This window comes from Liolophura sinensis, chromosome 4, assembly GCF_032854445.1.
Source record: "Liolophura sinensis isolate JHLJ2023 chromosome 4, CUHK_Ljap_v2, whole genome shotgun sequence".
Classification (NCBI taxonomy): Eukaryota; Metazoa; Mollusca; class Polyplacophora; order Chitonida; family Chitonidae; genus Liolophura; species Liolophura sinensis.
In genome coordinates, this window is record NC_088298.1 from 18,607,842 (window position 1) to 18,676,738 (window position 68,897).

Here is a 68,897-nt window from a genome sequence, read left to right on the forward strand (position 1 = left end):
GGATTTCCACGCCGTGGTCAAGAATATTTTGCTTCTAAAAGAGCGGCGAGAATTATGCATATGGTGGGAGGAAACCAGGCAGATCCCTGGGCATCCTAATTGCTGGCAGACTTTCCAATAAAGGGGAGGAAATCAGCAAGAGCTAAACTTGATTAAGAGCTCTCAGCTGTAAAAAGCTATCAAGCCATTAATCTCCACTAACACGCTAATAACCCTTCTACGGAGAACCCAGCCTTTTCTTGAGAAGCTTCGTCGATTTCTATAATCTATGCATTGAAACCTTTTAATGTAAACCTATATAAAGACTTTTATATACCAGCCGTGAACGAGATGGACGTACCAGTTCAATAATTGCAAGGCCAATTTCTAAAACGACGTTTAATACAAACCACCTAAGAGCTAAGAGAGTGTATAAAGTACAGAATTAAGATGGAGTCATGCAAAGAAAAAGGATTCAACTGTTTTAAAAAATGCAAGGTATTTTCTATGGGAATGAGTAAAAGTACCGTTTTAGTATGTAAGTTGTCGATAATAAAATAACATATCTCAGTTGCGCTATGATTGCAGATGGTTATGTATCCAACTTGGCCATATAATTCTACATGATGAATGAACGGCCCCTGGATCGGAGTGTCTGAAATTCTGGACGCTTTTCCTTGTAAAACTTAAGAAACTTACATTGGAGGCATCACAGAAGAGCCGTTCCTGTCTGACTGATAACTCTGCTGACAAAGCGGTGTGAGCAGAAACCCTAAGTTGTCAGTTCAAACCTCACCTTAGACAGCATTTTCGAGATAGGATGCTCGGATTTTAACGTCGTACGTAGCAATTTTTCAGTCATATGACAAAGAGGAGTCATTAGGTGTGTATACATATACTGTGTCCTCTTGTGGCAGAGCGAGTTCATGCCGCCATAGTGCTGCCTTCATGTGGAAAACACCGAACATTATACTAACACTGGGACAACCAGTCAGGTTTCCTTGCAATAACCTCTCAGCGCCAAGCGACACCGCAACGAGTACCATTTTAAAGATTTATCAGTGATGGAAATTGTATCTACTCAAAGTATTCACTAACGATGATTACACTGGTAACGACTGCTACAAAGTCCTTCCGCCTAGCACGGTAAATACTAGAGCTAACCTTGGAGTTTTTCATTTACCTATTGTTACGACTGTATGCGGAGCAATGAATCATTTTCTAGAGAAATTCGAAATTTGTTTTGTGACATTGGTTGGTTTTCTTATACCAACCTAAAGGGCAAAGGTCTGACATTAAGGTTGAACGTACCGCGTGTATGATGCATTTTGGGTGTCACGTTCATCAGATTTAATGAACAGCAAAATTTAACATGTTATCTAAGTATTTCTTTTTAGACTATAACATTCAGAGCACTTAGCATGACTTAGGAATGATGTTCATACAAATTTGTCAAAAGGCGATCGCCTGGGGCTGAAAACAGGTAACTTATATACTTTATACCTTTTCTTGTATAATAACATGATATTTTGTATAATACCAATATGAGCCTTTCAGAGATTTAAACATAAAGTGTTTTAGTCTAAGTACTGGATTCCACGCAGCGGTTAAGCTGATTAACTATTAAGAGATTGTGGTGCTAACTTTATTAATAAAAGTGGTTTTTGATTAATGTCTGACGTCTTGCTCACAATATTTCACCTGCCATCCGCAGGCTGCTGATAAAACATCCCACGTACAACTAGAGAGGAGGCCAGCATGAGCTGAATTCGAACTCACAGCCGCCGTATTGGTGAGAGACTCACGGGTTATTGTGCAGCGCTCGGGCGCTAAGTACCTCCGCCACGGAGGCTCCTGAAGAAATTTGGCCTTGGAGTTTGTTGAACTGGTTGACGGCCTGAAGTGTGATTAAGATGCTTTAAACGAGCACTTGGAGTACAACCACAAGAGAGGTAAACCGATAGGTGACTGGATTTCACAGATTTTAACGTTGGATATTAGGCCAGTCTGTTATACAAAATAATGTAGTCATTTCGCGGGGACCGCATAGGCTATCCGTGTGCTTGTGTAGCTATTTTGAAAAAAATTCCTCTCCATACCCATTGCCCAGCATGTTACTTGTTTCTGAACGTCGTGACGTCCCCTAAGTCTTGTTGTTGAAATCAAGCCTATGCAGTTTAACATTATTAATGAGGAAAAGAGTTCCATCTGCATTTTCTTTGCCATACCATGGACGTCAGCATACCTATATGTGAGGATGGTAGCGTTACGTGTCATCAACGGAAGGCAATTATGATAGCATCACTGATTTTAAACGGAGCTTAATACTGTCGACAAGTTAAAAGAATCATGCTTCATGTGGTTTATCAGGTGTTACACTCAAAACATTAATCTGTTCAATTTAACGGAAAATCTATTGTCTGAGTGATGCTAGAATGTCGTCTGTTATTATAGCACTATATTATGTCATATTCAACATAATACTTTTTTAATCTAATAGGATCGCTATGTTGAATTAGTAGAACATGTACGTTATATTTAAAAGAATACTGTGCTGCTATAACAGAATAAATTCTAGCGTCACTCACATAACAGATTTTGTGTTAAATTTAACGGATTAATTTTTTGAGTGTATTTTTTACATGAACAGCCACAATAAAACTTTGACTGAGGTAAAGTAACAGGAGGGTGCATTTCACCGGTTGCGTGTGATTTAAAAACTAGGACACTGTCGCCGCTGCTCTGATTTGGTACACTTCCGTTTTAGACTATATCTCCTACCTAACGCAGAGTCAGGAGTCTTGGAACGTTGTAAAAAAAGTTGTATAAAACATAAACTTCGCATAACAACAAAACATGTGTTAACAAGTTTCACATACTACCACACTTGGTAAAGCGGATAAAGGATTAGCGGAACCTGCGATGACTGTGACCAATCCTCACCATACAATACACTTTATTCATGAACGCTCCACCTCTCCCATTCAAATGCCACACAAATGGTCAACAACGGGTCATTCATAGAACCTGTATGACCACATTTCCACTAGCTTCTGCTAGTATACGTCAGTATAACGTAAGAGAAATGCTTATTATCCCACAGCGTCTGTAGTGGTGGCAAAATCTGTGCGTTGAGGGACAATCCAAATTACGGCTGGGCTATACAGGAGCGAGTTTTGTACATTCAAAGACTTTTCGAAGCTAGCACAGTGAGTACTTTTCAGGTGCATTGTGTTATCTACGTTACCGTTGGCTAAGTGAATTTGTGTTAAATTTAACGGATTAATTTTTTGAGTGTATTTTTTACATGAACAGCCAGAATAAAACTTTGACTGAGGTAAAGTAACAGGAGGGCGCACTTCACCGGTTGCGTGTGATTTAAAAACTAGGACACTGTCGCCGCTGCTCTGATTTGGTACACTTCCGTTTTAGACTATATCTCCTACCTAACGCAGAGTCAGGAGTCTTGGAACGGAGCAGTCCGAGACTGTTCCATCTCAAAGTTGTATAAAACATAAACTTCGCATAACAACAAAACATGTGTTAACAAGTTTCACATACTACCACACTTGGTAAAGCGGATTAGCGGAACCTGCGATGACTGTGACAAATCCTCACCATACAATACACTTTATTCATGAACGCTCCACCTCCCCCATTCAAATGCCACACACATGGTCAACAATGGATCATTCATAGAACCTGTATGACCACATTTCCCCTAGCTTCTGCTAGTATACGTCAGTATAACGTAAGAGAAATGCTTATTATCCCACAGCGTCTGTAGTGGTAGCAAAATCTGTGGGCTGAGGGACAATCCAAATCACGGCTGGGCTATACAGGAACGAGTTTTGTACATTCAAAGACTTTTCGAAGCTAGCACAGTGAGTACTTTTCGGGTGCATTTTGTTATCTACGTTAGCTTTGGCTAAGTGAAGTAAATGTATACCTGCGTTCAAACAGGTTTTTCTCATTCAGACCCGATATGTGAGCAGACAATTATAGACGAACAGTCGACAAAAATAAACGACCCGGATGAATAATCGCAAGACCTGTCTCCACCACAAAACTGAGTATATCAAGTGCGAAATTAGGACGGACTCATGCAAATACATGATGTGAACAGTTTGCAGTGATGATGGGCGCAAATTCCAGGCCAATGAGTTCAATCAGTATGGAAATCCTGCACCATAACCTTTTTATGCCTAGTCGATGTTAAAAACAAATATGTAATTATACAGTTGTAGCATATCCAACGCCTACCTAAAATCGATCAGGTGAAATGCGAATAGCGTTCCAGATGGATTAGAGGATCTCACTAGATATCAGTCGGATTAACACAAGAATTACACTTATGCCACTAGCAAAACACAATTAGGAAAAGTATCTTACATTTTGTTTTTTACAAGTTTGTATACAAGACACATACTTGTTTCTGGACTTGTCGCCATATGTAAAAAACATCCTCTGATTTCTGTGTTGGGGGAGATTTCTCGCACGGCATGATGGGAAGCAAGTTCATAATGCATCTGGAAACGGGCAGGGTTGAAACTGATATACCTCGCTTCCATGTAGTCTCCTAAGATCCGTAATACTCTCTCATAGGTGGACTGAGTCCTGTTTGGTAGTAGACAGAATACTAAGGGGGACACCATGCCCTCCACAAAGGCATGCAAGGTGTAGATCTGCTGAAAAATGCGTGTTGATGCAGAGAGGGTCCCATTTCTGTAGGAAAGCATATTTATATGTTCTATGAGTGATTATGAGGTACTCCAAGTGTCACTGTAATCCATTGAACATCGTTAAATGTGTCACTGGATCTAAGACGTGAACATCTTTAAAACTGTTTGTCTCACTCATGCTGCTAACGGCGCCGCGCGGGGTTAATCCGTTCTTTATCCCCCGGTTAGGCGAAATGCGAACAGGCAAGTTTAAAAAGTAGGCGAGTAGCAAATATCCAACCTACCTGTCCTAGCCAAAACCTACATCTGAAGCCACGTACCAAAGGCTCTACCTGTACCTGACCATCAACCTGGGGATTGTCGTAGGTTTTCCCCGTGCTTTGCCCGGTTTCCTCCCATCATAATGCCTGTCGCCGTCGTATAAGTGAAATATTCTTGAGTACGGTGTAAAATACCAATCAAATAAATAAATAGATGTACTCGACCACGTGGTTCTTTTCTTTGTTGTCGCTGGTTATGCATTACATTTCAGCCAGCAAAACACTCTTAAACCCCTTTCAAATTATAGTTTATTTCTGTCAAGAAGCATCGCTATTGTGATCGGGAATAGAATTATATTGTGTTACATGCTGTAACAACAACGCCAATCTGGTCTGATCCTTTTTTACGATTTAATCTGAAATTACTCTTAGGTTATGACTTACAGCCCCGTCACAGTGAGAAAAGTAATTTTCTATACCCTTAGTCACTTTCTCAGAAAGTTACTTACTACCTTAAATCCAACATAGAGGTACTCGCATATTATTACGCGCAAAACATTTTTATGGGGCCAAATCGCGTGCCACGTTTCCACGAGGCTAGGTACGCAAGTCTGACGTGCCAATATACCGAAAAAGAGGAGCGTTGACAACGTTTACTGTAAATTTATGGCTATATCTAAAAGTGAAATAAACTGTTAGTTACGTGGTAGGCTCACTATTCTACATATACAGACTATTGGTTTTAATTTTTGACTAAGTTTTTGTCACACATGTACAACCTGATGGTTGTGCTTTAATTGCAACTGTTCATATTTTCAACGTGGCGATCTCATTCAACACCTCGACCATTCAGCCCTTAGTCGCGGATTTAGGCACAAGTGCGGAGTGCTACACGAAAGCACGATTGCTTTGTAGCCCCTTTTGCCACATTGACTAACACTTTACAGAAAATAGTTGGTAACCAAGGCGAAGAAATTATATTACGACTGCAACATTGCATTAAAGAATATGGCTGCGAAAATCACTGTCGTCTCATCCCCATTAAATTACAGCCACGAAAAAAAAATGTTTTAAAAGGTGAAAGACACCATGCTGATCAAAATAACACGTTATACTTTACGTCACAAACTGAAAATCTTTAAAAGAGAATTAAAAAATATTTTAAAGAGAATTAACCGCATTAGTGAGAGGTGCCTGGGTCATTACGCAAATGAAAAAAATGAACTTGTATATACCGGTTTTCTCTGTTCTACAGGTGAACTGCACCAACTGAATGACATCATCGATTCTGAACAGGAAGTGAAGACGAGATTGACATCATGCTTTCCTCGGGGAAAACCAGCTTCTGTTCCGATCTGAAGGCGCGCGTTCTGCTGGATTCTCTCGTTAGATCGGGGTTCTACATGGTTCCCGTTATTCTCACCTATAATCTAGTAATACTAGCACAGATCTCAACAACAGGACAGACGAAGTTTACAAGGCCTGGTACGTACTAGTCTTAGACAGGAAACTTCCTTTGCTCGCATTGTTCGCGGAGCGGTCAAAGGCACTCATATATCTATGTATCGAAACAGACATATCAGGCGTCATTCAGTAAGGTCAGTAATCGCAAGCCCAAATTGCGGGGGTTGGGGGGTGGGGTTTGGGGGGGGCGTGGTGCTTCTTGGCCGAGGTCGTCAGCACGCCTGCGCAACGCAATGACCCAAATGCCGTCTCACCAATGCGGTCGTTATGAGTTCAAGTCCAGCTTCTTTTACGGCAGTACGTGGGAAGGTCTGACATCAACCTGCGGACGGTCTCTGTCCGGTTTCCTTCCACCAGAATGCTGATCGCCGTCGTATAAGTGAAACATTCTTGTGTACGGCGTAAAACACCGATCAAATAAATAAACAGATCCATCAATAAATAGATATATTTCCGAGAGGCTCTAATAAGCTAGATCGGTGGATGACAGCTTTGTTTTCGCCACAGTCAACAGGCCATATAAATATAAAATATTATACAGTACGTGCACACTGACGAATTTCAGGAGTAGTCAGCTCGACAGAAGTGTCATGCACGAGTTTAATATCACTTGTCCACAGCTCACAGTTCATGATATCGCATCCCCCAAGCACGCGTTATATATTTTATTTAACGGAAGCAAAGTGTATTAGCTGAGTTGATACTTTAAATGGCTGAATTAAGTTGTTTTAATTAATAAAACAAGCAGACGTCTAACAGTATACAAAGGGAGGTAACTGCAATACAACAAACGTGATCGTTGGGTATTCTTACGAGACCGCTGGCTATTTCCCTATGAGTGTACCATTCCTTTGATTGAGAGCCTTCTCGTTGTATCTCGTGTTTTCTGGAATATTATGTGACCGTGTATTGACCAGCGGAAGAAAAGAACGACTTTTTGACGTATAATAAAGAATACTACAGCAAAGAGAGCAAAACTGGAGCGTCTGTGAAAGTGTCATGACTAGACTCATATTCTGATTGTTTTTCTAAATGCTTAAATGGTAGTAACTTATATACGCCGAGCACTTTAATAACTGTAACTTGTCATTGTTTTTGTGTTTTCAGATAACAACGCGGAGCCTGAGGCGTACATTACGAAGACCAGCCGGGACATGTTTTTATTTCAAGATGCCAACTTCACTAAGTCTTTGTGGTTTCACCCGCGGAACTGCACTATGCACAACTACACCCAAACGTATATATCTGGCTTATCGTCAACATATTTGCAAACATCTTAACAGTGCAATCTAAAATCTCCCACAGTTTAAACCAGATTATTAGGCAGGCCAAAAGTCCTTTTTACAGAAAGCTGAAAGAACACCAACAATACAACTCGAAGGAACGTGTCAAATGTTTTGTCCAGAAACAGTATATTTTTCTTTGATCTGGCATCATGTGTATCTGACACAGTCGGTAACATCAGACTACACCTGGCTTAAACATTTGAAAGAACCTCCTAAAAGGATACACTGTTATGCTGCGAATGAGACAATGCTTAATTCGATGGTTAAGCACGAACCACATGTCGTATCAACTAATCTGGTGGCAAAAAAGGACAAGCTCTATTTGTGTGATTTATCGAATGCTACATATTATGTGAAATAGGAATTGTTTAATGCTTGTTAGCAACAAAACATTAGAATTCAATGTTTATTAACAGTTATAAGGCAGAAAACGACACTTATATCTGCTATTTGGCATAGGACAATGTTATATTACGGCAGTCTGAAAGCCTTTTGTAAAGAGTAAAATGCATTTAAACCACCGACTTTTGGCAAAAGCCTTTTCCACGTGATTCCACGTGTGTCCAACCCCTTTCAGAAAATACTAACTCCAAAAACAATTCACCGCTGGTCAACAAGTCCTCCAATAAATGCCCTCGGTGTAAACAAAATGCCTATGTGAATAAATATTGAGCCGCTTCACAAATTACTTTAAAAGAACGATGTTGTTTGTCATAGAATATTTCAAATGTCTTCAATGCCCATGTGGCTTAACGGCTCAGTGTGTGTTCTGTATTGGCAGAGACACGACGGTATGCTGGTCTGAGCCGAAGGCTACGCCAAAATAAGCTTGTAATGCTTTCGTTTTTGTTCTGTATTGACAGAGACACGAGAACCTGCCTTCATAGACACGCAACCCAAATTGGCAGGAGCCATTTTGTCTTCGCTGGAGATTCAACCATGAGGATTTTTCACCGTGCTTTCATTTCCCTTGTCGGGGATTACAAGAAACCAAAACCGAGCACCAATAGTGGTGCAAATGACAAATTAAACTTTACAACCGTAAGTACCTGTTTGTGGGATATGAAAAGAATTAATGTTTCGGAATCTTTACTTCTATTCAGTATACTCAAGTAATATTTATTTACAGTTTGGCTCATGTCAGTGTGAAACTCTGCAAACATGAATAACAAAGACATATGTGCGCACCTGTACCGATGCGCGTTTTATGTGTTTACGTGTTTAAGCTCTGTGTAGTAAAAAATGTGTTCTGAAAATACAACTCATATTTTTTAAGAAATTCTACTGGATACCGTTGATGTTGAGCGGGATACAAGTATTGAGGGACGAACTGGGCGAACATGGAAAAGTGTATCCTACATTGATGGTCTACAGCTGTGGACTGGTAAGGGGAGGCCTCCGTAATTAGTTTATGTGTATAGATTCAAGTCCGACTTTCGCCGAAATCTACGTTGGTGAAAATTGTTGATTTTTACAACTGACTGACGACTTGTTTCCTGAACCAGTGATTGATTATTAACTATCGATCAAATTCACCTAACCCTCAAAACTTGTTTCTCAGTGTGAGTGCGATCAGTGTGAGTGCGACCGGTGTGGAAGTCATGCTGGCCGTGGGGCTTCCCGCCAGCATAATAATGCTTGCCGCCGTTATGTAAGTGAATTATTTTTGAGACACCAATCAAATAAATCAATAAATCTGGAACAGACTAATATCACTAAAATATTCACTTGTTTATTCATTTGACTGCGCTGATTAAACCACCGACCTTTGGCAAGTTACTGAAGATGTTTTGTATATATGACGCACCTCATATGCACACCACGCTGGTGGAGGAAAAGTGGTCTTCAGCAAACGCTAGCCAGCAAAAACCGGCCGTGGAGAGTAGTCGTATGATTCTTGTCACTTAAGACTGTATCTACAAATTTTCTCCCGAAGGACGGATTGTGTCCTAGTGATTGACGGCAAGTCCATTGACTGTCAGTCAGGCCATAGAATCTTGAGTCCGTAGTTTCATAAATCTGTACACGATTTCACCAGACTTCTTAAATTCAGTAAACTGCTTAAGTCGATAATGTTTTACCAAAGTCCTACACGCAGTGGAGGCCTCCGTGGCTCGGTTAGCGCGATAGCGCAGCGTAATGACCCAGAAGCCTCTCACCAATGCGGCTGCTGTGAATTCAAGTCCAGGTCATGTTGGCTTCCTCTTCGGCCGTACGTGGGAAGGTCTTCCTACAACCTGCGGATGGTCGTGGGTTTGGGTCGAGCTCTGCCCAGTTTCCTCCCACCATAATGCTGGCCGCCGTCGTATAAGTAAATTTTCTTGAGTACGGCGTAAAACACCAGTCAAAGAAAACTAAATACATATTTATTTGATTGGTGTTTTACGCGTGCTCAAGAATATTTATACGGCGACGACCAGCATTGTGGTGGGAAGAAATAGTGCAAAGCTCAGGGAAAACTCACGACCGTCCGCGGGCTGCCGTTCCCACGTGCGACTAGGGAGGAATCCACCATGAGCTGGACTTAACTCACAGTGACGGCATATTTGCAGAGCAAACTGTAGATCATGCACACATGTAAGGACTAGGCGTCACACGTGGTATTAAGTGTATTGACCTTGTAGTTTTAGGCAGTGTTTGGTGCGGTGGGGGTGACGAATGTGTTATAAGTGTGGCGGAATGGGACACGTCGCTAATATGGCAAAGAATCGTATTGTATGAGATGTGATATAATAAGAGACGCACATCATAGAGAGTAAAAGCAGTGCAGGGACGTCATTGTGACAAATTACAAATGGTTACACGTAACCGGTAAAATATGGCCTCTTGTCAATTTATTCTAGTTATAGTTTTGTTCTAACTGCTTGTAGCAAAAAAGTGGCAAATTACACGTTCCCGATGGCTTACGCAGAATTAGATAAAGCAAAATGTAGTGATATTAATTGCAATTTATTCGATATCACTGGTCTAGAATTTCTCAAAACGTTGTGTTATGATCGCATTTAGCTTACAACAACGTTAACAACGTCAACAACGTCAGTGACACATTGATCCAGTGGAACATGCAGACATTGTTATACATGCATTTCTCTTTATCATCTTTTGGACAGTGGCACATGAAAAAGACAAAAACACTGGAACAAATCGAGTACCCTTCAAACTTTTCAGGTGATTTATTTTTCATGGTAATTTACGTTCATTTCATTGGATGGTATTCATTTGTTATGATTCTGTTCTAATTTGTGTTTTATATCATTTCTTAGTCGTTTGGTTTGTGTTAGATGTCGTTTCGGAAACGTCCAAATTGGTTAACGGCAACTAAACGAATGTGTATTCTGATGCAAAGATTCATCGTTGAACTGAAGAAATTTTAATCTATGATAGCTAATTATTTTATATACGTAAATTATATAATATATTATTTGTTTGTTCGCAGCGAAATTTTCAAAGGTGCTGCCCTACATGACAAAGCTATCACGTAACGCGCCATTCCTATGGATGAAGTATGGTGAGCAATTCTCATATTGTCTTCATAAACTACAGAAATGCATTTTGAATAATGAAGCCCCAGTGTATTTGAACAGACATTTTCTAAATGGGCCAGCACTGCTCTTTGGTTAAGTTAAACACGTTTGTGCCGCGCTGTCATGGGCATTCACTCATTCATTTTAATATTCCAGGGATCTGTCATTTGCCCTGGATTTGCTCCTTACTACTACGGTTAACATCGCTATTTATTTTTAAAGAATGAAAACAGCTCATGCTGGCATCCTCTCCGACCGTACGTGGGAAGGTTTTCCAGCAACCTGCGGATGGTCGTGGGTTTCCACCGGGCTTTGCCTGGTCTCCTCCCACCATAATGCTGGCTGCCGTCGTATAAGTGAAATATTCTTGAATACGGCATAAAACACCAATCAAATAAATAAATAATGAAAAAACAGGTAACGTAATAAATCAATGCACGTTAAAGAGAGTCGGATTGGTCGGTGACTGGTTAATTTGACAAATAGGCCAGTTCAGGGTATTGCATGAAAACAAAGCTGACGTTTAGGTGCGGAGCACCTCTTTAAGCGTCAAGTAGCCTGCAATCTTTGACCCCGGGAATCCACTGTCAGACAATCAGCTTCGATTCTGTACCCCTTCAAGAGAATGCCTTGTTTGTATTAGCTCTAAATTAGGTTTGATAAATCAATAAGGTATGCGTAATTTGGATGCTACGATCCCGATGACCGTCAAAATTTAAGTAAAAAGTCTCGAGTATTACGTTTAACTACAGTGATCACCGACACCAAAAGTGGACGCGACGCGTTGTCAACACCAACCGTTCTGGTTTGTACGCTTTTACATCCATTTACAGCCCGTGTTATTTATTTTTATTCACCACATATCCATTGTGAATACCGATCACGATTTCCAAACTCCATTGTATCTTCTGTTAATCAACTTTGTGTAAACCGACTCAGCCTGCTGATGGGCAACCCTTCCCACCGCCATTATCACCACTGGGGGCCAGATAAGTCAGAGAAAGAGGATAATGTTTGAAAAACTTCTCTAATTATCTAATTAAAAACTGATTTTGCCTAGTGTACTTCTCAGAGTGTAAATCATTAGATGAGATGACATTAAACAACACATGACATAAAAGATGCAGTATCCCTTTCCATATTTCTTTGAATCAGCCATGGCTCACCGATCTGCAAAGGGTAGGAGATATTGTGTGGAAATGTTCGGCTGATAAAGTTCAACTCGTTCAGTCTTACCAGACTTTCCCGAAACTGACACAGGGCTAGTCAAGATAACTTCAGAGTTAGATGGCACCGGTATCTTAAGACAGAAGCAGATTTACATGTGCCTTGGCTATGGCTAGTGTAAACCAAATTTTCGGGTGATAACCCTTCTGAAATGCCTTCAAGCCTACTCTTTCTTTACTTTTACATCAAGTCCACTGTGTATTTAAACACATAAAATTTTATACCAATTCACCTTAGAAGATTCTTAGTGATGTACAACCTATACCAGAAAGTGACGGCTGTTGGTACACAATGAACGTTCCATAAACCGACATCTATTATCAAAACCGACATATTATCGCTGTACCAGGCATGCTTACACAAGTTTGTGCAATGAAATACAAATCTAAATACAAATACAATTAGTTCCATTCCCATTTTAGTTAAGTTTTTATTATTATTTTCTTTCTTTCAGATCCCATCTGGGACGAATACATGACAAAATGGCCAAGCTTGGTAACGAAGCAGGTTGACACATACCACGCCGTCATAGAACAAAAAACGTAAAGGAATTTTTGCAAATATTATACACTTTCTAAAACTAAAATGTGTATACATACAACCGCCTTTCCACGTTATGTAGTTTTTTTTAATTTTAAAGTCTTTCATAAATATGTACTTTACCTTTATGGGTTTATTTCAGTGCAGTTATTTTTTGTTTATTTATTATATATATATTGATAAAATATTGATTTTTGATGTGCTTTTCTAATTTTTATATTTCTGTATTGAGGTGTTTAAATATAGCAAAATAATGTGATTTATGCGCATGCATGGTGTTGGAAAGCAGTAGCGTCGGTGTCAGCATTGGTGTCAGCATCGGTGTCCAATTAGACTCCTTCATTTAAACTGTATTGGTTAAATGTTTTCACTTAAATGTAGTTTGTTGCGTTTTCTGTCTGAGGTTATCTTGAGGGCTATTTAAACTTCATCAACCGGTGAACTGAATCGTGAAATGCGGTTGGACATTATATTGGCCTGGTCTGGGTTTACTCTACACGCCTGATACATATGCTTGTACTTAACTGACTGCCCACCAAATACAAAATAGACATACTTTAGATTACCACCAATTGTGCTATGCTTTGAAATTATTAATATATTTCTTGGTATATTCTACCTCCCGGGTATATACAGTGGGATATATCTTTTCCGTATGTCTTGTGGTACACAATTTGAATACTAATTTCACTCATTCGCCTAGAACATTCCTTGGGTATTTCCAGCATCAGTGGAAACTGCTGAGTGTTTCTCTTTGCATAATACCGTCCTAATTTCATACTTTACACGCTTTTTAGTTCTATGATCGTTTATGTTAAACGTGGTTTTGAGAATCTGTCTTGTGATTAGTACTGATATGGAACGTCCATTTGGGTTGACGACTGGTATGCAGATGTCTGTTTCTACTCACAAATGGTCACACTTCCTATCCTTTTTTTGAACTGTTCTGACTCTTCTTATTGTTCTGTTCCGGTGGGTGGCAGGTTCATGTATAATCAGGTGATATGTTTTATTTCCTAAGCAACTTTTTCAATTTTCGTACAAAAATACCATCGAGCGAATCAAGATTTCACACACCCCTTGTTATATTTGGTTCTGATCTACAAGTTGCAATTTTGTTTCATTGTTTTATTTTCATTATATGTTTTCCTCTTTTTTTTTTGTCACCAGGGCAGGGAAAGGAATTGTCATTTGGAGGTCCTCGCGGAAAATAATTGAGATGATTGGCAAGCCAGGCTATGGTGAACATGATGGAATACACCTTGTTCGTCAGCCACTGTTGCTTGTGAGTAAATGTTAATACACGACAAGCACATTCACATTGTTTATTTCGGATGGGGGCATTGCCCCCGTGCGCTGCGCTCGTGCGTTGCACGTGTGATGAAGGACATTATTGTTTTTTATGTATACTTTGCAGATGTTCGACAAATGTTCTCCACAGTCGACTCCATATTTAAACTGACTAAAAATTAAAAATTCAAAGCCAATTGGACTGTATTATAAAACGTGTTTCTAACATATCTCTCTCGAATTTCCTGGATTATGTGCTTCAAAATATGAATTCTGTTTGGAATGCCCCTTGAGATGTTTTACATGATTTTAAAATCTTCACGATTTTTTGGTTCGGTTATTTCCGTTATTCCTTCGACAACATGGCTTAAACCTGTTCTTACCACGATACGGCTGCAATTTACAGTTTCGAGCACTCGGGTTCCTGGCAAGGAAATGGGTGAAATGCAGCCTTTTTCCTGTTCCTAAAATTCAAAGTACTACATGACACTGAAATTATCGTATTTGAAGGTAGACACACTCTGATTACTTTTCCGGAAAGAATTTCTTAAGTAAAAGCCATATTTCTCATGTCATTTACTGAAATCTTCTTTAATATCTATCTCACCTGGATTAAATTTACTTTGATTTCACCTTTAGTACTTAAGTCACGTGACCAAATAGTGTGCTGATGATTGACTCAGAGCATCTATGGCATCATTGCGCAACTATGACTATTTCCATTATGGCGTTAGGTCATCCGTTCCGTCATCGTTCACGTGACTCAGTCTTGAACAAAACCCCTGCGCAGTTTTAAGCTGAGTACTTAGGCAATGTAGTCAAATGGTTTATGGTTTATGGTTTATTAATATTCAGAGCCAACAGGCCAGGAGCCCACTTACAGGTCTGATAACAGGGATACATACAGAGTAACAGAAGCGTATAATACACATATGCAGAGCTGGTAAAAGTAATGACACGGTATCGATACTGTGTAACACAGAGCACTGTGTGATGACGCCCATGGCTTGGAAGAAAACTCAGCCTGGCACCTTTTAGATTTGTGTACAGTGTAAGCGCATAGCCATGTGCCGTATATCTGTTCCGAGCCATAGGTTTATGCAAACAGCAATGTGTGATCACACCGATGGCGATGATCCGTCTAGATGTACTAAAGATAACCGTTTATTTGCGTTTATCCTGACGACATCAAAAATGGTGGTTAGCAAAGTTTAGCTGGCTAACAGTCTGTATTATTCACAATTAAGCAGGTCAAAATTACTGTAAAATTACAGAAAGATACCTTTATACTTAACAACGCCGACATATTATGGGCAGAACATTCGAAAAGACCGAGTTCCAAGTAATTGGATAGAAGAGCAGAGATATATATTTCTGAAAGTTAAGCAGGCAAGAGTGACATATAATTAACACGTACGGCGCAGAGAGAAGAGACACCGACGACAGTGACATGCCTCATTGATCTAGTATACGACATCACAACTATACTAGCATTTTGCAAACTTTAGCGAGTTCCCCGAGATTCAGTTCAATGTTGTAATTGTATTTTTTAAAGTTTTTGAGTTGAAACTATGCCTGACTCCACTGTAAGCTTTAAACTTCACAGAGATTCAAATTACATGTGTCGAATATTTCAGTTTGTGCTTCTGGCTTCCATGAAGTGTTCTACTTTGGAGACGTTTCTCTCCCCTCTCAAAGACCCGTATGTGTCATGCGCACTAAAAAGCGATCTGGCGTTTTCGGATCGGACTGATGTTAAACTCTGGGTCTGGCTTAACTTTTAATACGCCTTTGACATGTTTGATAAAAATCACCAGAAACGGAATATTGAAATATATACAGGTGGGTTTAATTTAATGTGCAAATATTTCTATACATACACAAAGAAAGTACATATAATTTCCGTCAGGTACGATATGTTTCGACATTAACGTAAGCCTATATATGCCTAATATACGTATCTTTAATCCACAGAAATCACAGATAATTTTCAACTGGCATTGCAACCGGTTTCTGGATTCCAAGGCAGGGCTGTGTTTTGCTGATCGACCCACCACTCTTGAGCCTCCCGAAAGTTCTCCGGACGTGGCTTTCCCAACAACCTTGGTAATAATCGGATTCTTGTAAGTTGAGATCAATATCGTTATTACTTTGAGCTGTGCTCTGCACATATCAGCTTTAGGCTCATAGGGACTATCATTCGAAATTCACTGCCTCACCTCAATTCTTCACTCACCTATCAACCACTAATCTAAAGAACCTGGTACAGTAGGGCGGGAATCGGCTCCAGAGAGCCGTGGTAATAAAGTGCAAATTTCAAAATCCCAGCACAATTCTGTAAATATCAAAATCAGAAGTATAAAACTTTATCGAAGCAGCCATAAAAGTGATAGGGCCATAAAAAACATGGTTATTTAGTAATAACTCACCAGTTATGCACTCTAGGTCAAAAATGCCAATTTTTCGTTCAAACCAGGCACTGTGTTTTCGGTTTACAGAAAAGTATTTCTACTGAACTTTCATATTTATATTTCTACGTGCTATCAAAGTTTCGTTTCGGTTAACATTTCTCTTCATATATGAAACGTGAACTTTATAATGTGATCAGTTTTTTTTGTCAAATTTGGCAAGTGTAAAATCCGTATTTCTGCCATTGTTTCCTAGGCATCATTTGTAGCACAGTGAACTAACGAAATAAGTGTTAACATAAGTTAGAACGACTAACTGATCAGCAACAAAATCTCACAATGTTGAGCTATGTTACTACGCAATGTGTAGCAACTACATGGCAAAACAATACGTGTGTCCTGGTGTGTCCAGAGCACAAACGGTCCTCTGGCCATCATTAACATTAACACGTTATGCGTGGCGGAAGTATAAGGCTGAAAGTTACATTCGTTACATATTTATTTAATTGATAGGTGCAGAACTGGGTGCTTAAGATTTTTCAGAACGTGACGTTAGTGGTACTGTGATTTCCCCCACTCTACACTGCCCAATTCAAAAAATGATATTTCAGTGTGACAGAAACAGACTACCCTTTTTTCGATTTTAATCACCTTAATAAGCGGCATGTTTGCCATATAACAGGGAAAGAAGAGTAAAATACAACTGAAAGAAGACGTGTCCTGTTGGCTTGTTGAGGTTACCAGCTTTTTGCAGTGGGGCCCGATTCCCCGATTTATCATACCAGGCCCTTTCGGATTGAAATCGATGACATTTATGGAATTTATTGTTTTTCACTTTGATGCACTTTCCGATTTATAACTGATTTTGTTGTACTTATGTACTGTTCGTTCTTTTACTACATTCCAAATCTTAAGCCTTACATTATTTTCTTATTTGATTGGTGATTTTCGCCGTTCTCAAGAACATTTCACTTATACAACGTTGGTCAACATTATGTCAGGGGAAGTCCGTGACCTACCGCAGATTCATGGCAGACCTCTCCACATACGACAGGAAAGGAGCCTGATTTTAGCAAATCAGAATACATGTCACAAATTACCTCCATTTATCAATATTACCACAGATCCCAAATCTGTCAATTATTCTGTCCCTGTAATAGATGCATATTACATTACAGAACGACTTATTTTGCAGATATATTTGTATTTTCCTTCTCCACAGGACATTTTTCTGCGTCTTGATATGGTCCTATCGTGTCCACAAATCATCACAAACTGACTCTGGTAAGTGGCACTGGTAAATAACGTCACGTCACTTGTGTTCTTCCGCGCTTTGATTAGTTCATAGCTTGTGATGTAAATAATACAAATATATGCAGTAATGCAGTTACTATATATTATATGTATGCATTTTTTTTGGTACATGTAAGAAGCCCCTTTATTTTCATATGTTGGTGTGATGTGGTGAAAGCGAGATTAATTCATTGTTAGATGCACTTACGTAGCTGGCGTTCAGTCCAGTAATTATAAGCTCAAATTTCAAAGTTGTATAATGCTTAGTGCTGAAGGCTTTAGCAACGAAGTTGTTAGCAACATAGGGATTAGCAAAATCGGACATACACAACTCACTTTGATATCATCTATTTGATGCACCACAGAAACCAGTGACGTTACGTGTTACAATTCGTTACTGACGCGAACACACAATCTCATTGGTCAAAAGCCTGTCCCTTTGCATTGTTTTGTGTTATTGTTCATTAAATATGATGAGAACATGACACTTTGGGTAACTCTAGACCAGTAATAACAATCTCTAATACATTGCAGTGAACATCACTGCATATTTTGTACCTAATTCTGCTTAAGCAATGGTGCTAAGAGCATGTAGATTGTTACCATTTATGCATTTACGTGAGAAGTTAAGAAATCCTAACTGAGGTGAATTGACAAGAGGCTCTGCTCCATGTGTGACCACTGGCCAAAAATTACACTGTCGTAGCTCACCTGGTTTGACTCTTGATGCTGTAGTCTTGTATATTTACGGTCTCTCCAAAAGAGCTAGGGCCTCAAATTGCTACTCTTGAATACTGGCTAATGAAATGGTTGTGTGCAATGAAGCATAGAACACAGGAATCTATACTGAGATTTACCAGCGGAGATCATAAACAATGCGCTGAGCCCGTATTGATCAAACGTCTTAAGACATAAGTAAAAAAATTCAAACACAATTACACATAAAATGCTTTGTTCTAGAAAGTTTAAAAATTGTGCACGCGTTCTTACCTGCATAACAATATTTTAGCTACAATTTGAGTTATTTTCCAATCTGAATTTAGCATTTTAAGAACATGCAATTTATGATTTAAGTCTTGAGTTGCTCGATAAATACGGGCACTGGATTTCATAATCCAAACTCGAACATTGTTGAGGCAAACGTCTCAGTCCGCGGACCAAGTAATATTCCATGATGCGTCAGTGCACTCTTTGTAAAAGAAAAGAGTATTGCTCAGCGTCACACAAGGCCTTGTACAAAAGGCCTCCAGACGTTTATGCTGCATGTAAATGGAGAGTGTGACAAAGCTACGCCTTTCTTTACATTTGCACATTTGTTTGTTGACTTACACATACAGTCGAAACAGTGAGAGCTGGAATCGAGCAAGCTGTCTTACTGTTCAAGTGCCTAATAGTCGTGTTAAATGCAAGTTTTCGTTTTGTTTGTAGGTAAAGAGGAAGAAATCCAAAATATACAAAGCTTCTTTGTGTCCGTTGTGAAATTGTGCATCATCATGGCTTACTTTTACTTGTGCATGAGGTAAAGGAAATCAGCTACGAAAGTTGAAATATTAAGCCGTATCACAATGCATTTGTTTATACTGATTTATTTATTGTTCGGTGTTTTTCGCCGTACTCAAGAATATTTCACTTATACGACAACCACCAGCATTATGGTCGGAGGAAACCGGACAGTGCATCTGCAGGCTGCTGCCAGACCTTCCCACGTACACGTGCGAACGCTGGTTACTAACTCCTACCATAAAGATCGTTCGTTTGATAGACACTTCTGAAAGTAAATCGTTTTCATATAAATACTTATATAGTTTACATGTATTTGTGATACAATAGGTGATAATTAGTGTATGATATGACAAAGAAACATTTCATTTCAGCTTCATAATTTGACACTTCTACACAAGAATAAAATAAATAAATGCATAAATATTTGCTCTCGTTTTAGGAGCCCGGCAGTGCAGAAGACATGGAAAACATTCTCCTTGTTACACTTTATTGCTCCATTAGTCCTTCTGCTTATCATTGGAATCATGTTTTCCCGGCAAGCCAGTGATGTAAGTATAATACCGCGCGAGGGGGATTTCTCGTATCTTAGCGAATTTTCTGACAAAGAAGCTTTTCATTTTTTCACGTGTTTATGTGTTATGAAATTAAGTACGCAAAGGACGTTACAGTAAGTATATCACGATTAACAAAATGAAGACCAATCAGAAAAGCATGACTGGACTCCGGCTGGAATTTACATCCTGATTTGATAGTTCTTAAAGCCGTGCTCAATATCTTTTCAATTATACGGCGTCGTCAGTTGTACAGGCCAAAGAAACTAGAGTGCCCTTACTAATCAGCAACCTTTGATTTGGAGTCCATGTTATTTCCTGTCTATTGAAACCTTGTCTGACCATAGAGAACGCATGTGTTCCGTACAAGTTGGTTTAACCTGTGGACTCCGACTTCACTTACACATAGACCCGATCTGTAGCCCAAAGAAACAACTTTACGAAATATCAAGAAATAATAACAAAACAAAATGATCAATAAATAAAGTAAATCATTATTTTCTTTACAGAATAGCTGGCTAAATCGTGAACAAACAACAGAATGGAAGGGATGGATGCAGTTGTTTTTACTACTGTGTAATTTTACTGGAGCAGACCAAGTAAGTAACAAAGTTAGGGAGCATATGGAGAAATGTGAGAGACGACTGTTTATCTCCTTGCTGGCATAGACGCAGTACCAATGCTCCGCGGAGAGGTTCAATTTTTAGAGGAAAAGTTTATAGATCAAGAGGAAACTCAGACGTTTATTTGTTAACCCATGTTCTTGAGTTGAAATAAAGCAAGCACCAAATCATTTGACCATATATCACACATCCAAAAAACAGGAGAGAAGTAAATCACAAATAAAGTGAACAAGCGCAGTAAGACCTCTTGTGATCTCGGTTACAAAGGTAAAATACGAATATACCCCTGAAGCCTCAGTCACACCAACGTCACAAAAACCACGTTATATTCAACGAGGTCAAAGGTTCCCGATTTACCTCGATTAAAATTCAAGAAATCGCTTGCAGTCAAGCCTAAGTTGAGACTTAGTAAGGGTACCACTATCGGAGAGTAAAGATGAGAAACAACTTGCTTGTTCAACTCTCAGATCAGCGATAGGCCTTACACAAGATCAAACAAAGAAACACGAAGACACTTGAATAAGTTCAATACATATATTTTAATAAAATTGACAAATAATACAAATGACAATAATATATAAAACAATACAAATAATTGCAAATATATATAATATCTGACAGCGTACAAATCCAGATGGAACATTCTGGTTTTCAAGGGCAAGTCAGTCCGCGTAAATATAGAATCCACAGTTAAGATGAATTACTCAATCTACGCATGACAATCTGACAAGTTGTTAATTTCCTAACTGCCTGTAAATGTGTAAATTCTTAGGGCGGACAAGTTGACAGTAGCGTCCGAGATGCGGAACTGTCGGAAATATACACAAAACCCCTTTCAGGGCAAACTGAGATAAAATATAGGTAATTGCACAAAGAGACAGCGTGCGATACAAGCTCAAAATTAACGTCTTAAAAATAGCCAGCGACAAAACACAAGCTCACAAAGTGCTCTATAGAGAAATTGGAGTACAAATGACGAATGTAGAATTTTGTGAAAGCCGATATCTCCAAACCCAGTGAAATCCTTCACAGTGAATGACAGTAAACATGACTGTTCTCAAGTGGACTTAGGTAAATAACTGCTCTCAAGTGGACTTGAATGGTAGACTGCTAGCTTCACAAGTCCGTCGCTCATATTTATGGCTTAACGTAAAAGAAAACTCTGGATGGTTTGATCGGAAGCATGTTTACAACACAAATGCATATTTCCAGAAAGAGCCCTCTATTCACAATGCAACTAAATTCGTAAACACTTGAAGCCTCGAGAACGCTCGACCAAATTAGAGTGCAGGCTAGAACGTACATGACAAAAATGTAATCGCCGTCATATCTGCAAAAGTGGAAAGGTATTGAGTTCGATATTAAATTCCAATTTGGCAATTAATCAAATTATGAATGAAATGATTGTTTCAGGCTCTTCCACTAACCTTTGCAGTGCGTGCATTTGTCTCGTCATATCTCTTTCTCTTCGCCTTCGGACATTTCTCTTACTTCTGGAGCACGCAGAGCATCAGTATTGGGAGATTGTTCCAGGTAAGCTATATGTGAGACGGCAAGACGTATGTCAAGAACACTGCTCCTTTGCCATCCCTATTTCCCTGGAGCAGAATGCGTCATTTTTGTTTTAACTTTAGTCTTTTGCTGCATTTAACATTAAACACTTTCCTGTCCTTCAAGGACCGCATCCAAAACAACTAGTACGTGTTTTTGTATTTTTGTCCGTAAATCAAGTTGCCTTTTGTCGTAAATACTGGTGATAACGGAAATTTGCGAAAAATGTCGCCTTGGAGTTTCTAGGAGGTATGTAAACAAGTGGATCATCAGTTCGCATGTTTTGTCTTTAAGCGGTATTTAAGCGGATTTATCACCCTTGGAAATGTGTAAATTAGTTTTAAAGTAGTTAACTTTTTCACTTCTTTTATCGGAATGACACGATCTATCAGGCAAGCAGAAAGATGACCTGTCACATATCTGCTCATTTAAACACATCAGCTGTTTACACTATACACGTCGTTGTACTGGTTGCCTTTATAAAACAGTTTTACTGCAGCCTTGTGTTTTTCGACGGTTCTCAATATTCGGAAATGGGTTCCTTCAGTTACAAGCTTAAGTTACAATCAACCGAAAGGAGTTAACTGCTCTTTATTTCGATGAGAGTTAATTGGTGATATCCTTTACGTCATGGCCATACCGAGTGATGAAATATGTGATCAACCCTTTATTTACAGTGTTAGACAACGGACTGTCAATGGTATTTATCACTGTATACATTACACTTTTAGTGACCTTTCTGTTTCTCCCCTTTTTTTGCTGTGGAACTGTCCACTAGTCCTGCTTTTCCGATCGTAAGTGGGAAGAAATCTACAGATGGCCGTGGAATTCCAACGGGCTCTGACCAGTTTGCTCTCGCCATAATGTTGGCTTATAAGAAAAATGCCCCTGTGTACAGCATGAAACACAAATAAAACAAATAAATAAATGTTTCAGTCCTCATCGCGCATGTCTAAATCTCCTTCGGAACAAATGTGTAAACATTTTGCTGAATGTATAGCGATTCTTGAAACATTTTGGTTTTTGTTTCAGATCATTTTTCGCTTGAACCTGCTCACGATCACTTTGTGTTTGGTAACGTGGAAAAGTTACACCACCCATTTTTTTGTCCTCCTGGCTACAGGCTGGTTCCTGATAATTTGTGTAACCATGGCAACCTGTGCTCGAATGATACAGCTTCAACGTAAGTTTCCGAAAGTACGGTGCATCAAACCGTTAACCACAAGTCTCTTGACGTTGTTTCGTATTCAAAAATGCATTCCAATATATGAAAAAATATTCGTTTAAATTTCTGAGGATATGTTACCATTATCATGGGATATATAAATAAGTTTGTGGCTCACTGTAACAGCTGACTAAATTGTGTTTGACGAGAAATCTTCTGACGCTTTCTCCTTTGTGGTTTCAGTTGGTGGAAATCGAAGTTACAAAGCTGTGTATATAAAACTTGTACTCTGGTTTGTTGTGATAACTGTGGCCTGTGGATTCGGGGTAAGTCTGACAACTACATAAGGCTAAAGTTTAACAAAGACGACCTTCCTTTAATTCCCAAACACCGATAATGAAAGACTGCCAATGTCTGACATTAAACGGATATTTTTGCCGAGTAATCGATAGTTTGTAAAGAATGTAATGTTATTTGTGTAACCAAGATTATATTGGATCGAGACAAGCTGTATTCATGTATGGGGCTCCCGTGACCTAGTGGTTAGCGTGTCAGCACGGCGTAATGACAGGAACCTGTCGCCGTGAGCTCAAGTCCGGCTTATGCTGGCTCCCACTCCAGGTCGTACATGTGAAGACCTGTCAACAGCCTTCGATTGGTCCATGGTTAAAATAATGCTTGCCGCCTTCGTATAAGTGAAATATTTTTGAGTGCGGCATAAAACACCAGTCAAATAAGTACTTTATTTTCTGAATGGGTAGGGATTTTTTTAAAGATTTTTCCGCACTCAGTGCTTGTGGAGCCTTGATGACAATAACCTGTCAACGGTAGTCGTGTGTGACCAGTTGTCTTTCGTTCATTGCAGGTCTATTAAATCCATTATTTAATAAATTTGATTACTGGCAAGCACAAGATTTTTATACAAGTAATAGCAAGTAATAATACCGATACATCAACCATCAACGTGTTTCGCTTACATCAGCTCTCATCGATTATTTCAGATATTATGGAAGGCTGGATTCGCCATTCTGCCCGTTTCTCTCACACAACCGAATGGGTCTGTCCCAGAATGGATTTGGCGTTTACAGCTGGACAGATATGTGAGTACCGCAATATTGCTAAGTGATGTAACGCGTTCCGTTATTCAAAACGACTTCTTTTTGTTCATAATTTTGTTGTCTGTGTTTTATGTATGTCAAAGCAGAATAACACAATCATTAGTAACTATATGCTAGCCATTTTTCATGTATTTTTGAGTAAGAACTTGCTCGTTTGTAGGAGAGTGGATCGCAGTCCACTGATTAGAGGCAGTAGTCAAATAGTACGCATGAGTTGCGGGTTCAAATCCTGCATTAGAGAGGAAATTTGTAGATAAACCTGTCTAACTATTTGCCTTGTTGACCAGGAGCTGTCTTAGACGCTGGTGTGGCCGTTTGCACAGTTTAAGTGTCGGAATGTTCGTCAGAGTAGTTCCTCGCAGGTCGGTAGGACATTATAGACCAATAAAGTGAAAAGTTAACAAGACGCAAGTCAAATATACAACATAGAGACGTTGCAGTCTTACCAATGCCTTGAGAAACCATTGTGTGCAGACTAATTTTGCCTTTGCATGGCTCTTGTCACAGGATAACGGAGTCTTCTCTGCATTTCAGACTGTCATAGGGGGACTGGCCTTTGCTTGTACTTACCATTACATAAAACAGAGGTCGTCAGTGGATTATCTTAAGACGGAGAACAAACACGGAAGGAAATTGTCAATCGGCGTGTTTTTAGTATGCGTTATATGCTTAACGGTGAGTATCAGTAATCCAGAAACCCTTGATACAACAGAAAACTACTTTGCAATATTCCTTGGACCTTTCTCCGGTTTTCTCCCACCATAATGTTGGCCGCCTTCGTATAAGGGAAATATTCTTGAGAACGACGCAAAACAACAAGCAAATCAACACTTTCTAATATTTATTTATTTGATTGGTGTTTTACGCCGTACTCAAGCATATTTCACTTATACGACGGCGGCCAGCATTATTATGGGTGGAAATCGGGCAGAGCCCGGCGGAAACCTACGACCATCCGTAGGTTGCTAGCAGACCTTCCCACGTACGGCCGGAGAGGAAGCCAGCATGAGCTGGACTTCAACTCACAGCGACCGCATTGGTGATCCTGGGTCATTACGCTGCGCGCTAACCAACTGAGCCTAACTTTCTAATAAGGTGACTTGATAAAAGAATAGCAAATCGGATAAATGACGCAATGGGGAAGAGTATGATTCTTTATTATGTGCAAGACCTGCCAAAAATGGTTATCTAACTCAAAATTGGAGAGCAACTATGGCGTAGTTTATGAAGTTGGTAAACGGACTAGTTCGCTAAATAACAGACCAAAACAGTAATGGCTTACTAAACAACGAGTAAACATTTGTTTATGTACAGACGAAAGAGCCAAGCAAGTAAATAAATTTGCTTCAAAAGTGGGCTTTTTTTAACAGCCTGCCCTTATTATGTCAGAAACGCAAAGCTTGTTACCACTAAATCGTTTAATCCATATGCATATGGCAATTTTTGGAAAATTAAAAATTTATCCGATAAATGAGCCAGATCAGTATGTTTTCGTCGTGTTAAATTAGATTGCCACGTAGGATATGTGAACAGTTGCAATCAAAGCGCAACTGAGACATGTTTTGTTATCGACACCTGATATTCTGGCATGGTACTCGGTTTGAATACTGATTTCACTCAGTTGCATAGCACATACCTTGCGCCTTTCATGCATCACTGAAAACTGTTGACTTCTTCTCTTTTCGTGATTCCCTCTTATTTTCGTACTTTATATACATTCTTAGTTCTTTGGTGGTTTGCCTTATACGTTGTTTTGGGAATTGACCTTGCGAATTATGAACGACTGATATACAGACATCTGTTTCGACGCATTGATTCAGTGATAGAAGAATAGATTATGTTATTGCTGCAAACTGCTATGTTATTTATGACTTATACCTTCTTTTATTTCAACAGAATGCTGTTGTCGATGTATTGTGTTGTTCATAACTTAAAACTGTGTTGCAGGGACATATATTTGAAATAGCAGATGTAAAAACCTGCTGACACTCTGACCCTCTTCCTATTTTCAGGTGTATGGGTTGTCTTCCCTCAAGTGTGTAGGACAGTTGGACTGCCTTGATGTTTATCCTTTTGTCAGTCTGATCCCGGTGAGTTTTACATGAATGCCGCTAAGCATGATTAAACTATATCATGTTTTACCTTTTGGCCTAATTTGGCTCAAATGTAGAAAAAATATCCACTAGAGCTCTGAAATAAACAATACTTTGTGGGGTGTTTCTGTTTGAACAGTTACTTTAACAAGTCAAGTTACTTTGAAAATTATACCTAAGCCATCAATCATGGAATAGCCCCCCCCCCCCCCGCCCCCCAAAGCAAATGCTATCGGGAAAACTCAAAAACTCTTGTAGTTTTTTTCTTTGTTTTACAACTTTAGGTAATCTCATTTGTCGTGTTACGGAACCAGTTCACTTACTTCCGGTCGCGATACAGCCCGGTCTTCGCTTGGTTTGGGAAGATGTCTTTAGAGGTAAGTTCATACCTAGCGTCTTTCCTGCATTATTCAAAACTGTTGACTGCTTCTCTTTTGTACGATTCCAGATGTACTAAGATGTATCCTATCTTAGTTTTTTGTGGTTTCTTGTTGTTGGAAACGTTTGTTACGTTGTTTTGGGAATTGATCTTGCGACTATGAATATACGAATGTCTGTTTCGACGCTCTCGTGGGAAGTTCTGTCAGAAACATGCGGATGGTCGTAGGTTTCGTAGGTAAATATGAACAGAGCGTCCAGAATCTTTGGACTCCGTTTAGTTGTCTAATTTCAGGGGTACATATTCATCGTTACACCGCCACGTTGGAATACATGAACAGCTGCAACCGAAGTGCAACTGTGACACATATTTCAATTATTGACTTGCACGGTATACGATTTGAATACAAATCGTCTAGAAGAATGTTTGTTCAGGATGATTGCAAACCTGATAACTGAGGTTTTAACTACAAACTTTGTCATGTGCCTTCTGTGGTGTAATGATTTTCCCGGTTTCCTGTTCTAATTTCCTCCATTCTGACGTCATACAAATTAAACATTCGCGAAGAAGGCGTGAAATACTAGTCAAATAATTCAATTGATAACGTTAAATGTTAAATGGCAATCCAAAGGAGAGTTGTTATTTCGCTGCAAGGTTTTACAGAATACAGACTACTGTAATGGCGAGACAAAAGAAAAGATGATCGACACACAAAAACCGTGTCAAAACAAACCATGAGACAGGGGTTTATATTGAAACAGGTATTTGAAGAATTATAAAGATTCGTTTTATGCCAAGGGAGATTACTATGTCAGCCCAGCCGTCATGTGATAATAGTCATTTTTGTCACATCTGCTTCAAATCAGGTCTCACGGCGTCTAAGTGTTGAAGATATGTACCCAGAATAAATAAATTGCATACATGTGCTACCTCGTCGCTAATGCAACCTCTGTTCTTTTACGTCTTCAGTTATACATATCCCAATACCACATATGGATGGCCGACGACGGGCACAGCATTTTGGTATTGGTCCCTGGATACCCTATCCTGAATTTCATACTGACAACGTGTCTGCTCGTCTCTGTGTGTGTTGAACTGAATAAGATCACCAATGCCTTGGCCAAAGTGATACGTGACCTGTGGACAGCCGTAGTGTCGTAGATGTCACTTCTTCAGATGCACTGTGCTTCGTGGACAATAATGGTGTCATAGATGCCTTTTCTGCAGACCTATTGTGACTTTTTGAAAGCGGTGGTGTTGTAGATGGCACTTCTGTAGACCTATTGTGACTTTTGGAAAGCCGAGGTGTCGTAGATGTGACTCCTGCAGACCTATTGGGACTTTTGGGCAGCGGTGGTGTCGTAGATGCCACTTCTGTAGACCTATTGTGACTTTTGGAGAGCCGCGGTGTCGTAGATGTGACTTCTGCAGACCTATTGTGACTTTTGAAAAGTCATGCTGTGGTAGATGTTACGTCTGCAAACCTAATAAGCCATATGGACAGTCATGGCGTCGTAGATGTGACTTCTGCAGACCTATTGTGACTTTTGAAAAGTCGTGCTGTGTGTAGATGTTACGTCTGCAAACCTAATAAGCCTTATGGACAGTCATGGTATCGTAGATGTGACTTCTGCAGACTTATTGTGACTTTTGGAAAGCTGTGGTGTTAAACATGCGATTTGGCATTGCATTTACCATCACTACACTTTTTTACCTAATTGTGCTTAAGCCATTGTGCTAGGAGCGTGTAATTTGCTATTATTTATGCGTCTACATAAACAGAATAAAACCCGAACTTAGGTGAATTAACCAGAGGACGTATTTCACAGGTTAGGTGTGACCATTTGCCAGCTATCACGTTGTCGTCACTGCTCTGATTGTTTCTCTATGTTGTACGTCTTAGTTAAATTGTATTATAAATCTGTTAAAATAAAGGAATATTTTTAAAAATTAACTTTAAGTTTATGAATATATTTGTCGTAGTGTAATATTAGACTAGGCACACTTCATGACCGTCATTAAAGGGCACCGTTGTGTTGTAACGCTGTCATTGTGGAACCACATGTTTATATTGTTAGGACTGGATATCTCAAAAGACAACCAAGACAATGCATAGATTTATAATTTGCATTCTGGGGCCTCTGGGGCCTCTGGGGCCTCTGTGGCTCAGTTGGTTAGCGCGCTAGCACAGCGTAATGACCCAGGAGTCTCTCACCATTCTCGTCGTATAAGTGATATACTCTTGAGTACGGCGTAAACTACCAATCAAATAAATAAATAAATAAATATAATCTGCATTCTCAAACTTATACGACCAAACTTAGCCGAGGTGGTTAGCATGCCAGCGTTGCGCAATGATTTATTTATCTCACTGGTGTTTTATCTCACTGGTATACAAAAACATTTTACTTATACAATTATCCCCAACGCCTCCGTTTGTCCAGTGGAACTATTTCTTTTGTGTGTTTTGGGGAATCCAGGATTCTCAATGGTGGAGAGTTTTGATATCTCCAATCAGAGGACGCTGGCAGAGAGAGGTAAATGTAGTAAGCACCAAGTCAGTGTAGTGAAAGGCTACCATATACGTTTTACTTTAGTGAGGTTGTCAATACCCGGTTCTTGGTCATGTAATTAATCCATTGTTCTCAGGGTCTGAGTGGCTATAGGTGATGCACAGCATCCTCTTCTGTGGCGAACATGCAATTTGTCGGAGTCTATTTGCTTTCCACCAGAGTGATGTATGTCACACGTAAGAGAGGTCGGCGATAATGCACCAAACGTGAGTGGTTTATACTCCGAGCACTCAGGTTGTATATGTGTTTTCTTTCTATCAATTAAACTGTCGCCCAGCGCTTCAGTAATATTTCTTGACCTTGAGGTCACCAAAACCCCACTAAATGTTAAAGCTAATGAATGTACAAATTTAATGCCCTAGGTTAGGTGTGTATCCTAGTGATTGGAAAACAGGTAACTTAGCCATTCGGAGGTGATCGAATTCCCAATTCCCACATATATATAATGTAGAAAATAGCGATACATTTACATGTTCTCATGTAGAGAACAGGCATAAGAAGAACACAAAAACGTTCTCAAATTTTTACTCCTTTACATCCCTGCAGCAGTTTTTGTTCTCATCGGGACTACTGATGTCAAATATGTTACATGTATTTAATTCACGGTGAATTGAAAGAGCTTTCCGCACATTGAAATAAGAAGAGTAACATTTATTAAACATATATTGTTGATGAGAGCGGTACATCTATATAAAAAAACTGCCTGGGGCTCACCGGTCCTCTACAAAGGGAAGAGATTCGGAATGGCATAACATGTTAAAAAAAACAGCGCTTGTTGTGAGAATCCATGTTTACGTGTATTGTTGTCACGAAGGTATAGACGATGGCTCTGCTAGCAATAGTTATAATACATACTTCCATGACAAAGGTTGATCTAGTTTACTGCATATAATTACACACAACCAGACTTCTTCGTCTAGACTCCGTTTCTCTTATCTGGTTTCGGAGAGATAACGGAAAGTTTTGAAATTTATCAGTTAAACACAGCAGACGGAATGCAGGGGAAACACTGACAGATGTTCACAGCTAGTCAGAGGTCTGGAATCCTGTTATATCACTGTTAACATAAAGTTACTCTCAACACAACAGTCGACAAAGACATCATTCAACTTACTGAAAGAGGCTATGCTTACTGTTAAAGGCACACGTGAGTTAACTAGCGTTGCTACAAAAGAAGGCATGTCAGCGGCTGATTCCAGGAAAATGGCGACAAAATCCCGCAGAGTCTGTTTTCTCAGCGGATTACGTGGCACGACAGTGCATTCAGTGGGAAGGCGTATGTGTAACGGTCATTGTAAAATGACACACGGACATTGCACATGTTGGCTGATCTCTAACCTGAGTAGGTAGCATCGTTTCTTATTTACATATCTTTTCAATTTATTTCCAATTATTATTGTTGTTACATAACGAACACACAATTCCCTCCCATTAGTCATTGCACTGAAAAGAGGATTCTCATAAATGTCTTATCAAGGATTTTGTTTTTATTAACATCAACATCGTCTTAAAAGACGTTGGTCAGCGGAATATACGGGCGGTGTTCAAAACTCACCCTTGAGCAGATTATATATTTAAAGATAGAAAATAAAGTACATTTACAGAGCAAAATTATTAAAGCGGATGTATCTGTAAATTTTGATAAAGTACACAGTAAAATGAATGACCTACGAGAAAGTTTTACTCCAAGTTAAGAAACTCCACACGGACTTCTTAAACAAACGGAACGTTCTTTAGATGCCCAAGTCTCGTTTAAGTGACATCACAGCATGCTGAGTAACTCTAGACCAGTGACGTCTAATAAATTGAAATTAACGTTACTACATTTTTTATTTAATTGTGCTTAAGCTGTGATGTCAGGGTGCGCGTAATTTGCTGCTATTTAAGCATTTACATAAACGAATAGAATAAAACCTTAACTGGGGTAGCTTATCAAGAGATTGTATTTCACCGATTACGTGTGACCATTTGCCAGCTATCACACTGTAGTCGTTTAATTGGGTTTACACTCTCTACGCTGTACGTCTTTACTTATACCCTACATCCAAAACACCAAGTGACTGCCCCAAAACACCACATTTCCTACTCAGAAAAAAACCCTGCCTACTTCCACACCTACAAATATCAAACCACCTACCTCAACACACCACACTTTCCACGTCGAAGCAGCATACTACCTGCTTTAAAACACCACCCTACCTACCTACCTACCTACCTTAAAACATCTTACATGTACCTCATTCAGTACACCATCTTTCCTACATGTACCTCAAAGCCTCATCCTACATGCCCAAAACACCATTCTACATACCTCAAAACTCCATCCTACTTACTTCCGAATATCATCAATTTGCCTCAGAGAACCATGACATTTACCTGAAGACATTATCCTACCTACCGGAAGACATCATCCTACCTAGCTCAACAAACCATCCTACCTAGCTCAAGACACTACACATCCTACCTAGCTCAAGACACTACACATCCTACCGCAAAGCATCACACTTCCTACCTTAAAGCAGCAGCTACATACTTCAAAAAAATGACTTACTTAAGAAGCATCAAATTACGTATTACAAAGCATGCACTTCCCTCGTTCCGCAAAAAGCCCATCCTACCTACATGTACCTCTGAACACCGCTATATTTACCACAAAATACCATACTCAAAACAACTCCCTACCTACCTCAAAGGATCGTCCTACCTGTCTTAAAGCACCACTACTCTTTCACAACGAATAAACCCGCCTACTTCAAAAAATCACTCATCGTACCTCAAAACACTGTTCCTTTTTTAAAGAATCAACTTACCAACCGCATAGTTTTAAACATGAAAGGTTAAAAGTCAAATCTTCTTCCCTAAAATCATCAACATCCATACCAAAAAACACTAAACTCCCAGCCTCAAAAAGCAATCCATTTTATCTAAAACCACCACCATTCATACCACAAACACCAACCTCCCAGCCTCAAAAAGCAAATCTTTTGCCTTAAACCATCACTAACTATGCCACAAAACACCAACCTACCAGCCTCAAAAAGCAAATCTTATCTGAAACCACCACCATTTATTACACAAACATGAACCTTCCTGCCTCCAAAAGCAAATCTTATTACCTAAAACCACCACTATCCATACCACAAACACCAAGCTCCCAATCTTAAAAAGCACATTTTCTCACCTAAAACCCCAACTATCCATGCCACAAAATACCAATCTCCCATCCTCAACGAGCAAATCTTCTTGCCTAAAACCACTAACATCAATGCCACAAAACACCAACCTACCCCATTCAAAAGGAAATCTTCTTTTCTAAAACCATAACTATCCAATCCACCAAACCCCAGGTTTCCAGCATCAAAAAGCAAATCTTTTTACCTAAAATCAGTACCATCCATTCCACAAAACACCAACCTTGCTACCTCAAAAGGCAAATCTTCTTATCTAAAACACCACCATCCATACCAAGAAACATCAACCTCCCAATCTCAAAAAGCAAATCTTTTTACCGAAAAGCACCACCATTCGTTCTACAAAACAGCAACCATGCTACCTTCTTATCAAAAACCACTTTATTCCTTACCAAAAAATACTAACCTTACATCATCAAAAAACAATTGTTCCTTAAAAAACCAGCACCATCCATGCAAAAAAAAACTCGAACTTTTCGGCGTCAAAAAGCAAAATCTTCTGTCCTAAAGCCACTACCATCCATATCACAAAACACTAATCTTCCAGCCTCAAAAAGCAAATCTTCTTTTCTAAAACCACTACAATCAACTCCAAAAAACACCCACTATCTAGCCTCAGAAAGCAAATCTTACTATACCACAAATATCAACCTTTCAGCCTCATAAAGCAATCTTCTGGCCTAAAACCACCACCACCACCTTTGCCAAAAAAACACCAACCTTTCAGCGTCAAAAACCGAATCTTCTAGCCTAAAACCATTACCGTCCATGCCACAAGACACCAGCGTCACAGCCGCAAAAAGCAAATCTTATAAAAGCCTAAAATCACCATTATCCATACCACAAACACCTAGCTCCCAGTCTTAAAAAGCACATTTTCTCGCCTAAAACCACTACTATCCATACCACAAAATACCAACCTCCCATCTTCAACGAGCAAATCTTCTTGCCTAAAACCACTAACATCCATGCCGCAAAACACAAACCTTCCAGCCTCATAAAGCAAATATTCCTGCCTAAAACCACCACTATCCATTCCATAAAACACCAGCCTTCAAAAAGGAAATTTTCTTGCCTACAATCACTAACATCCATTCCACAAAACACCAACCTTGCTACCTCAAAAGGCATTTCTTCTTACCTAAAACACAACGATCTATGCCACGAAACATTAAACCTCCAAACCTCAAAAAGCAAATCTTACTACCTAAAACCACCACCATTTATGCCACAAAACAATAAGATCTCAGCCGCAAAATACAAATCTTCTTACCGAAACCCACTACCATCAATGCCATAAAACACCAACCTAACAGTCTCAAAAAGAGACTACCTAAACCCCTTATCATCCACACCACAAAACACCAGGGCCCAGCCCTCGGCCTCAAAAACCAAATCTTCACACCAAATACCATTACCATCCATACCACAAAACACCGGCCTTCCAACCTCAAAGAGCAAATCTTCTTATCTAAAGGCAGCACTTTCCATACCTCAAACTACACCGTTCAATCGCCTAAAAGACTGCCTTTCCACTAATTCCTACAAAAAGTAAATTCTCATACACACCGTCCTCAAAAACAAAACAACACTGTTGTGAATTAACCAATAGAAGAAGCACCACGGACAACAGTTTTTTTTTCTATGAAGCTAACTTAATGTTTCGACGTATCTCTGTTGTAGGCTTCATTGCTCTGCTGACGTCAATAACAATAACATGTAGGTAATACAGAGGCTGTAAATGCTTATTTTTATTATTTGCAAATAATAAATTATGTGTCAGGAACGAAATGGCACCACCGGTATGTTTTTTTTTCGTTGGTTTCGGGCATGTTTGATAGAATCCAATTTCACAGCGTTCGCTATGAGGATATTTGGAAATTTGCAAAATATGCCTGTACGACCGACAAAAATGACCTCCTCACTAGCAAATGCATCTCCTTAGTGTGTCCCCGATCTAAGAGAGCCAAAGATCGCAGTAATCTATTACTATACGTACATGTATACAGGTTTTGCCTCGGCTGATATCTACGGTCCAAAATGTCTCAGCTGTGAAGAAGTGGAGAGTCCATCAGACTGCCTGCACACTAAACGATGCTGGGCACACGAGGTGAATTATTTTCTCTACAATCGAATTAAATTTTTATATTCCTTTTATTTTTTAGCTGTTTAGGTCCAATATGAGTAGTCATCATATACCTCTGGCCGTTACCCAACTGATACAGAGGCATTTTATATTTTTTCATATATGCATCCTCTGAAACCTGGCAATACTTTCGGTGTTTACATTCAAAATGCCAGGGAAATCCCTAAACTAACATCGGAATTTGGTGTGACGTAACTACTACAACAACAACATTAAATTGTAAAGAAACACATTTAATGGTCTTCCCTTTAGCACAAAAAAAAGAAAGAAAAAAACACAGTTAACACCTCGACGTCGACGTCGAGGTATTTATTTAAACTGTGAAAATATGACTGACCTTCGTGGTGAAAATCCTTAACTTTGTCCTTTAAGCAACGTAAACAAAAGGTCACACAGATTAATATTTACGTGCTGATCAGTCCCATACAATCGGTTATCTCGTTTCACTCAGAGTCGATGACATTGGTCACATGAATCCGAAATTTGCACGAACCCGGCGTCTTTCGTCTTCCCATCTACTGACTGTAAAGAGGAAAAATAGCAAATATACCCGGCGGTCACACACTCACGACAGTAGTCAGTAGTTTCATCATTAATTCCTACCGGTGCGCCATGATCAATGTTCACTTCCCGCTTTGAAAATCTCCAGAGGAGTCACCGGAGGTGCAGTGACACATGATCAGAGGTTATATACGCCACATGAGATTTTCAATAAATGCAGACTTTACATCACTGTTGTAGAGCCAAACATTCGGTCCAGTCATCATCATGTGCTGTAGCCGTTCTCTTCAAACAAGACATGATTTTAAATCAAACCACGCGGTGAAACTTTGCTGACATAACCCACGTCTAGCTCTTATTAATGATTTCAGGAAACCGAATGTAGTTCTTCTATAAATGAGCACAATTTCTTCAGCTTGAATATTATTGTTTTCTTTAAATTTCTGTTTCAATAGTTTTAACACAAACTATTTAAAATAAATCAATATAGTGAACATTCATGAGCTTAGACTAGACCGTCATTTCACGAAACGCGGTAAAATTTCTACGGCGCTCGAATCCCCTCACGCTCTGTCATCACGTGAGAGAGACGTGTGCGTTTTGACTACTTATTACACAAAAATAAAGGTATATGATAAATAGGTTATCATAAAAGTGCTCTTGTTGTTTGACGTCACACACCGTTATGATAATCTCTGTATATCAATCATATATACAGATGGTCTAAATGGGAACATATAATACGATAATAGGACTGTCGAGGAACTGTTAAACAGCTGTTGGAAGATGTTGGCATAATGTGATGCAGTATTCTTCGTTTCCGTAATCTGTTTGACTTATTTGATTGATGTTTTACGCCGTACTCAAGAACATATCACTTATACGACGGCGGCCAGCATTATGGTGAGAGGAAACCGGGCCGAGCCCGGGGGAAACCCACGACCATCCGTAGTTTGCTGCAGACCTCCCTCACGTACGGTCGGAGAGGAAGCCAGCATCAGCTGGACTTGAACTCACAGTGACCGCATTGGTGAGCGGTCCCTGGGTCATTGCTTACTACCCACCTCAAGCACGGAACAGCCCCCCCCCCCCCACCACTTCCCCCGTAAACTATGTATAAATATGTATTAAAGACCCTGAAGTGTTACCCTAGAAAACACAAGAGGGTTACTATCTGCTGGAAACCGTCAAACAAATATTGGTTGATAATATCAGTCTGTGTTTCACACACATGTTATGTGCTGTGTGTTCTTAAAATGTGTTGGATAACAGCTACCACTAGTCTCTATTTACTCAGATAAGCCACGATATAACCGTGTGGCCTTTTGGGGAAGCAGTCCGTAAAGTATATATCACATGTTTTGGCTTTTATCGGTTGCTAAAATGTGTTTCCCTCGACATGATGTATTCTTTTATATTCGCTTGTATAGGCATATATCCTCAAGAAAGAGTTAAGCGTCTGCTGAAGTATTGCACAAGTCGCTTATATGTAGACAACATACAGGCTTTAATAAGGAAACACTTAACCATGAACATGTATTTGGCATGCAGTGTCAATCGATGCCTTATATGTACAAACTTTTGCCTGTCTGTTTGAATATTGGTTTGATGCTTTGTCCGCTTGCATGTGCATGTATTTCAATCTCGTTTAGCACAGATTCGGTCATATTACGACAATCTCACATTGTAGCATATTTAGTGTGATGCCTCACTGGAATGTCATATAGAACACACCAAATATGACACCAAATCACCCGACAGTCCAATATAGTTGCCCTCAACATGTTTAGAATTGTTGAAATTGGACTGGAATTGAAATCGTTTGAGTAATATAATGGACCAACGGTTTAAACACTTGGCAAGCGCCGGATTGATTATTTAGGAAAAGTGGAAAATTCAAGTAACCCAAAAGTTAATCATAAAAGAACAACCATTGTCATCTGTTGTTGTTTCTTGTTTACTTACTTACAGCAATGCTTCACGGAACATCTAGCCAATTCCAGCGGAGCCACATGGTACAACTTCGGCTGTAGGATAATAGAGGTGAGCTTGGGGGTGGAACGTCCACGTAATTAGCGGTACTTAGGTAGAAATGCATTTTATTATATTGCATCCTTAAATTATATTGTATCCCTGCATAAACGTGGACACAGCATCCCTGAGGCCTTGTCTATTTGCTTTGTTTTACTGTTATAGTATGTTAAATGTGATGACAACGCAGTATTTTGGGTATTTCTAGATCATGGTGCAATAAACTCCTTTGTTTACCCAGTTCTGCTTAAGCCATGGTTCCATGATTTAAACATTTACCCGAACAGTCAGAATAAAACCCTGAGGTAAATTCCCAAGGGGCCGTATTTCACCGGTTACGTACAACCATTTGCCTGCTATCAGTCCGTCATTACTCCTGTCTGTTCACAGGAATGCAGTCTGCTGGAATCTTCCATCCGGCAAAGACGAGGGGTTGAACCAACAATAACACTGTGTGAGCGATGCTGTACAGGTGATGCCTGTAACACCCATCTCTGTTCAACAACAACAGGTAAACTAACTGGCATCACACATTTACACCCTTGTCGTAACAGACAATCTTAAATTTCGGTGATGTCAGTCACCCTAAATACCTACAGGTATTTCCGTTGAAATGTGGACATTAGTCCCCAAAGTGCCACCGCTACTGAAGTCACGCCGAAGACACCAGATATAACACCACAACCAGTTGCGTTATATTGGCACTGGGTCAACCACTCATGTTTCTTGACTCTAACCACTCAGTAATGAGCGCGGCTGCAACAAGTACCATTTTAAAAGCCTTTGGTGTGACCCGACACTGGTTTCATTCGAGTTCTCCTAACTATGTTAGAGTGCCACTCTGGTCAGGATACAAACTGCGTAGAAATATTACAATGATATGAAAAATATCCTACGGAGTAAGCCTAACACTCTCTTTTAATAGGATTTTGATGAATAACTGTATTTAACCCACATAATTGAAGATTCCTTGAAAAACAAAATCTTCAACTGTGTGTGCAAAATTTCCCTGTATGACGTCAAATCAGCCAGATGTGACGTTGAGTAAGGCATTTATGCTGGGATGACGTCATTAGCATTCGAAAGGGCCGCTTCATATATGGATTTACGTCAACGATTGATGACGTTATGTGTTCGTGGGCGACGTCACACCAGGCAAAGTGGAAGGGACAGAAATATTTTGTTTCTGTATACTCTGACGAAACGTACAATATCGGTTTTAATTCACTGCAATATTTTCACAATTTAGGAAAGAAATTCAGACTATCCCAGTCTTTATCAATTTACCTTGCTTTTAACACACAGATGTTACAATTCGCCATAAGTCAGATACACAGATCCAATCCCTGGTCATCCATGATGCATTTCAATCTACAGGTAATCAGTCTCTTTCCTGCTTTTCCTGTGATGCCACCGACGATCCTAACGACTGTCACGTGGTTAAACACTGCGATCCGCACGAGGTGGGTGGTGAATATCAGTTATTGGGAATGGTTCTTGTTCGTGAATCTACCTCACTGGTAAAAGCACATTCTCTCACATCTGGAAGCGGAGGTGTTAAAACAGGGTCAGAACAATAACTGGTTGACTTTATTTTGAGTTTCGCTTGCGAGCCATACCCTTACACCGCATGTGCTGCTCCCAACGCTCGTTTTACATTACTTCCACCACTACACAAAATTGACCTTTGGAATGTGTGCAACGCACGTAGTCTTGTTTGGGCTTAGTCCCTTCAGATTTATTTTGATCAACATTCATCAATCAAATTGCTTCCGGTGTTGTTTGATCAATGTTGCTCGTGCCTTTGTGCCTTAAATCAGAAAATGCGTGTGTACAAAGAATAATTGGGAACAGATATTGAGACAGAGGTTACGTGTTTTGTGACATCACTTCCTGCCTCATCACCGTGGCACCAGTGACCGCGGCGTTGTTCAAAATGGTTGAGTAAAATTTGCTGGTGGTGGTAGCGATGTAAAGCGAACATGACGAGCGGCGCATGCGCAGTAAGGAGTATGCTCGCGAGCTGCCTTACATGGCAGGGAAAGACGTCCACAGCAGCTAGTAATAGCCGTGAGCCAATCACTATTATCTGACGTCTCTGGTAAGAAAACGCTTTTTGCCGTCGTTGTGTTTAAGCGTTTTATCATGCAACAAATAATCCACTGGATGCCAAGAAACGCGATGCAAAGGAATTCTACAAAGCCAATTTACTATGCGCTTTAATAATTTGTTTTCGATTTTTCCTTTTAAGAGAAAAGGTATTTTACAAATATTTTGGTATGGTGGATATATATGGGACCACCTCCTAGTAACATTGCTATTGCATAATAAAGATATAAATGAGGATGTAAGACACTTTTGATACATAAAAATGAATTTGCTGTAGAATTTGGTCTTTTCCAAATGCATGTGTTTGGATGTAACAGCAAATTTATATTTATTACACATGCATTACATCAGTATCTTAGTGTAGACATCTGCCTATACACCACTTGTATACAATACAAAATCGTTTACATTACATTTGCGTGTAGGGCTCACACTAACCTTTTGTCTGTGTGTGCTTAAATCTGACGGGTTCTGTATTAGGACAAATGTCCCCCTTCAAACATCTTATCATATCGCCTACCTATAACATTAATACGCTGTATCGCGGGTAAACTATACCCTTTAACGAGCCTTCAATCACCTTGTTCTTCGTGTCATTGACCGGGTTCATTCGTTCATCGAAATTTCAAATATTTTCATTCCAGGTGTGCTACTCTGAGTCAGTAATAGAAGACACTCCAGTTCCCAGGCACACTTTGGGTTGTGTGTCACAATCGGTCAGTATCATGGACGGATTTATTCATGTTAATACATGTGTTTGAGTCCTTTGTGACCAGCAACACATCAGTTAGTCCTCGCCCTGCCTTCTACAGGTTCTCAGTCATGTCACGCTGAAACTGCAGCTACAAGAAAAATTAGAAATCAAACAATTATACTCTTTTTCCATTTTGCCCATGTCAGTTTACTTTACTTTACTTCTTTGTCAGCGTAATATTTATACAGTAACAGTGTTGTTGTTGTACATTGCGCAAACCGGATGGCGCAATGTACGGTTTTTGTATGTAAAGGATGCTGTCACATTTCCCTGTTGTTTTGGTACATTTTATTTATTTATTTATTTGATTGGTATTTTACTCCGTAGTCAAGAATATAACATTTTCACTCATACCACGGCGGCCCGCAGGAAAGCGGACAGAACCCGGGGAGAAACCCATGACCATCCGCAGGTTGCTGAAAGACCTTCTCCCGTACTGGACTTGTTTTCGGTACATGTTTGGCAAGAATAGATAGAAAGCCTTATCAGGATAAAACACAACAATTTTCACCTGTATTCAAGCCCTTTCCGTTTTTGTTTGTTTTGAAGTTTTGTGATCTGCTAACGGGAAATGTTATCGGTCGTCGAACAGCTGATAACCGAGAAAAGAGAAAAACTCACCTGTGTCAGAAATGCTGTCATACATCAGGGTGCAACAGTGACGTCTGCTTCTCACAGCAGGTTTGATGACTTTTTGCAACTGAATAAAAGATTAAAGTATACAAAATGTTATAATCCTAGGAGAACCGCGTGTTTTCTTCCTGTGGGCTCTGGCTTTCTGCAATTATAATTTTGATATATATATTATCAGATTGGTGTTTTAGGTCGTACCCAATAATATTTCACTTATCCGACGGCCAGTATTATTCTGGAAAGAAAATCAGGGAATCCACGACAATCAGCAATTTACACGTATCATCGTTTTGATGCGTATAAAATAAGTAAAAAGCGCCTGAGAACTCCGTTACTGACCAATTAAGAAGTTAACCTAAGCAAAGTGAAAGTAGACTTTGTTTGTTCTGTAGCTTGTAACTTGTTTAGCGATTGTATATGTTCTGGCATCCCAGACTCCCATAGGTAGATTTCAAGATTTCCCTCTCGCATGACATTACGATGGTTTTACGCAAACTTAGTTTTAGTTCAGCTGTCTTCAACCGAAAAAGCACGAACAATTCACATCGAGTTTGTCATATTTGGGAAAGGTACACAGTCATTTTTCTTAGGCCTATGGTTTCAATTAACTGAAATAGAATACAGAATGGTCTTAGAGATTGAATGAAAGAATGATTATGGCTTAACGTCACATCGGCAAATTTTCAGCCATATCGTGGCGATGGTCTTAAAGACCAGTTAATCAGGAAATAAGTATACATGTACGCTTGATGTTTTAATTACAGAAAAATCTAAAACGCAGATACTTTTTCGAGTAAAAATATACCATGCTTTTATATTTTCTGTTTTAGCCAATCCCCCAAACAACAAGGATCCCCTTCAAAAACGGTGAATAGCCATTGTGTTTAACTTTTATTCTTCATCAGTCTGACTGGATCTTAGCCCTAGCTGTACGTCTCATCCAAATCACTGACCAGTGAGATCGCGTGTTGCAATCCAATTTCGGCTGTGGCTTTAGGTCAGGGTGTTTGTAAGGTATATCCTGATGTGCGGTGGTTTCCTGCTTTGTATATTTTTAGCTTGTACAATTTACCTTATACCAAACTTGGATTAGGAGTATCATTAGTGGTATCGGCTTTCATTCATCTGTCCGTGTGTCCTTCCATGTTCTCTAAAACATTCTATATCTTAAACGCTAATAGCCAGGTTTACCAATCTTATGCGACATGTACATCCAACTATTGGGCAAAAACCTTATTCATTTTTGGTGATGTTGGCCAATTTCTTCAAGTGTGTACCACATGTGGACCTATTAATGGAAAAGAATCCTGTTGTTTTCTATTGTATTTCTTCAAAATGATCAGCGTGATTGAAGCTATATTTTGCCATGGGCTTGTAAACACGATATCTCTGATATTCTTTGTGTAATCTCCACGAAACTTCATACAAACACGTCGACACACTCCCATGAAAAAGAATTCTATTGTTTTAATAACCTATATTATTAAGGTCGCACCAAACTTATGCATTATCATATGTTAAACGTGATGACAACACAGCATTTTGAGTAATTCTAGACCAATGATGTCTATAGTATATTTTACATAATTCGGCTAAAGCTATGGCGCTAGACGGCGTGTAATTTGCTACTTTTGAAGCATTTACATGAACTGTTAGAAGAAAACCCTGACTGAGGTAAATTGACAAGAGGTCGTATTTCAGTCGTTACGTATGTCCAATTTGCCAGCTATCAATACAAGCGTCATGTGCGACATTCGTATACCATTCGTAGTCCGTAAAGGGCGTTCCAAGTCGATAATCGCAAGATCCATTTCCACAACAACGTTTAACACTAGCTCCCAACGACAAAGGTATGTAAGAAATTATACAAATAGGAAATAAAGCCGGCAACACACAAGAGAGAAGCGGTCATCAGTTTTCAATGATGCCGGGCAGACAGTGGATATTCCAGGCATGAATTCCATATCAAAGTTCAAATTCGTAGTCCATGAAGGAGTTCCAGGTCAAACAACAATTAAACAAGGTATCTCAGTCGCGCTTTGATTGCAACTGTTCATAAAAGCATCGTGCAGATGTAATGCTCATGGCTGCCTTTACAGCCCCTAGCCCCAGGTTAAGCGGTATTAGGTACAGGTCGAAAATGACGAGCTTTACAGACCTTAACCGAACAGACTGTGATTCAAAAGTAACGGACGATTACGACTTTCCCGTTAATATGTAAGGATCTCAAACCACAAGAGGCGCCATCTATGATGTTACACATGACATGCTGGTCTGTATAAAAGCTTTCGAGCAGACGGTTACTCTCGGCAACCAGCGCCATCTATGTTGTTAAATACCATGTACGCGATAGATATGTACATAAGGATAACAGCGCCGTCTATGTGGTTGATCACAATACAGATCGCCAGAGATTCTGAACACTCTGTCCATACCTGCCAACGAAAGTGTTATACTCACTGTAAAATTTGAGAAACTTAGAATGAAGGCGTTTGATGGAGTATCCTTGACAAACTAGTTTTTGAACTAACAGCTTGTGACGCAGATTAAAGTCATCACAATTTACGCAAGATCTGACAATTGCTACAAGGCGAGATATGTATACGCCTTATGCAGGACCCTTTGGTATATTGCTATCCAAATAAGGATAATTTACAATATCAAAATTGAAATTATCCCTTTTGTAAAGGCGGCGTGAAAGGAGACCTTGTTCGTCTTTGTACAGATATAGATACAAACAAGATGTACCATCAGGGCTATCTGTTGTCTCCTTTAAATCCAATGAAGGCGGATAGATTTCCTTCACTGCTTCAGCAATATGGGGGTTATTTAATGCCAATAGATCATCAATATATCGCTTGATAAATGAAAAGGATCGAGCTGTCGTCACACTCTCGTCGCTGTGGTCACACTGTCGTCGCTGCTGTGGTTTAACTCTCTATGCTGGACGTCTGTCACACTGTCGTCGCTGCTCTGGTTTTACTCTCCATGCTGGGCTTCTATCACACTGTCATCGCTGCTGTGGTTTTACTCTCTATGGAGACGTCTATCACAATGTCGTCGCTCCTCTGGTTTTACTCTCTATGTTGGACGTCTATCACACTGTCGTTGCTCCTGTGTTTTTACTCTTTATGCTGGACTTCTATCACACTGTCGTCGCTGCTCAGGTTTTACTCTTTATGCTGGACGTCTATCACACTGTCGTCACTGCTGTGGTTTTACTCTCTATGCAGGACGTCTATCACACTGTCGTCGCTGCTCTTTTTTTACTCTCTATGATGCATGTCTTTAATTACATTCCGAAGAATTCAGTTCATTTTCGGTAACTGTGGACTGTTTTAAGTTGGCCATTGTGATTTTCAGATAACATTGCTTTCCGTTGCCTTCACCTGTTTTTTCAAGGTCATACGGCCAATTCCTCCATCTCTGTGTAAAGACATTTTTCTTGAACAACCGTTGCTAATTTTACAAAACATTTGATACGCCACATGTACACATAGGTATTGTTAAGAACCTTTTTCATTCTTTGACACCTTTGTGCTACATTTTTCTCAGATAATTGGATAGTTATTTTGTGACAGGCACGTAAACATACATATAATACAGCTTGATCTGTTTAAGTAGTTTTCTTCATTCGTGTACCAAATGTACACCTAGCTTTGCTTAATGTACTGTTCCAGCTAAAAGTTGAAGTGTTTAAATTTTATTTATACAGTTACATTTACAGATATTCGCCTGGTCGGAATGAACTCCTCGATGGCCGGAAGACTGGAGGTGTACCATGACTCCCAGTGGGGTACTGTGTGTGATGACTCCTTCGAAGCCGAATCCGCCCGCATGGCATGTCGACAACTTGGCTTCTCTGGGTACATTATTTATTTTCAGTACATCTCAATTCACAAGAGCGCAGCAGATTGCCTCGGGAGCCTGTCATCCGATGTAGGTTTAGGTCCAGCTCATGATGACTTCATTTCCTGTCATACATGGAAAGGTCTTCCAGTAGCCTGCCCACTGTTGTGTGTTTCTCCGGGAGGGGTACGGTTTCTGGTTTTATAATGCTAGCCGCCGTTGTATAAATGAAACATTCTTGAGTAAGACATAAAACACCGATCAAAAGGGCAAACCAACAGAATATATCAGTTGCCTTTTTATCTTTTTGTGGTGGTACCCCACTGTTTCAGATGCTTAAAACCGATGACTATCAGGCTTTTTACCAGTGAGGTCGCGTGGTCAAATCCCAGCCTCGGATTTTTAGGTTGCGTTCTTTAGCAGTACTGTTTGTTAGTTTACTATGATTACTCTCCACCCATAAACCTGACCAATAAAATACAACCAAATTTAAACACACGGTGTGTAAATACAGAGAAAACAAGCATATGACATATATCCTTGTACACACATTATTCTATCTAATTTAAAACTGCGGGCTTAACATTTAATCATAACAGTGTAAGGTTACTAAAACATATGGTAAACACGAGTTACAAAACTTATTCTGTTGTTGTTGAAATAATTTCATAAACTCGACTAACAAACCAGCATGGCGTCGGGCTATATGGGACTGTTGATACCTATAAAAATAAGGCGTAAAGCACACACTTTGCTAGGTTTTCATTGTTTTTTTTTTTTTGTTGTTTTTTGTTGTTTTTTTTAACGGCCGGAGAACGTAATTATAGGTCAATGAATCAACGGGGAACAAGTACATCTTGAATGATTTTTTTTTTGATTGGTGTTTTACTCCGTACTCAAGAATATTTCACTTATACGACGGCGGCCAGCATTATGGTGGATGGAAACCAGGCAGAACCCGGGGAAACCCACGATGATCCGCAGGTTGCTGACAGACCTTGCCACATACGGCCGGAGAGAAAGCCAGCATGAGCTGGACTTGAACTCACAGCGACCGCATTGGTGAGAGACTCCTGGGTCATTACCCTGCGCTAGCGCGCTAACCAACTGAGCCACGGAGGCCCCACATCTTGAATGAAGCCATAGTAAACTTTGAACATTGATAACACTTGGTCCCCGTCGATCTGTTGTTAAATCTTTCGGATTTCAACTCAGTCACTCAATCAATCTATTTATACCTTAATAGTGAGACGGCTTTGATCCTCCCAAACAAAATCCCTGGCTCCGGACCCATCTGGCTGGACGACGTGAGGTGTTATGGTTACGAGTCGTCTCTGTTTGCCTGTGGTCACAGAAACTGGGGAGACAACAACTGTGGTCATCACGAGGACATCGTTCTCCGATGTCGATATGGTAAGCTGGAATTCTACGTATTTTTACACGTCTACATCCATGTTGTGACATCATACAGTGCTACATGGGTTTACGTGTTGTTTCCGATGACGCGACAGAGCCGCATATATCTTTCTTGCACCACCAACGTTGAATTTTATATATTTAATGAGTCAGATAGATTATATGTATCTGATGTGTTGTGTCACCAACACAGAATTATATGTCTCTGATGTGTTGTGTCACAACACAGAATTATATGTATCTGATGTGTTGTGTCACAACACAGAATGATATGTATCTGATGTGTTGTGTCACCAACACAGAATTATATGTATTTGATGTGTTGTGTCACAACACGGAATTATATGTATCCGATGTGTTGTGTCACAACACAGAATTATATGTATCTGATGTGTTGTGTCACAACACAGAATTATATGTGTCTGATGTGTTGTGTCACCAGCACAGAATTATATGTATCTAATGTGTTGTCACAACACAGAATTATATGTATCTGATGTGTTGTGTCACCAACACAGAATTATATGTATCTGATGTGTTGTGTCACCAACACGGAATTATATGTATCTGATGTGTTGTGTCACAACACAGAATTATTTGTATCTGATGTGTTGTGTCACAACACGGAATTATATGTATCTGATGTGTTGTGTCACAACACAGAATTATATGTATCTAATGTGTTGTGTCACAACACAGAATTATATGTATCTGATGTGTTGTGTCACCAACACAGAATTATATGTATCTGATGTGTTGTGTCACAACACGGAATTATATGTATCTGATGTATCTGATGTGTTGTGTCACGACACAGAATTATATCTATCTGATGTGTTGTGTCACAACACAGAATTATATGTATCTGATGTGTTGTGTCACAACACGGAATTATATGTGTCTGATGTGTTGTGTCACAACACGGAATTATATCTATCTGATGTGTTTTGTCACAACACGGAATTATATCTATCTGATGTGTTGTGTCACCAACACAGAATTATATGTATCTGATGTGTTGTGTCACAACACAGAATTATATCTATCTGATGTCTTGTGTCACCAACACAGAATTATATGTATCTGATGTGTTGTGTCACAACACAGAATTATATATATCTGATGTGTTGTGTCACCAACACAGAATTATATGTATCTGATGTGTTGTGTCACCAACACAGAATTATATGTATCTGATGTGTTGTGTCACAACACAGAATTATATGTGTCTAGTGTGTTGTGTCACAACACAGAATTATATGTGTCTAGTGTGTTGTGTCACCAACACAGAATTATATGTATCTGATGTGTTGTGTCACAACACAGAATTATATGTATCTGTGCTGTTGTGTCACCAACACAGAATTATATGTATCTGATGTGTTGTGTCACCAACACAGAATTATATGTATCTGATGTGTTGTGTCACAACACGGAATTATATGTATCTGATGTGTTGTGTCACAACACAGAATTATATGTGTCTAGTGTGTTGTGTCACAACACAGAATTATATGTATCTGATGTGTTGTGTCACAACACAGAATTATATGTGTCTAGTGTGTTGTGTCACCAGCACAGAATTATATGTATCTGATGTGTTGTGTCACCAACACAGAATTATATGTGTCTGATGTGTTGTGTCACAACACAGAATTATATGTATCTGATGTGTTGTGTCACGAACACAGAATTATATGTATCTGATGTGTTGTGTCACAACACAGAATTATATGTATCTGATGTGTTGTGTCACAACACAGAATTATATGTATCTGATGTGTTGTCACAACACAGAATTATATGTATCTGATGTGTTGTGTCACAACATAGTATTATATGTATCTGATGTGTTGTGTCACCAACACAGAATTATATGTATCTGATGTGTTGTGTCACAGCACGGAATTATATGTATCTGATGTGTTGTGTCACAACGCAGAATTATATGTATCTGATGTGTTGTGTCACAACACTGAATTATATGTATCTGATGTGTTGTGTCACCAACACAGAATTATATGTATCTGATGTGTTGTGTCACAACACAGAATTATATGTATCTGATGTGTTGTGTCACCAACACAGAATTATATGTATCTGATGTGTTGTGTCACAGCACGGAATTATATGTATCTGATGTGTTGTGTCACAACACAGAATTTTTTGTATTTGATGTGTTGTGTCACTGATGTGTTGTGTCACAACACAGAATTATATGTATCTGATGTGTTGTGTCACAACACAGAATTATATGTGTCTGATGTGTTGTGTCACCAACACAGAATTATATGTATCTGATGTGTTGTGTCACAATACGGAATTATATGTGTCTGATGTGTTGTGTCACAACACAGAATTATATGTATCTGATGTGTTGTGTCACAACACAGAATTATATGTATCTTATGTGTTGTGTCACATCACAGAATTATATGTATTTGATGTGTTGTGTCACTGATGTGTTGTGTCACAACACAGAATTATATGTATCTGATGTGTTGTGTCACCAACACAGAATTATATGTGTCTGCTGTGTTGTGTCACCAACACAGAATTATATGTGTCTGATGTGTTGTGTCACCAACACAGAATTATATTTATCTGATGTGTTGTGTCACAACACGGAATTATATGTATCTGATGTGTTGTGTCACAACACAGAATTTTTTGTATTTGATGTGTTGTGTCACAACACTGAATTATATCTATCTGATGTGTTGTGTCACCAACACGGAATTATATCTATCTGATGTGTTGTGTCACCAACACAAAATTAAATGTGTCTGATGTGTTGTGTCACAACACGGAATTATATCTATCTGATCTTTTGTGTCACCAACACAGAATTATATGTGTCTGATGTGTTGTGTCACAACACGGAATTATATGTGTCTGATGTGTTGTGTCACCAACACGGAATTATATCTATCTGATGTGTTTTGTCACAACACGGAATTATATCTATCTGATGTGTTGTGTCACCAACACAGAATTATATCTATCTGATGTGTTGTGTCACCAACACAGAATTATATCTATCTGATGTGTTGTGTCACCAACACGGAATTACATCTATCTGATGTGTTGTGTCATCAACACAGAATTAAATGTATCTGATGTGTTGTGTCACCAGCACAGAATATTATGTTTTTGATTTGCATGTTTCATGAAGCTCTAGTTTTAGAAGTGAAATCACATATTTTACTAGGGGTTTCCATTGAATCTATAAATTAAAAGTTAAATAGACATGCTTGGGTAATGGAATAATGTTGGCCAATTCCAGAAGTACACTGGGACAACGGTAAGTACTGAGCACATCCTTTTATCTTTCTATTCTTTTAACTATAAGATTCCGTGGGAATTCGCCTTGTCGGTTTAAACTCCCCTGTGGCAGGAAGACTTGAAGTCAGCATTGGAACAGACTGGGGAACCGTCTGCAACGATTTCTTTACACGTGAATCTGCCAGAGTCGCCTGTCGTCAGCTTGGTCTTCCAAAGTAGATCTTTTATATTTATTAACAGATTATAGTCACCCGTGAGGAAAGTTATGAGGGGCTGGTTGAGTCGTATGATGGATTCTCGGCGTCACATTTCCATGTCACATTTAAAAGAAAAACAGCCAAAAAGTTTTTAAAAGTTTGAATCAGTAGACAGATCGTCTCATTCTAATACGAAATTGTCCTTCATATTATTTCAACTTTATACTTTTGCTGTCTGTTTCCGTTAAAATTAACAGGTCCTGCATTTTGTCTTTAATTCCTTCCAGACACCAATATTGAAACGCGTTATTGAAAAGCCTTATACTCGGGTATATAAGATGTAAACATTTTTTTTATTACTTTCGTAAAGCAAGATATAGCTAATCAACTTATTGACAGGAGGCAGCTTTAGGTAAATGTTTTTAAAATAATAACGATATTGCCTTTGTTACTTTTTTTTCCTCCTTCATAAATTTTATCGAAATACGTAATTTCAAAAGCTCAATAGCTCGGGCCCTCTGCAACTCTCCTTTTGTCCGCAATGTTATTTTTTCATATATTTCCTTGGTGAATTCAATTTCAGTTTCATTGTTTAGTTAAATTATTTTAAACAGATTAACCCAATCGCTTTTGTTATCTACTTTTTTTTCGTTCCTTCATAAATTTTATCCAAATACGTAATTTCCAAAGCTCACCGGCACTGGCCTACTGATGCAACTTGTCTTTTGTCCACAATGTTTTTTCCTCATTTATTTTCTCTGTGAATTCTATTCTGGAATCATAAGTGATTTTGAAAGATTAAAGCGATTCCTTTATTACTTTATTTTTTTTTTACTCATCCATATATTGTATTAAACTATGTCCTTTCCAAAGCTCACCGATTCGGGCCTCATGATGCCTTACAATTCGTCCGTTTTACTTTAATATATCTTTTTTAGTGAACAGGTGTTCATCTTGGGAAACATTCGCCTCCCAGGGACAGGCTCCATCTGGTTGGACGAAGTAAGGTGTGAGGGCAATGAGACTTCTCTCCTCTCCTGTAATCACAGGGGCTTAGGTCAGGGGCATTGCCAACATAGAGAAGACATCGTCATCAGATGTGGGCTTGGTAAGCAGGCACTTCATGTCACGCTTCATCATTGGTTATCAGATGTGGGCTTGGTAAGCAGGCACATCATGTCACGCTTCATTATTCGTCATCAGATGTGGGCTTGCTAAGCAGACACATGTCACACTTCATCATTTGTCATCATTTGTGGGCGTGGTAAGCAGGCATATGTCACGCTTCATCATTTGTCATCAGATGTGGGCGTGGTAAGGAGGCATATGTCACGCTTCATCATTTGTCATCAGATATGATGATGTGGCCTTGGTAAGCAGACATACATCACGCATCATCATTTGCCGTGAGATGTTGTATTGGTAAGCAAGCACGTGTCACGCTCCATTATTCGTCATCAGATGTGGGCTCTTCTTCATTCATCGTCAGATTCAGTTGCCATCAGATGCGGATTGGGTAAGAACGCATAATTCAAGATTTATCATTCGTCATCAGATGTGGACTTTGTAAGCAAGCTCTTGTTCATTCGTCATCAGATTCAGTTATCGTCAGATGCGGCCTTGGTAACCCAAGTCTGCTTAATCCATGATACCAATGCGGGTAATGTGCTACTATTTAAGTATTTACATGAACTGCTGGAAGAAACCTAACAAAGGTAAAAGGACAAGATGCCGGGTTTCACCGTTGAAGTGTGACTATTTGCCATCTATCACATCTGCCCTTTTATTAGAAGCTACAAATCGAGCTTGTGACTTGTAACTTAAATTTATTTATTTATTTGGTTGGTGTTTTACGTCGTAATCAAGAATATTTCACTAATACTACGGTGACATTACGGTGTCAACATTATGGTGAGAGGAAACCGGACATAGCCCGGGGGAAACCCACGACAATCCGCAAGTTGTTGAAAGACCTGTAACTTCAGACTTCAAACTTCAATAGGTAAACTAAATGTAGTTTGAAGTCACTAGTTACAACTTCTTACTTCTAACTAAAGGTCTAACTAACTTAAGTGGATTTTTCCATCAGATCTGAAGAATTCCACAGTCAGACTTGTTAACGGTTCGTCATACAGCGAAGGCCGCGTGGAAGTGCTCTATAACGGGACATGGGGAGCAGTTTGTGACAATAGCTTTAATCACAAAGCCGCCAGGGTAATTTGCAGTATGCTCGGCTTCTCAAGGTAAATTACAATAATTTTCTTCTTTGCAGATGTGTTTGCACTCATGATTCAGTTAAAAATACGTTCGGTTTTGTATGGAGCCTCTTGTCCATCTGGTTTAACGTCAAGCACATGTATTGGGGTTGGTTGCTTGAAAGTTTAAAGACCAGATTAGGGATCTGTTCCATAAAGCCATTTCGGACAATTCAAATTTAAACTCCGTCAAATTCTGTCACATTTATTACTTTCTGGTACTGAATGCCGAAATTTTGGCGTGTTGTCTTATCATAAGCTATAATAATGCCTTAACATATTTATAAGTGAATCTCCGTTCACTCTTCCCACCACAATGCTGGCAGCTGTCATATAAGTGAAATATTGTTTAGTAAGGCGTACAACACCAATCAAATAAATAAATATTGAGTAACTGTCTTCAGTATGGAGTTTTCCAAAAATCAGTTGAATAAATAGATAAAAAATAATCAGAATTAAATAAAAAATAAATACATGAGTGGATGAATAAAAATAAATAAATCAACGCAAAAATAGCTTCTGAACACAATATGCGACACAGTCGATGGTTGCAAATAAAATTTACCTGGAATTTCTTCTTTTTCATTAAATCCAATTGGTATTTTTAGGTGGGGAGCAATTGAAAGGAATCGAGCTTATTTCGGAGAAGCACCGAGCGAGACCCCAATATTGTTGGGTGACGTCAGGTGCACAGGATACGAACATGACCTAAACTCATGCCAACATGGCCCTTGGGGAAATCATACGTGTCAACATTCGGAAACCGCTGGAGTAGTCTGTCAAATTTAATAAATCAAGCATCATTAACTTATATGTTGTACACAAACCAAAAGGATAGTCGTGAGTTTCCCATCGCAATGCTGACCATCGTCGTATAAGTAAAATATTCTTTAGGACGGAGTAAAACTCCAATGAAATAAATAAATAAATCAAATCCAATTTTCGCAAAGCATTGTTTTAGATCAGTCAAAATATACATTAGCCACTTAAACCAATGGCTTTGCGGTTCAAACAAGTATGCTCCGTTAGCTTCTGTGATATGCACAGACCAAATGTGGGTACCACAAAGAAACTTTGCACAAATGTCAAACTAAGAAAGGTGCTTTACACACTCTATTTTGATGCAGTAAATTAGGCGTCATTATCTTCATGTTCGGTTAAAACTACCAGTTGTTTCCAAAAATATATTAACTTCTTATTGCAGTGAAAATGAAAGACGATTTGCACATTTAATTTGAATCAAAAGATTAAATTTCATTGATTCATTTCATTGTTCCTTAATGCCACAGTGAAGAATTTTTTACTTAGACGACCACCAGTTGTAACCGGTAACCGGAGAGCGCCACAAAAGCCACAAACACTTGGCGAGAAGAACTTTCGCAGATGTGACGTACAGATGAAAGGACAACAGACGGCGCTCACGACCACTCGGGCGTGGTCGACCGCTTATTGTCACCAACACCACACAAGTAGTAACAGCGGGGGAATCCAGAGCCAGGTTTGAAACCGCTACTCGGATGTTCCAGCGATTGAAAGACGATTATTTGTAACAACAACACCGCGGCACGCTCCTACATGTAGTTCTGGTATTCTAACATTATTTACCATCTTCATTTCATTTGATTGTTGTTTTCATGTCGTAGTCAAGAATATTTAACTTATACTACGGCGGCCAGCATTATGATGGGGTCAGCGATGGCTGGAGTTGAACCTCCAACCTTACTTGTCAGTCTGCAATCTGCACCAATCTGCTGCGATAAAAACCAAGGTGGCAAATAAAGCTGATGAATATGGGGATTAAAGTACAATTTCCTAACAGTATACGTCCACAAGGCACTAATGTGTACATTCAAATAATAGGCAATTCTACAAGGCTCTGATTAAGTAAAATTACGTACAATAACCATTCCGGCATCAGTCGAAATTGATTTCCCCCACAATTTGAAGATTTGAAGACATCATACGGATTTTTCTCAGCACCTTTCATGTCAAAGTCTTTGCAAAGTACCTCAAACATTCAGTGAGCTTAAACCGCAAGTACGGCGTAAACACCAATCCAATAACAAATAAATAAATCTCCATGATGCAGGACTACCATCAAGGAAAACAGCGACTCTGGTTAGGGCCAGACTGATAATGTCTTCTGGAGACACTGTGCACTAAAGGTATAGCAGAGGTCTTATTAAAAGTTTTGTCCCCTGTATGAAAGATGTAAAAGTCTATTATCAGAGATCCTACCAGCTTCAGTAATTCATAAATCATATTAAAATGTTGGCGAACAGACAGAATGACAGATATTATATAATTGGCGTTCAATTCATTGGAATAATTCACACCAAAGCAATACTACAGCATGGATTACAGTTCATGGCGAAACACATGAACTTACGGAGCTGATATCTGGATCTACACAACAACGCCAGGGGGAGAGAACTCGCGCTAGACGCGGCGAACACTAACCGAGATGCGTTAGAGGTGATCCGAGAAGCGTTGATGGACGGAACGTTACAAGTCAGTCCCAACCCAAACCATCCCTTTAACCAAGACACAGTATCAAATCCTTCCTACAACGAATAGCTTACTATATTACATTTGGACTAGATCTAAAGGGACACGAATATGACATGTAAAAAACTTGCAAACAGCTTGTCAAAGCTCGGTAGATCGGTCCAGGCACTCTCAGTCAGTAAAATTGTTTTTACATGGCGTTAAACAACAGTGAAAAAAATAAGTATCGAGCGCATGAAGAGGATACAGTGTATTGTATATATCATCACAATTCGCGCTGTGCTAATAAGTACCCAGCTGATATCCAGTGTATCCTCATCTCCATCTGGATTAACGGCTGGATTAACTTTATCCAATGAGAATTCTTCCTGGAACACAGTCTCACTGGTTACGGGCCTAACTTGCTACACCTTTGCACAAACGCGCGATGTAAAGAACGGTGATCTATTCTATATGCAGTCCATAACGGAATACAAAACAACAAATTAGTATATAATACAGTTTGCAAGAGTACACGATCTACAGCTGTGTTAATTCGTGTCAAAATTCTCCATTGTTTGGGGGGGGGGCGGGGGCTCCATTGCCGAGATGATTAGCGTGACAGCATGGCAAAATGACCCAGAATCCTCTCGCCAATGCTGTCGCTGTGAGTTCAAGTCCAGCTCATGCTGGCACCCTCTCCGGTCGTACGTGGAATTTTTGCAACAACATTAGGATTGTCGTTGATATCCAACGTGTTCGGTCCGGTTCTTTTCCACTATAATGCCGTTGTATTAGTAAAATATTCTTAAGTAAGACACTAATAGGAACTAACCATAATGTTTCACTAAAAAGTTGTTAATGCGAAGACTGGAGTTAGCAAAATATATGTATCACCACATTAGAGGGCTTGACAATTCTTACCTGTCAAAACATGTCAAAAATCTGATAATAAGGGTCAATGAAACAACACAAGCCTAGCGATACCGTAATCTGACACCGAAGCCCATGCGTAATGATTTTGCGTGCATATTGAGTACGTAGGCGCTGAACGGCCCATATGTGAGGCAAACAGATAAAAACGTGGTCATTTACGGGTATGCTAAAATATTGCATTCTCTGGGTCCAATCCAGGACCTGGAGCTAAATTTAGTTCTTATTTGAAGTTTTTCTAATTGAAGCAATACCCAAGTAGCCCGTGAAAGGCTTTAGATGCGAGAAAGATTTCCAAAAAATAGGCGATATCTTGAATTGCGACTCTGTTTACCCTGTGAAGAACTTATACAGCTATGTCGTATATTCGTTCTGTTTTAAATCAATGCTTTTTAAACCTTTTTTAAGCAATCGTTGTCTTAAACTTTTATTTGTTTTTGGAAAGCAGGTTGTTACGACCCAAACTGTCTGTATTATAAAGAGATGGCTTGTTCGAAATACACGACAGTTTAGCCGCACAAAAAAGTAACCAAAACCAGCAGATTTTATTTTACAACAATTTAATAGCTTAACAAGAACAGATAATAAGACTTATACAAATACTAAAGTGCTTAAGTTTAACAAGAAAGGATAGCAGTATCTATACAAATACTAAAGTACTTACGGTGTCAAGTCCAAACGGACGCATATATTCCACAATATATACCACACAGGCATAAATGCTCAGAGGCAAATTCACAAGAGGGAAAATCCACAGTATAACTGAGTGTATGACGAAATATACACAAAATTCCACAGACAGGGTCCGTGAACTAATAAGCACTGTGTACACAAGAGCACGAATCAAATATGCAAGCTCGGACTGAACAAGTGCTCGTTGGAGATAGGATATAATAAAGCCAGAAGCTATAAAGACACGAAAATTCAGCACAAAAGGCCTACTAAAGTAATACACAGCGAAAGCATCCAAACTCTCAATAATTCTCCTTTCTCCGTTCTCTGTTCTCTCCATTTGACCTGCTTTCATAGGTCTTATATAGCCTGGTGGAATTGTCCAGAATAAGAAAATTCCTGAATACTTGATGTAAACAAACAGGCACCGAACTGAGCGCATTCTGGAATATTCTAAAGTAGAGGCAGACAGCAGGCGCTGAACTCAGCGTATGTAAACAGTGGCAAGCTAAATTTAGAAACTGACGGCAGTCGTGCGCATAACAAGGTTCATCGGGCATATTACGCAGTCATTCTGTTATGTTGTTTTGTATTCTTTTGAACTTATTACTACTCCCAGAATGATTGTTACATTGTGATTGTGACTCACATAAATAAATAAATAAATAAATATATAAATATATATTGTATCTTAAGAATAATTGTTTGATATATTAATATTAATTTTAACAATACAACTTATGGATCATTATACATTAACATTTTGTGTGGGTTTTTCCTTGATTTATTTGATTGGATTTCCACGCCGTGGTCAAGAATATTTTGCTTCTACCAGAGCGGCGAGAATTATGCATATGGTGGGAGGAAACCAGGCAGATCCCTGGGCATCCTAATTGCTGGCAGACTTTCAAATAAAGGGGAGGAAATCAGCAAGAGCTAAACTTGATTAAGAGCTCTCAACTGTAAAAAGCTATCAAACCATTGGTCTCCATTAACACGCTAATAACCCTTCTACGGAGAACCCAGCCTTTTCTTGAAAAGCTTCGTCGATTTCTATAATCTATGCATTGAAACCGACTTTTATATACCAGCCGTGAACGAGATGGACTTACCAGTTGAATAATTGCAAGGCCAATTTCTAAAACGACGTTTAATACAAACCACCTAAGAGCTAAGAGAGTGTATAGAGTACAGAATTAAGATGGAGTCATGCAAAGAAAAAGCATTCAACTGTTTTCAAAAATGCAAGGTATTTTCTATGCAAATGAGTAAAAGTACCGTTTTAGTATGTAAGTTGTCGATAATAAAACAACATATCTCAGTTGCGCTATGATTGCAGATGGTTATGTATTCAACTTGGCCATATAATTCTACATGATGAATGAACGGCCCCTGGATCGGAGTGCCCGAAATTCTGGACGCTTTTCCTTGTAAAACTTAAGAAACTTATACTGAAGGCATCACGGAAGAGCCGTTCCTGTCTGACTGATACCTCTGCTGACAGAGCGGTGTGAGCAAACACCCTAAGTTGTCAGTTGAAACCTCACCCTAGACAGCATTTTCGAGATAGGATGCTCGGATTTTAACGTCGTACGTAGCAATTTTTCAGTCATATGACAAAGAGGAGTCATAAGGTGTGTATACATATACTGTGTCCTCTTGTCGCAGAGCGAGTTCATGCCGCCATAGTGCTGCCTTCATGTGGAAAACACCGAACATTATACTAACACTTGGACAACCAGTCAGGTTTCCTTGCATTAACCTCTCAGCGCCAAGCGAGGCCGCAACGAGTACCATTTTAAAGATTTATCAGTGATGGAAATTGTATCTACTCAGAGTATTCACTAACGATGATTACACTGGTAATAACCTTGGAGTTTTTCATTTACCTATTGTTACGACTGTATGCGGAGCAATAATTCATTTTCTAGAGAAATTCGAAATTTGTTTTGTGACATTGGTTGGTTTTCTTATACCAACCTAAATGGCAAAGGTCTGACATTATGGTTGGACGTACCGCGTGTATGACGCATTTTGGGTGTCACGTTCGTCAGATTTAATCCGGAAATTATTTCTAGACAGCAAAGTTTAACATGTGATCTAAGTATTTATTTTTAGACTATAACATTCAGAGCACTTAGCATGACTTAGGAATGATGTTCATACAAATTTGTCAAAAGCCGATCGCCCGGGGCTGAAAAAAGGCAACTTATATACTTTATACCTTTTCTTGTATAATAACATGATATTTTGTATAATACCAATATGAGCCTTTCAGAGCTTTAAATATAAAGTGTTTTGGTCTAAGTACTGGATTCCACGCATCGGTTAAGCTGATTAACTGTTAAGAGATTGTGATGGTAACTTTATTAATAAAAGTGGTTTTTGATTAATGTCTGACGCCTTGCTCACAATATTTCACCTGGGAAACCCACAGCCATCCGCAGGTTGCTGATAAAACTTCCCACGTACAGCTAGAGAGGAGGCCAGCATGAGCTGAATTCGAACTCACAGCCGCCGTATTGGTGAGAGACTCACGGGTTATTGTGCAGCGCTCGGGCGCTAAGTACCTCCGCCACGGAGGCTCCTGAAGAAATTTGGCCTTGGAGTTTGTTGAACTAGTTGACGGCCTGAAGTGTGATTAAGATGATTTAAACGAGCACTTGGGGTACAACCACAAGAGAGGTAAACCAATAGGTGACTGGATTTCACAGATTTTAACGTTGGATATTAGGCCAGTCTATTATACAAAATAATGTAGTCATTTCGCGGGGACCGTTTAGGCTATCTTTGTTTGTGTGGCTATTTTGAAAGAAATTCCTCTCCATACCCATGGCCCAGCATGTTACTTGTTTCTGAACGTCATGACGTCCCCTAAGTCTTGTTGTTGAAATCAAGTCTATGCAGTTTAACATTATTAATGAGGAAAAGAGTTCCAACGGCATTTTCTTTGCCATACCATGGACGTCAGCATATCTATATGTGAGGATGGTAGCGTTACGTATCATCAACGGAAGGCAATTATGATAGCATCACTGATTGTAAACGGATCTTAATACTGTCGACAAGTTAAAAGAATCATGCTTCATGTGGTTTATCAGGTGTTACACTCAAAAAATTAATCTGTTCTATTTAACAGAAAGTCTGTTGTCTGAGTGATGCTAGAATCTCTTCTGTTATTATATCACTATATTATATCATATTCAACATAATATTTTATTAATCTAATAGAATCGCTATGTTGAATTAGTGGAATATGTATGTTATATTTAAAAGAATACTGTGCTGCTATAACAGAATAAATTCTAGCGTCACTTACATAACAGATTTTGTGTTAAATTTAACGCATTGATTTTTTGAGTGTATTTTTTCCATGAACAGCCACAATAAAACTTTGACTGAGGTAAAGTAACATGAGGGCGCATTTCACCGGTTGCGTGTGATTTAAAAACTAGGACACTGTCGCCGCTGCTCTGATTTGGTACACTTCCGTTTAAGACTATATCTCCTACCTAACGCAGAGTCAAAAGTCTTGGAACGGAGCAGTCCGAGACTGTTCTATCTCAAAGTTGTATAAAACATAAACTTCGCATAACAACAAAACATGTGTTAACAAGTTTCACATACTACTGGTACCACACTTGGTAAAGCGGATAAAGGATTAGCGGAACCTGTGATGACTGCGACAAATCCTCACCATACAATGCACTTTATTCATGAACGCTCCACCTCTTCCATTCAAATACCACACACATGGTCAACAATGGGTCATTCATAGAACCTGTATGAACACAATTCCCCTAGCTTCTGCTAGTATACGTCAGTATAACGTAAGAGAAATGCTTATTATACCACATCGTCTGTAGTGGTAGCAAAATCTGTGCGTTGAGGGACCATCCAAATCACGGCTGGGCTATACAGGAACGAGTTTTGTACGTTCAAAGACTTTTCGAAGCTAGCACAGTGAGTACTTTTCGGGTGCATTTTGTTATCTACGTTGGCTTTGGCTAAATGAAGTAAATGTATACCTGCGTTTAAACAGGTTTTTCTCATTCAGGCCCGATATGTGAGCAGACAATCATAGACGAACAGTCGACAAAAATAAACGACTCGGGTGAATAAACGCAAGACCTGTCTCCACCACAAAACTGAGTATATCAAGTGAGAAATTGGCCTCGGACCCCCATTAATTTTCCATAAGCGGCAATGTTAACGTCTAGCGATGTAGCTCAGTCCCAAACATTCCGTGGCCAGTAAGCTTTGGTGCATACCTGGCCCAGCCTGTGAGAAAGAAGCCATAAAAATCTTGACATAGGTTGACCGTCAAGTTCTGGACCTTTCCATGCCGGCAGCTGGGAGGCGTGCCTAGCAACGCCAAGGGGACGTCACTCGCAGTCTCATCACTACCTCACACCTTGTGTCCTCTCACCCAGAATTTCAAACTTTCATCAATAAAGCTCATACCTCCTAAAAGTTTACACAGTTTCCAGCATTTTAATACCAAGCATGCGCCTGTGCACCAAAAATGGACGCCTGGGAGCAAAAAAAGACTTTATACCCTAAAATTCACAGAACTACAATCGTCCCTACCGAAAAACGGAAGTTGTAATGGGGGTCTGTGTCCAATTAGGACGGACTCATGCAAATACATGATGTGAACAGTTTGCAGTGATGATGAGCGCAAATTCCAGGCCATTGAGTTCAATCAGTATGGAAATCCTGCACCATAACCTTTTTATGCCTAGTCGATATTAAAAGCAAATATGTAATTATACAGTTGTAGCATATCCAACGCCTACCTAAAATCGATCAGGTGAAATGCGAATAGCGTTCCAGATGGATTAGAGGATCTCACTAGGTATCAGTCGGATTAACACAAGAATTACACTTATGCCACTAGAAGAACACAATTAGGAAACGTATCTAACATTTTATTTTTTACAAGTTTGTATACAAGACACATACTTGTTTCTGGACTTGTCGCCATATGTACAAAACATCCTCTGATTTCTGTGTTGGGGGAGATTTCTCGCACGGCATGATGGGAAGCAAGTTCATAATGCATCTGGAAACGGGCAGGGTTGAAACTGATACACCTCGCTTCCATGTAGTCTCTTAAGATCCGTAATACTCTCTCATAGGTGGACTGAGTCCTGTTTGGTAGTAGACAGACTACTAAGGGGGACATCATGCCCTCCACAAAGGCATGCAAGGTGTAGATCTGCTGAAAAATGCGTGGTGATGCAGAGAAGGCCCCATTTCCGTAGGAAAGCATATTTATATGTTCTATGAGTGATTATGAGGTACTCCAAGTGTCACTGTAATCCACTGAACATCGTTAAATGTGTCACTGGATCTAAGACGTAAACATCTTTAAAACTGTTTGTCTCACTCATGCTGCTAACGGCGCCGCATGGGGTTAATCCGTTCTTTACCCCCCGTTAGGCGAAATGCGAACAGGCAAATTTAAAAAGTAGGCGAGTTGCGAATATCCAACCTACCTGTCCTAGCCAAAACCTACATCTGAGGCCACGTGCCAAAGGCTCTACCTGTACCTGACCAGCAACCTGGGGATTGTCGTGGGTTTTCCCCGGGCTATGCCCGGTTTCCTCCCACCATAATGCCTGTCGCCGTCGTATGAGTGAAATATTCTTGAGCACGGTGTAAAATACCAATCAGATAAATAAATAAATGTACTCGACCACGTGGTTCTTTTCTTTGTATCGCTATTGTGATCGAGAATAGAATTCTATTGTGTTACATGCTGTAACAACAACGCCAATCTGGTCTGATCCTTTTTTACGATTTAATCTGAAATTACTCTTAGGTTATGACTCACAGCCCCATCACAGTGAGAAAAATAATTTTCTATACCCTTAGTCACTTTCTCAGAAAGTTACTTACTACCTTAAATCCAACATAGAGGTACTCGTATATTATTACGAGCAAAACATTTTTATGGGGCCAAATCGCGTGCCACGTTTCCACGAGGCTAGGTACGCAAGTCTGACGTGCCAATATACCGAAAAAGAGGAGCGTTGACAACGTTTAATGCAAATTTATGGCTATATCTAAAAGCGAAATAAACTGTTAGTTACGTGGTAGGCTCACTATTCTACATATACAGATTATTGGGGGGTTTTTTGACTAAGTTTTTGTCACACATGTACAACCTGATGGTTGTGCTTTAATTGCAACTGTTCATATTTTCAACGTGGCGATCTCATTCAACACCTCGACTATTCAGCCCTTAGTCGCGGATTTAGGCACAAGCGCTGAGTGCTGCACGAAAGCACGATAGTTGCTTTGTAGCCCCTTTTGCCACATTGACTAACACTTTACAGAAAATAGTTGGTAACCAAGGCGAAGAAATTATATTACGACTGCAACATTGCATTAAAGAATATGGCTGCGGAAATCACTGTCGACTCATCCCCATTAAATTACAGCCACGAAAAGAAAATGTTTTAAAAGGTGAAAGACACCATGCTGATCAAAATAACACGTTATACTTGACGTCACAAACTGAAAATCTTTTCTATTTTAAAGCAAATTAACCGCATTAGTGAGAGGCGCCTGGGTCATTACGCAAATGCAAAAAATGAACTTGTATATACCGGCTTTCTCTGTTCTACAGGTGAACTGCACCAACTGAATGACATCATCGATTCTGAACAGGAAGTGAAGACGAGATTGACATCATGCTTTCCTCGGGGAAAACCAGCTTCTGTTCAGATCTGAAGGCGCGCGTTCTGTTGGATTCTCTCGTTAGAGCGGTGTTCTACATGGTTCCCGTTATTCTCACCTATAATCTAGTAATACTAGCACAGATCTCAACAACAGGACCGACGAAGTTTACAAGGCCTGGTACGTACTAGTCTTAGACAGGAAACTTCCTTTGCGGTCAAAGGCACTCATATGTCTATGCGTCGAAACAGACATATCAGCCGTCATTCAGTAAGGTCAGTAATCGCAAGCCCAAATTGCGGGGGTTGGGGGGTTAGGGGGGGTGGTGCTTCTTGGCCGAGGTCGTCAGCACGCCTGCGCAGCGCAAAGACCCAAATGCCGTCTCACCAATGCGGTCGTTATGAGTTCAAGTCCAGCTTCTTTTACGGCAGTACGTGGAAAGGTCTGACATCAACCTGGGGACGGTCTCTGTCCGGTTTCCACGGAATGCTGATCGCCGTCGTATAAGTGAAACATTCTTGTGTACGGCGTAAAACACCGATCAAATAAATAAACAAATCCATGAATAAATAGATATATTTCCGAGAGGTTCTAATAAGCTAGATCGGTGGATGACAGCGTTGTTTTCGCCACAGTCAACAGGCCATATAAATATAAAATATTATACAGTACGTGCACACTGACGGATTTCAGGAGTAGTCAGCTCGACAGAAGTGAAGTTCAACGAGTGTCATGCACGAGTTTAATATCACTTGTCCACAGCTCACAGTTCATGATATCGCATCCCCCAAGCACGCGTTATATATTTTATTATACGGAAGCAAAGTGTATTAGCTGAGTTGATACTTTAAATGGCTGAATTAAGTTGTTTTAATTAATAAAACAAGCAGACGTCTGACAGCATACAAAGGGAGGTAACTGCAATACAACAAATGTGATCGTTGGGTATTCTTACGAGACCGCTGGCTATTTCCCTATGAGTGTACCATTCCCTTGATTGAGAGCCTTCTCGTTGTATCTCGTGTTTTCTGGAATATTATGTGACCGTGTATTGACCAGCGGAAGAAAAGAATGACATGTTGACGTATAATAAAGAATACTACAACAAAGAGAGCAAAACTGGAGGGTCTGTGAAAGTGTCATGGTTAGACTCATATTCTGATTGTCTTTCTAAATGCTTAAATGGTAGTAACTTATATACGCCGAGCACTTTAATAACTGTAACTTGTCATTGTTTTTGTGTTTTCAGATAACAACGCGGAGCCTGAGGCGTACATTACGAAGACCAGCCGGGACATGTTTTTATTTCAAGATGCCAACTTCACTAAGTCTTTGTGGTTTCACCCGCGGAACTGCACTATGCACAACTACATCCAAAGGTATATATCTGGCTTATCGTCAACAAATTTGCAAACATCTTAACAGTGCAATCTAAAATCTCCCACAGTTTAAACCAGATTATTAGGCAGGCCAAAAGTCCTTTTTACAGAAAGCTGAAAGAACACCAACAATACAACTCGAAGGCACGTGTCAAATGTTTTGTCCAGAAACAGTACATTCTTCTTTGATCTGACATCATGCTATGTGTATCTGACACAGTCGGTAACATCAGACTACACCTGGCTTAAACATTTGAAAGAACCTCCTAAAAGGATACACTGTTATGCTGCGAATGAGACAATGCTTAATTCGATGGTTAACCACGAACCACATGTCGTATCAACTAATCTGGTGGCAAAAAAGGACAAGCTCTATTTGTATGATTTGTCGAATGCTACATATTATGTGAAATAGGAATTGTTTAATGCTTGTTAGCAACAAAACATTAGAATTCAATGTTTATTAACAGTTATAAGGCAGAAAACGACACTTATGTCTGCTATTTCGCATAAGACAATGTTATATTAAGGCAGTCTGAAAGCCTTTTGTAAAGAGTAAAATGCATTTAAATCACCGACATTTGGCAAAAGCCTTTTCCACGTGATTCCACGTTTGTCCATCCCCTTTCAGAAAATGCTAACTCCAAAAACAATTCACTGCTGGTCAACAAGTCCTCCAATAACTGCCCTCATTGTAAACAAAATGCCTATGTGAATAAATATTGAGCCGCTTCACAAATTACTTTAAAAGAACGATGTTGTTTGTCATAGAATATTTCAAATGTCTTCAGTGCCCATATTGATTGACGGCTCAGTGTGTATTCTGTATTGGCAGAGACACGACGGAATACTGGTCTGAGCCGAAGGCTACGCAAAATATGCTTGTAATGCTTTCGTTTTTGTTTTGTATTGACAGAGACACGAGAACCTGCCTTCACAGACACGCCACCCAAATTGGCAGGAGCCATTTTGTCTTCGCTGGAGATTCGACCATGAGGATTTTGCACAGTGCTTTCATTTCCCTTGTCGGGGATTACAAGAAACCAAAACCGAGCACCAACAGTAGTGCAAATGACGACAAATTAAACTTTACAACCGTAAGTACCTGTTTGTGGGATATGAAAAGAATTAATGTTTCGGAATCTTTTCCTCTATTCAGTATACTCACTTAATATTTGTTTACATTTTGGCTCATGTCAGTGTGAAACTCTGTAAACATGAATAACAAAGACATATGTGCGCACTTGTACCGATGTGCGTTTTATGTGTTTACTCGTTTAAGCTCTGTGTAGTAAAAAATGTGTTCTGAAAATGCAACTCATATTTTTAAGACATTCTACTGGATACCGTTGATGTTGAGCGGGATACAAGTATTGAGGGACGAACTGGGCGAACATGGAAAAGTGTATCCTACATTGATGGTCTACAGCTGTGGACTGGTAAGGAGAGACATCCGTAATTAGTGTACGAGTATAGATTCACGTCCGACTTCCGCCGAAATCTACGTTGGTGAAAATTGTTGACTTTTACAATTGACTGACGACTTGTTTCCTGAACCAGTGATTGATTATTAACTATCGATCAAATTCACCTAACCCTCAAAACTTGTTTCTCAGTGTGAGTGCGATCAGTGTGAGTGCGACCGGTGTGGAAGTCATGCTGGCCGTGGGGCTTCCCGCCAGCATAATAATGCTTGCCGCTGTTATGTAAGTGAATTATTTTTGAGACACCAATCAAATAAATCAATAAATCTGGAACAGACTTATATCACTAAAATATTCACTTGTTTATTCATTTGACTGCGCTGATTAAACCACCGACCTTTGGCAAGTTACTGAAGACGTTTTGTATATATGACGCACCTCAGATGCACACCACGCTGGTGGAGGAAAAGTGGTCTTCAGCAAACGCTAGCCAGCAAAAACCGGCCGTGGAGAGTAGTCGTATGCTTCTTGTCACTTAAGACTGTATCTACAAATTTTCTCCCGAAGGACGGATTGTGCCCTAGTGATTGACGGCAAGTTCATTGGCTGTCAGTCACGCCATACAATCTTGAGTCCGTAGTTTCATAAATCTGCACCCGATTTCACCAGACTTCTTAAATTCAGGAAACTGCTTTAGTCGATAATGTTTTACCAAAGTCCTACATGCAGTGGAGGCCTCCGTGGCTCGGTTAGCGCGATAGCGCAGCGTAATGACCCAGGAGCCGCTCACCAATGCGGTTGCTGTGAATTCAAGTCCAGGTCATGCTGGCTTCCTCTTCGGCCGTACGTGGGAAGGTCGTCCTACAACCTGCGGATGGTCGTGGGTTTCCGCTGAGCTCTGCCCGGTTTCCTCCCACCATAATGCTGGCCGCCGTCGTATAAGTAAATATTCTTGAGTACGGCGTATAACACCAGTCAAAGAAAATTAATGTGCTCAAGAATATTTATACGGCGACAACCAGTATTGTGGTGGGAAGAAATAGTGCAAAGCTCAGGGAAAACTCACGGCCGTCCGCGGGCTGCCGTTCCCACGTGCGACTAGGGAGGAATCCACCATGAACTGGACTTAACTCACAGTGACGGCATTGGCCTGGATTAACATATTTGCAGAGCAAACTGTAGATCATGCACACATCTAAGGACTAGGCGTCACACGTGGTATTAAGGGTTCTGACCTTGTAGTTTTAGGCTGTGTTTGCTGCGGTGGGGGGTGACGAATGTGTTGTAAGTGTGGCGGAATGGGGCACGTCGCTAATATGGCAAAGAATCGTATTGTATGAGATGTGATATAATAAGACGCACATCATAGAGAGTAAAAGCAGTGCAGAGACGTCATTGTGACAAATTACAAATGGTTACACGTAACCGGTAAAATATGGCCTCTTGTCAATTTATTCTAGTTATGGTTTTGTTCTAACTGCTTGTGGCAAAAAAGTGGCAAATTACACGTCCCCGATGGCTTACGCAGAATTAGATAAAGCAAAATGTAGTGATATTAATTGCAATTTATTCGATATCACTGGTCTAGAATTTCTCAAAACGTTGTGTTATGATCGCATTTAGCTTACAACAACGTTAACAACGTCAGTGACACATTAATCCAGTGGAACATGCAGACATTGTTATACATGTATTTCTCTTCATCATCTTTTGAACAGTGGCACATGAAAAAGACAAAACCACTGGAACAAGTCGAGTACCCTTCACACTTTTCAGGTGAGTTATTTTTCATGGTAATTTACGTTCATTTCATTGGATTGTATTCATTTGTCATGATTCTGTTCTAATTTGTGTTTTATATCATTTCTTAGTCGTTTGGTTTGTGTTAGATGTCGTTTCGGAAACGTCCAAATTGGTTAACGGCAACTAAACGAATGTGTATTCTGATGCAAAGATTCATCGTTGAACTGAAGAAATTTTAATCTATGATATCTAATTATTTTATATACGTAAATTATATAATATATTATTTTTTTGTTCGCAGCGAAATTTTCAAAGGTGCTACCCTACATGACAAAGCTATCACGTAACGCGCCATTCCTATGGATGAAGTATGGTGAGCAATTCTCATATTGTCTCCATAAACTACAGAAATTTTTGGATAATGGAGCCCCAGTCTATTTGAATAGACATTTTCTAAATGGGCCAGCACTGCTCTTTGGTTAAATTAAACACGTTTGTGCCGCGCTGTCATGAGCATTCACTCATTCATTTGAATATTCCATGGATCTGTCATTTGCCCTGGGTTTGCTCCTCACTACTACGGTTAACATCGCTATTTATTTTTAAAGAATGAAAACAGCTCATGCTGGCATCCTCTCCGACCATACGTGGGAAGGTTTTCCAGCAACCTGCGGATGGTCGTGGGTTTCCACCGGGCTTTGCCTGGTCTCCTCCCACCATAATGCTGGCTGCCGTCGTATAAGTGAAATGTTCTTGAATACGGCATAAAACACCAATCAAATAAATAAATAATGAAAAAACAGGTAACGTAATAAATCAATGCACGTTAAAGAGAGTCGGATTGGTCGGTGACTGGCTAATTTGACAAATAGGCCAGTTCAGGGTATTGCATGACAACAAAGCTGAAGTTTAGGTACGGAGCACATCTTCAAGCGTCAAGTAGCCTGCAATCTTTGACCCCGGGAATCCACTGTCAAACAATCAGCTTCGATTCTGTACCCCTTCAAGAGAATGCCTTGTTTGTATTAGCTCATCGATCCCGATGACCGTCAAAATTTAAGTAAAAAGTCTCGAGTATTACGTTTAACTACACTGATCACCGACACCAAAAGTGGACGCGACGCGTTGTCAACACCAACCGTTCTAGTTTGTACGCTTTTACATCCATTTACAGCCCGTGTTATTTATTTTTATTGACCACTTATCCATTGTGAATACCGATCACGATTTCCAAACTCCATTGTATCTTCTGTTAATCAACTTTGTGTAAACCGACTCAGCCTGCTGATGGGCAACCCTTCCCACCGCCATTATCACCACTGGGGGCCAGATAAGTCAGAGAAAGAGGATAAATGTTTGAAAAACTTCTCTAATTTGTCTAAAACCTGATTTTGCCTAGTGTACTTCTCACAGTGTAAATCATTAGATGAGATGACATTAAAGATGACATAAAAGATGCAATATCCCTTTCCATATTTCTTTGAATCAGCCATGGCTCACCGATCTGCAAAGGGTAGGAGACATTGTGTGGAAATGTTCGACTGATAAAGTTCAACTCGTTCAGTCTTACCAGACTTTCCCGAAACTGACACAGGGCTAGTCAAGATAACTTCATAGTTAGACGAACAATTGGCACCGGTATCTTAAGACAGAAGCAGATTTACATGTGCCTTGGCTATGGCTAGTGTAAACCAAA

At 39.6% G+C, this 68,897-nt stretch overlaps 3 protein-coding genes and 1 long non-coding RNA gene across 4 annotated transcripts; all 4 read left to right on the plus strand.

The window, feature by feature from the left end:
• The first annotated feature begins 699 nt into the window (after nt 1-699).
• Nucleotides 700-19,476, plus strand: LOC135464494 (N-acetylneuraminate 9-O-acetyltransferase-like). Its single transcript, XM_064741919.1, has 13 exons — nt 700-1,462; nt 1,694-1,931; nt 6,177-6,406; nt 7,493-7,622; nt 8,535-8,712; nt 8,948-9,055; nt 10,782-10,839; nt 11,108-11,179; nt 12,877-12,964; nt 14,133-14,247; nt 16,227-16,375; nt 17,883-17,944; nt 19,382-19,476. The coding sequence occupies exons 3-13, from the start codon at nt 6,241-6,243 to the stop codon at nt 19,474-19,476; spliced, it is 1,221 nt and encodes a 406-aa protein (XP_064597989.1). The 5' UTR covers nt 700-1,462; nt 1,694-1,931; nt 6,177-6,240.
• A 1,046-nt stretch (nt 19,477-20,522) lies between these two features.
• LOC135464721 (N-acetylneuraminate 9-O-acetyltransferase-like) lies at nt 20,523-28,274 on the plus strand. The gene is made up of 9 exons (XM_064742239.1): nt 20,523-20,606; nt 22,044-22,163; nt 23,214-23,364; nt 23,590-23,672; nt 24,348-24,446; nt 24,999-25,139; nt 26,477-26,554; nt 26,842-26,934; nt 27,906-28,274. The coding sequence occupies exons 1-9, from the start codon at nt 20,562-20,564 to the stop codon at nt 28,095-28,097; spliced, it is 1,002 nt and encodes a 333-aa protein (XP_064598309.1). The 5' UTR covers nt 20,523-20,561; the 3' UTR covers nt 28,098-28,274.
• A 2,259-nt stretch (nt 28,275-30,533) lies between these two features.
• On the plus strand, nt 30,534-52,499 carry LOC135464495 (scavenger receptor cysteine-rich type 1 protein M130-like). Its single transcript, XM_064741920.1, has 14 exons — nt 30,534-30,851; nt 34,710-34,810; nt 37,319-37,390; nt 37,769-37,889; nt 38,756-38,841; nt 40,132-40,203; nt 40,791-40,922; nt 41,705-41,741; nt 44,602-44,740; nt 45,970-46,136; nt 49,492-49,639; nt 50,560-50,729; nt 51,711-51,835; nt 52,485-52,499. The coding sequence occupies exons 1-14, from the start codon at nt 30,635-30,637 to the stop codon at nt 52,497-52,499; spliced, it is 1,602 nt and encodes a 533-aa protein (XP_064597990.1). The 5' UTR covers nt 30,534-30,634.
• A 7,340-nt stretch (nt 52,500-59,839) lies between these two features.
• Nucleotides 59,840-64,034, plus strand: LOC135464724 (uncharacterized). Its single transcript, XR_010443681.1, has 3 exons — nt 59,840-59,931; nt 62,606-62,835; nt 63,905-64,034. It is a non-coding gene; the product is annotated as an uncharacterized LOC135464724 (long non-coding RNA).
• The last annotated feature ends 4,863 nt before the right edge of the window (nt 64,035-68,897 follow it).

Excerpts from the sequence above, each read along its gene's own strand:
- LOC135464494 (XM_064741919.1), top strand. The coding sequence starts at position 6,241 with ATGCTTTCCTCGGGGAAAACCAGCTTCTGTTCCGATCTGAAGGCGCGC. Across the intron at positions 7,623-8,534 it reads ATGCACAACTACACCCAAAC|AGACACGAGAACCTGCCTTC; the intron begins GTATATATCTGG and ends CTGTATTGACAG. Across the intron at positions 16,376-17,882 it reads TTGGTAATAATCGGATTCTT|GACATTTTTCTGCGTCTTGA; the intron begins GTAAGTTGAGAT and ends CCTTCTCCACAG.
- LOC135464721 (XM_064742239.1), top strand. The coding sequence starts at position 20,562 with ATGCAGTTGTTTTTACTACTGTGTAATTTTACTGGAGCAGACCAA. Across the intron at positions 25,140-26,476 it reads TATGCGTTATATGCTTAACG|GTGTATGGGTTGTCTTCCCT; the intron begins GTGAGTATCAGT and ends TCCTATTTTCAG. Across the intron at positions 26,555-26,841 it reads CTTTTGTCAGTCTGATCCCG|GTAATCTCATTTGTCGTGTT; the intron begins GTGAGTTTTACA and ends TTACAACTTTAG.
- LOC135464495 (XM_064741920.1), top strand. The coding sequence starts at position 30,635 with ATGCTTACTGTTAAAGGCACACGTGAGTTAACTAGCGTTGCTACAAAA. Across the intron at positions 41,742-44,601 it reads AAGGATCCCCTTCAAAAACG|ATATTCGCCTGGTCGGAATG; the intron begins GTGAATAGCCAT and ends TTACATTTACAG. Across the intron at positions 46,137-49,491 it reads CGTTCTCCGATGTCGATATG|ATTCCGTGGGAATTCGCCTT; the intron begins GTAAGCTGGAAT and ends TTTAACTATAAG.